Below are 65,000 nucleotides of genomic sequence, written 5' to 3'. Positions count from 1 at the left end.
ATAATTAGAGTCCGATAGGTTGCTAATGATACCACCCGCCGGAAAGACAAGAATAGAATAGAATAATAAAATAGCAGTAGAATGATGAGAATTAATATAAAACTAGAAAAAATATATATGACTAGTCTTATCCATAACGTTCAATGAAAAGACTATATTTATAGGCTTATTATGATAACAACTAAATATGAAAATATAGTAAAAAAAAACTCTAACAAATTAAATTTTATCTCATAAAAATGTAATTTCTAACAAGAAGAGATATTGTGTGGTTAAAATATAAATAACAAATTTCATTTACTTAGGCGTGTATTCTGCAAAAGTTCTACTATATGAACTCCCAATAAATCTTACTGATAAGCAATCCTCTTCCGATCCTTTTAACCAAATTAAACATATATGCGTGTTTTATTTGGAGCTAGCTAGGCCGCTATATAGATCTTCATCTGCTCTTTCTTTATATGGATATTTAATTCACTCTTGTATTTGCATCATTCTTGTCAATTTATTAATTAATAATATTTGCATTCGTGAGTCGTGACGAATGAAATTTTAACATTCACTCTTAATCATTCCGTATCAATTAATATCTGATTTAATCTCTCGACTATTTCACCGCTTTAGTCCTTAATTTCCAAACTTGCTAAATTTCATCTCAACTATATAATTTTTACTTAAAATAGTCATTTGTTCAAATCAAAATAGTCCTGATTAAAATCATTTTGGTTAATAATTACATAATTGGGGATGAAATTAAGCAAATTTAAAAGTAGAGTACCAAAAAGTGGTAAAATTCATAGCAGTACTATATTGTTTAGTCCTTGTACCTAAAATTTGTAGGTTCGGACAATACTTAATACCGTTCATTTATTTATTCTGTTAAGTCCGTTTATTTATTATGTTAAGTTTGTGAGGTGACATATAATAATGATTTAATGGTAATAATAAGCATTAGATATTGGGATTTGAACCCTTAATCGTGTGGATAATAAGGGCAATTCTTTACCCTTATTAATTGACATTCAGAGGCGCTTAGTTACCACTCACATGTAGTTTACCAAGTAAATGCATGATTCAATATTAGATGTTGCAACCCTGTATTTGTTAGATTGCCCTAGCTAGTTTTAATTAAAAATAATAATTTAATGTGTTAAATAAACTGTCAATTAGTATATTGTAAAAGAATATCTAACACAAAAAAAAAAAAAAATTGCCATTAAATAATAATAATCAAATTATTATATTCCATCTCACAAAATCTGACATGGCAATGTCATTGTTACTGGATAGATTTAACGAAAAAAGTATACAGTGTTAAATATTGTCCTCGATTGTTATGAATCTTAATGTTTAAGGATTAAATTGAACAAATTTTAGGTACAAGAACTAAATTGAACAAAACACTATAATACATGGATCTGACAAGTAGTTTGACCCTAGCTAGGTTGCATAGATACATTGGTATGATCTTAAAGGGGAACAAAATTGTAGTTTTAGTTCTTGAGTTATAATGCAAAGTGTAGTTTTCATTCCTAATTAATATGGTGTTGTAATAGTACCATTCATTAGTCACCGCATTTAGTCTTTTTGTTGGGTGCGGTTATTTTGGTGCAGTGAAAAAATTCACATATGTTTGACGTAAGTTATAAATATTGAAGGTAATTCATTAACTTTTGAATATTGCATTTCTTTTTTAACTATTAACCATTCTAATTCTCATATTGCAAATACTCTAAACCCTAATGAATGCTCTCTTCTCTATTCAAAATCTATTGAATCATCAACGAACATCATCTCCAATGTGTAATAGGAATTTACTAGGTGTTGTCGAGGTTTTAATCCAAGAAATTCATTTTGAAAATATGATTTTGTCATTTAATTTATATATTAGTGTTATTTAGGTTTCATTTCCAAATAACTTCGTCTATTAGAACAAGAACTAAATATGTCACATTGGTGATTAATTAATAAGGCATACTATTACAGTTTCATGTTAATTAGAGATGAAAAAATATTAAACTCATTGTGGTTATCTACAGATAATTTTTACATAAAAGATTATACATAACATACATATCTAGCTTCTTCTTTTTTTCTTGTCTAAAGAGTTTCTAGGAATGCTTTTTAGTACATTCAGAAAAGCATAGTCGATGCAATAGCCTTTGAGGTTTGAGAAAAAGAAACTAATTTTGAAAACAAATAATTTTATAAACTAACATATTTAGTATGTGCAAATTATCGATCGTCACAGCTGTGTGGCACAGTCCAAAACGACGTCGTTAAATATTATGAGTAAGAATAATGTACATCATGTGTTAGAATAATGAAACTTCTGATGAAATATAATGCATATTATGTTTTAGAATAATGTACATTATGAGTTATAAAAATATATATTGCAGCAAGTCGCGTAAAAAAATACACAAATGACGTTTTTTTGGACTACTGTGCGGACCACAGTCTACGCAATAACTATTGATTTAGTCCAAGACGGTAACAGTTATATATATATATATATATATATATTACGTAGTACTAATGTAATAATGTGACTATATGAGTCAAAGCAACACTGTTGCATTAGTTGTACTTTGCATGAAGTATCTCTTTTATCTTATGGGACCTAAATAATGATGCCTTGGCTCATTAGCAAGTAGCATTCACTTTATTTCAAATGGATTCTTGCTTATGGCTAAGGGTAACCAGTAACTACCAAATCACTGCATCATGACATCATGCTCTACTGTTCTAGTACTCTCTCATTGTATTTCAAACATATTCATATCAAATTCTATCATATATAATGATTTCAACATTATTATTATTCATAAAATATGCAGATCATTGATATAACATAACAAATGAATTTAATTTAAGTAACATATCTAATAATAACTGACTTTGATTTGTGAGAAACGTTCTTTAATTTAAAACTGATGATTATTTATAAGTCAATGACTATGATGAATTCTCAATTTTCTTTGGATCTTTTTATTTGATTCATTTCCTAGTCTCCTATATCTATGTGATTAGAATTTAGAGCCAAATTTTGAGTGTAATATAATATGAAAAACTGGTCACAAGAACCGAACAAAACTTTTGGGTGAGCTGCCGTCTGATTATTAGGGCGGCATGCATGTAAAGCAGAGTGAGTACACTTGCTTTTAACGTTTAGAATGTTGTTTGGTGTAAGCAAACAAAAACGTACGTACTAAATCATGCAAAGTATGGAAAGGAAAAGTGAGTATAAAGCCATTCACCGATCGTCTTCATCATTACCTGTAAAGTACGTACAATCTATCTAGTAACTTTGGAACATCTCATCTCATCTCTTCTCTTCGATCTTAAGCCTTTTCCCATTTCCAAGGCTAGCTTCACTTATAGCTTCTTGCTTTCATAATATTCCAACCATCTTTTCTAGTTTTTCATCATTCATCGCCTTTTTTTTTTTAAGATTTATATTATCTTGTTATATGCCATTTTTATAGAATTTCCTATGGCATCTCACAATTGGGATAATATAAAATTCAAACCCGAATCGATTATTATGTTGGACGGGAGCTCAGAGAGCCGATTACAGAATCCTGTCATCGAAACGTGGTGTGACTGCTACACATGTATAAGGAAATAAAGTTACATCTTCGCTACTAGATATAACTTTTGGCGTGACAGTAAGCGCTTGATATGATGATTGGTATCAGAGTATGTCAGCAGGTGCTAAGATGGAGATTGTTGGGCATGGCATGACTGCTATACAAGTATATATAATAAAATAATTAAAGTTACGACTTTGCTACTATTTATAGCTTTTGAGGGGTGTTATTGATTACATTAACTAGGTGAAGTACAAATTTGTACTCACTTTGCTTGGGTTATAGAGTGTTCTAATAAAGTCTTAAAAGCCAAATTCCTCTTAATTAAGCTTGTGGACTGCAATATTTATAGAGTTGAGCAAGGAACACATGTCGGAGATTTATTGACAAGACTGGTGTGATATATGGATATTAGTGGGTGACTCTGGTTGTACTTGATACGTGTTAGACAATGATATGATCTTCAAGACAATAATAATTGATACAAATACAATGCTTGGACAATTGAAAGGCAACCCTTACCCTTAGGTTGACTTACTAGTCTAGGAGGTCAGAAAAATTTTAGACCGTCCGCTTATTATATTCTCCATATAAGCCATCATATTGTTTTTTTTTTTTTTTTTTTTTTTTTAAACTTACTATGCTGGTATCCATGGATATGAAGTAATTATTTGTTTATCCTTTTTCACAAAGCGAGTAGTATATTATTGATGCTTAAGTATAATTGTTTGTTTTGGGAGTATGCATCTTGGTACTGCAAGAGGTTTTTTACTTAAAATTGGCAGTGGGACAATTTGTGTTGACTAAGATGCTAAGAGGAAGAATACTTCCGTTTGAAGATTGATGGATTGAATATTGTATTGTCGCAAGTAAACAAAATGCTTTAGTCATTAAAGAAAAAGCGCCGCTAAGTTTTTTTTTTTTTTTTTTTTCCCAGCTTTTAAGGCTAAGGCTTCAACAATTACGTAACATGCCCTCTAATTTGATCTACACTAGGCGGGAATTATATATGTAGAGACCAATTATCAAATGAGTTCTCCTATTCTTATGAATTTGTGTGGACAAATCATATCTATTGATCTTTGAATAGTAGATGACTAAAATTTTATGTGTTTTTTTATTTAAATTCATTTTTTTAATTAATTAGGGGTTGTTTGATAATTTTGGTGTGCATTTAAACTTTATTTAATATTATTTTAAAATAATATGCATGATTTTAGGAATTTATTTTGGGAGTAACGTACAATTTATCCATTGATCTTTGATTTATGGATGACTAGGACTTATGTGAATTTTTTTAATTGCAAGGATTTTTTTTTTTTGATGGCACAATACAAGAAATATGTGGTTCTTCCATGTGCAATAGTGTGTACTTCTTTGTGCAATTACGTACACTATTGTGTTCAACAGTGTAGACTTCTCTGTGTAACTATGTACACTACTGTGTGCAACAATGTATACTCATACGTTCAACGGTACACACTGTTGTATGTGATATTATATTGTACTCCCTCTGTCCCATTTTGCCTGTCCTATTTACTATTCATTGGTCAATCCAACTCTTTCTTCATTGCTTATTTTCTTTAGTAATTTTTAATTAATTTTTAATTTGATTTTTTATGTTTAATAGTACTTTTAATGTAGTTTCTAAGTATATAAATTTTATATACTAAAAATAAACTTAATATTATGAAAAATTGAAGTAAAAATAGGTTCAGTCAAGCCTCGTTAACCGAACCAGACAAATAAAATGGGACGGAAGGAGTACAATTTTCATGTGCAACTGTTAACGTTGCTGTGTGTAGCAAAGTACACTTGTGTGTGCAACAACGCACAATTCTTTGTGCAACAATGTAAAATTATATAAACAAGCTTTTTTAAAATGATAATGAAGCAAACAATAGTCAAGGACCAAATCGATAATTTACTATAGTTAAATAACCATTTCGATAATTAACTCATATTTTTTTTTTATAAAAATTGAGGCTTATGCCTCGCCTCAATACTATAAAATGCCTCAATGCGTGCCTCGACCTTTGTAAATCTTGCAAGGTTTAAAAAGGCACGTCTCAGAGTGAAGCTTAGAGGTAAGGTGCTTAGGCATACGCCTCATATGTGCATCAATACGTGATTGAGGCGCTTTAATAGACATATTATGGCTTTGCCCATAAATTTATATAGACAACACTTTGAGCTCCTTTTGCCGTAATTTCATCAGTGTTTTTAGTTATTGATAAGTGCATATTTTTGTTTATATTTATAACCCATATGTACTTTATACTTAGCTTTATTTTACTTATTAATTAAGTGTTATAATGGTGTTCAAAATGATCTTTATTTTGTTCATGATCAATTAGGCATAATTCATCATCTTTGAGTAGAAGTGAAGAATTTTAGAGCATTTTGGATGCGTTTGGAGTCAATGTGAGCCAAATATGAAGCTATGCAGTACTTCCAAGGGAGACAAAGAGTAGTGTTTTGAATGTTCTTGGTCATTTAGATAAATTAAGGCAAAAGTTGAGCAAAAGATCATGGCGTTGCAATTATCCCACAGCATGCCAACGTCTTAGTATTTGGACCATATATTGTCCTAAGAATGTCTCAATGATTCTTGCGCCATTGGAAAGAAAACTCGAAGGGCTATAACTTTCCTGAAGATCATAAATTCTAAATCCGAAGTTTTGAAGGTCAAATTAAAGACGCGGTCAAGTGCACAGACGTGCCTAAGGCCGTGCCATCGAGGTAGTAAGCATCAATTTTTGGGCTGATTTTGGCACGGCCAGTGGCACAACCGTGCCTATGGCTGTGCCACTCTGCTCTGTTAGTATTTAAGTGCGATTTATCCCTTTTTACTTGGTTCCGACTCATGATTGAGCCCTAGCTATTTTCTACTCATTTCTTTCATTTTTAGGGTTAGATTAGACTTAGATATGTTCCTTTACACTTTTGAAGCTTGTAATTTTGGATTTGAAGGGATTCCATCATTTTCACTTCCATTTAATAGATAACTTCTATTTTCTTTCTATCTCTTTCTTTTATATTATTTATGTTTTGTTCTTGTATTTTTATGATGTTTATGTTTAATATGTGTGAGTAGTTAGCTTATGGGCTTGAACTAGGATTGTATTGTCTATCTTGATGCTTTATTTGTGATTATTGCATAAGAGAAGAGCTCTAACCTAGGGTTCATATGTTTGTGAAAGCTTTGTACGTGTTTGAATCATTGTTATGATAGATGTGCACATTCATTAGCATGTTTTTGGAGGATTCGTGGCCTCAATGAGAGTTGGTCAATATTTCAAGCCACTCCTTGCATAAATCCAATTTCTTCCTATAAAAATAGGTGAAATTGGGGGCTTTTATGTTTTTTTGTGCTTGAAGAACTTGGAGTGGATGCATCATGTAAGTGAGACAATTTCTTGTTCTAACCCTTGTTTATTGATCACGAGACTTGACTTTTAGACTAGGATTTCTACCTGCATTATCCCCTCTATCTCTTGGTTGTGTGATTTTCCCCCACTCCTTGCATATTACGTGCCATACTCCCAAATATGATCACCTATAAATTATGATATTTGTGTGCTATGGTTCTTGCATAAGCATTCATGGCTGCCTTTGAAAGAGTATAGAGTCCTATCAGTCCATCCTTTATCTTTTAAGCAATCATTTTTGTAGTCCTCCAAGTATTGATTCACCACTTCCTCAAGCTTTTCATGGGGCTTTCAACATTGCTTAATATTTATTTGGCCCGCTCATTACGCATATTCTAAAATATGAAAGAAATATCCCAAAGCTGGTGAACAACTACTATAGATGCTCCTTGCAGTGGAAGATATATTATGACAATTCTTTTTTATGTTTTAGGTAAAAATTTAAGTGGCTAGTTAATAACACTTTTAGTTCAATTTGTATATTATGGACTATGATCTACGTTATAAGGTGGACCTTTAATATACATGTTCATCTTTAAGATACTGAAGGCTCATTTTTAGTACACTATATGTTTACTTTTTGACCGTTCATTATTTTTGGTGTATTACAAATACGTTTTTAGTATACTACATAAAAATTAATCTTCAATATACTACTAATGAACATTTATTAGTAATTCACCATATAATGTGGACCATGACCCACACTAAAATTTCCCATTTTCGACTTTCAACTATAATGTGTAGGGTTCCAAAAATAATAATAGCATGTTTAACACGGATCGGAGTAATTTACTTTAGTATATATACAAATATAAAATAAAAATATACTATTTAATATTTTTTTGTCAAAACAATATATAAAATATACAACATAGAAAAATAGAATACAAAATTTTACTTTAAAAAGTGATATTTTTCTTGCAAATTTAGATGTCCACGAAATGAGCGGGCCACTTGAGTTTAGAAACATTGAGTTTAGAAACATCCATTGAGTTTAGAAACATAATTACAATGTTTAAAACAATCGATAAAATGTAGAAAAAAATGCCAAATAGACCACTAAATTTTTACACATTTATGCAATTGAACCATTAAACAAAAAAGTGTGTAAATATAATATAATATAATATAATATAACATATATATATATATATATATATATATATATATATATATATATATATATAGGAAGGTTCAAGTGCGGCAGTGCGCTTAGGTGCGGCGGTGCGGTTAAATGTAGGCCATTAGATTAGATAAATTCAACGAATCACATTCATCCAGGCTTTTCCGATATTTTCGCGCACGTTCTCACACTACGCGAACTGCAAGGTTAAAGTCGTCATTGGGCACCTGAATAGATCAAATCATAGTGTTGTGTGTTTTATGTTCGTTATTGGTGCATTATTAACCTTACTGTGGTGTATTTGAGGATTCGTGTTGGTGCCAAGTTTAGGTGCGCCCGCGCCTTCCCATGCGGTCAGTGCGGGTGCACTAATAGTTATACAAATATACACCATCCATGTTAGAAAATGCACACCAAAAAAACATGTCACAAATTAGATATGCATCACCAGAACACACCATTAGGTATGAATAAAAGCACCACACAGTGTTCAGAAATACACCATTGGGGTGGTGAGTTATATGATGTATTTTTTGAGTGTGTTGTGTGTTTTTTGGTGTATTTGTGCATTTCATTGTGGTGCTTTTTCCTAACACTATTGGTGTCTTTAGTTAACACTGTTGGTGTATTCTGACAAGCGGCCGATATAAATGACCACTACAATTACCATAACACCCCCCACTTATCAGGACGCGCTTAAATCTTTAAATCTTCAGAAATTAACCACTGCCGTTAGATTAAGCAAAATGGACGATGCTGATATAGCCGCACCGCCGCACCTAAAGCCACTGCCGCATTTGAGCGCTAATCTATATATATATATATATATATATATATATATATATATATATATATATATATATATATATATATATATATATATATATATATATATATATAAATAATTGGGATCTTGTACAACAACCTAGGATGTACATGAGGGAAAATTATCAACAGTTATGCGATGGACCCAAGTCCACCTTGTAAGGTGGACTTGGATCAAAATACACAATTTATAAATAATTAATTTGTAAAAAAAATTAAGTAGAATACCTTTGTTTGAAGCTTAAATTTGATGCAAATGGCATAAGAGAGAAAATTTTAATTTTGGTCCTATGACTATAGGGGCTTTGTTAATTTCAGCACCTGATTTTCAAAAGTGTCAATTTAGTACATTGACTATGCAACTTTTATCAATTTTTGTCACTCGGGTTAAATTGCCAGCCAAATTTCGCCGAAAAATTTTAGCAGTTAAAATAATGAGGGTGTTTTAGTCATTTCACATCTCTTTCATTCTTCTCCGGCGAATTTATCTTTTCCGGCGAATTCAAGGATGAAGTTATAGTCATTTCACATCTCTTTCCTTCTTCTCCGGCGAATTCATCTTTTCCGACGAAATGCTAAAACTGATGCCGGTGCTTATTTATTCTAAAACTTCTCTATATCAACATTATGCTAAAATTGATGTTGAATAAATACTTTTCTTTTTGAATAATGTTGAAAGCATCGCAGCGCACCTCAACATTGAATTCGTCGGAAAAGATAGATCGCCGAAGAAGAAGGAAAGAGATGTGAAATGATAAGTATATTCCAAACGTGCCATCCTTTATATAATAAAGTTATATAGTTTGGGAAATAAATTAATGTTACAATTAATGCCACAACATCTTTTATTATATAAAAAAAAAAAAAAACACACACACACACAACATTTAAAAAATAAAATAGCTATATATTATATAATCATATAAAAAATATACTTTTGAAAAATAAAATAGCTATATATTATATAATCATATAAAAAAATGTGTTCAATTAGAGTTTAAATTTACACATACAAAATTTGAAATTTGTTTTCCAAATGTAATTATCTTAGTTATTATTCGTATTGTGAAAATTATAATAGAGATGAAATACAATTAAGAATAAATCAATGTAATTATGTAAATTCTCTCTATAAGTTTATTTGAATATGCACATAATTAGAGATTATATTAACCATACAAAATTATAATTTTAATATTAATTTTAATTTTAATTGTAATTTTGTATTCTATAAAAATAATAAATACTTGACCAATGGAAGTTTAAAAATATTATTATATTAAATAATTTAAAATAGTTTAGTTTTTCTATTTTTTATTTATATTTATAATAACATAATAATTTTTTCCCGTGCATCGCGCGGATGAATTACTAGTTAATATATTATAGCGTAGTACTCCGTAATAAATATGATAGATAACATTTTAAATATAGTAAAATAGATTTTGGGCTTGGATTTTGCGACTCCACATACAACTCATAACGATTGGAATTGAGAATCCAGATTGATTACAATTTGTATAATCTGTAAGATTAAGGATGACTTTTTAAAAGCTACAATTGAGTTTCAATTCGTGGACCGCCAAGAATTTTTATAAACTTTAAGGTGGGAAATACAACATTTTCAATAAACAAATCAATTGTTATGCCGTGGAACCATGCTCACCTTACAAAGTGAACACAGTTCTATATTCATAATTACTAAATTCTATGTTCATAATTTTTAAACTTCATATTCACAATTATTAAACTCTATATTCAAAATTACAGAATTTTATGTTTATAATTACTAAACACTATGTTCATAATTATAAAACTCTATGTTCATAATTTTTTTACTTTATATTCACAATTATTTGAACTCTACATTCACAATTATAAAACTCTATGTTCATAATTATAGAACTCTACGTTGATAACTCTATATTCATAACTATAGAATTCTATATTCACAATTATTTACAGTTTTTAAACCGTGTTCACCTTGTAAGGTGTACACAGTTCCACAGCATAATTTGCCTAAACCAAATCAGCAAATTTATAGGCACACATTTCTCTGAGAAAATATCAAAAACACAAACCAGTATTTTATTAACCAAGTCGAAACGGGAAAAAAACACACACACACACGAGAACTTGCGTTTGAGACAAGTAATGTCAATAAAACGAAACAAAACGAAAGATACCATAGAAGTGGCTGGGATCACCCACTCAACAAAACATATTTTAGCCACAGAAAAAAGGACCAGCAATAGCACACACTATAAAAGCAACAGAGCAAGAAATTGGTTCATCCCGCCACTTTCCTTGTGTAACTTCTTCCGGGAAGAATATCCTGAGATTTCACAAGAAACGCATCAGGTTGTGCGTGCCATCCTCCAGCCTTCATAGGTTGAGGCACAGGTTTTGTGGCTACTCTTCTAGTAGACCCAATTGTCATGTTGGCTAGCTTTTCTGTTGCACCAGAGACTACACTAGGTTTTTCACTTGCACGTTGGTTGTCCCTTGCTAAAGCCCGGTTTTTCAGTTGTTGCTTTATCGAAGCCTTAACAGGTTTATCATTCTTCATCGCATCCTGGTACAACCAACAGACAGAAGGTTATCAGCTCTAGCTCTCGTGCTATAATCATTAGAGTGTAAAAGATGATTACAAATAGACAAACCTGTTGGTAGTTCATATCCAACCTTCTTTGCACACCTGTTATGCAGAAAAAATAATTGAATCAACGGGAAATATTTCTCATCCTCTGCTATGCATGAGAGCAGTTCATGTGAGAGCACAGTATAAATTATACGACAACGTTAAGGGCTTAGGCTATTCTTGAGAGTTTACGACTGTAGATTACTATAAAAAAATAAAATAAAATAAAATAAAATAAAAAAAGCATTTTAACATTACCCGCAGTATTCAAGGACACATGGGACTTGGCAGGAGAGAAGTTACTAGTGGGCTTTGGGTGGGAGAGAGCACCTGAGGACCACCTATTGCCTTTTGGTTCAAATGCCTTTGTTCCAGCAGAAGCAAATCCATTGTTATAGCGCCCTACTGTATTCATATAATCCCGAAACAGATATAAGAAAAAGATTAAAAGAGAACAGAAAAGGGTGGGGATCGTGGGGGGAGGTGTTTGGAGAAAGACAAACCAGATGGAGGTGTTCTACCGAGGACTTCTTTAGACCGTATAGATGGACGAACATAGATGCAACTCTGACACATAATACACAATCAGTTCCATCTACTGTTTGCACTAATACATAGTTCAATATTTTTTAAAAAAAATTCAAGAGAAAATTGACTGAATACTAGAAAAACATAGAAATACCTGGAAGAAAGGATGCTTAAGGACATCAACTGCAGCAGGTCGCTTGGAGGGATTCCATGAACAAAGTGACTGCAGGGGAGCATATGAACAAGAAAAGTTATAAGCAGATTGTCCCAATCCAGTCTATAACTACAAAAGCCAATCCAACCCAAGAGTCCACGGCCCAGACACAAAAGAAAATATAGAAGACAAATTGAGAGAAATGATGAAAAGTACTTGAAAATAGCACTTACTGTTATAAGATTAATTGCATCCTCACTAGCAGATGGTATCAGGGCAGAAAGATGTACACCAGCAATCTGCCATGAAAAACAGGATAAAGCCAATATGTCACTAAAGTAGGATTCACAGGTTAGGAAACATGCTAATGGAATGGGTTCATTCCAAGCACACGCTTTGGAAGGGTGAGGACAGGGGAAGAGATGGCAACTATCCCACCTGTGGAAACTGGTAACCAATCGCATTAGCAAGTTCCAGACCTTCTGACCATTCACTCATTGTTGGGGTGCCTATTACACTGCATATTTTGTAGATCTCATCTGCTTCACTGCATTCAAAAAGAATAATCCGTAAGCATTTCATGAAAAAAAAAATAATGAAAAAGAACATACGAGAGAAAGAGAGATTACTTTGAGCCAGGGAATAGAGGGCGAAGGGTAAACAACTCAGCCATTATTGCACCCATGGCCCACATATCTTTGAGCAAAAGACAAAAGTAAATTGCACATCAGAAAATAGAAAAGGATGAAAGAACACAAACTGATTCCAAAACAGTTATTCTCTATAATCTCATGCATACCAACAGCAGAACCATATGTTGGTGACTGGAGAAGAACTTCAGGAGCCCGATACCTGTAGTTTAAAATTTTAGCTATCAATTAAAACATAAAAGTAAATTAAATATTAAATATAATATAATAATAATAATAATAATAATAATAATAATAATAATAATAATAATAATAATAATAATAATAAAGATAAAAGATGGAGGTACTGCTTTGCACAAATTATAGAAGCAAATGCTTACCAGCGGGTTGAAACATATTCTGTATATGGAGGTTGAGAATTAATCTCACGGGCAAGGCCAAAATCAGCAATTTTAATGATCTCCTTTGTAACCAACAGGTTTTCTGTGCAACAATAGAAATTACATTAGCACAGCCAAACCACAATCAGAAGGCCTGCATTATCTCAGTATAGAAGTAATGCAACAATTCAGTATTATACAAGGCAGTTGTACGCAAAACTCATATAACAGAAGAACACTGCAATTTACTCATGTCACATGGAAATAGCAAACACAGCAGGAATTTAAAGGCTCTTTGAAATACTTTCCTATACTTCAAGAACACGTGTGAGGGTAAACCTGATACTGCTAACAGCTCATAGAAATACCAAATTAAGGCTGAAAAAGTTATGAAGTGTTCAGATTTCAAAGACAACTGCACAAAGATAGTTTGACAGTTGAATAATATAGATTTATCTCTTTTTGTTCCTTCAGACTCAAAACTTTTCTTTATGAAGGAAAACTTTGGACTCTGATTGTATGCAACAATTCACTCTAATGTCTCCATTGTTTAACTACTCCCTCGGTCCACATATATGTAACTGTCCTTACTAGTTTGGATACACCAACAAAAACTATCTACCAAGTCTAATATGGAATAATATTTATAGCTCATTACCAAAAAATCCTTTTGAATTGAAATTGAAATAAAAATAATATGGCATTTAACACATTTATGATGGGGAAAAATTGGAACTGTAGCTACTTATATGTTCTCCTAAATCCGTGTATCTTTTCCAAGAGGAAAATAATTGTGTACAGAGGGAGTATCAACAGGTAGACACACACTTAGTATATAAGAAAAACACTACCAGAAGTTTTCTGGTAACAGCAACATATAAATGCCACTTTTCTAAAAAAATAATAAAAAATAGAATGCTCCAATTTAAACCTGGCTTGAGATCACGATGAAAACATCCACGTTGATGCATGTCTGCAAGACCTTGAAATACTTGAAAACACCAATTTTTCACTTGAGTTTCCGAGAACAGCTTTCCTCTGTCTTTCATAAGCTGGTATAGATTATACTCCTAGAAGAAGTCAAATTAATGCCGCATAAGAGTCAATGACTGAAGAGATAAAACAGTGGTTAACAAAGAGCAGCACATACCATGTATTCAAACACAAAGAACAAGATGTCATTTTCTCTAATCACTTCCTTGAGCTTCACAATATTTGGATGGTTCATTCTCCTCAATGACTGCAAAATACAACTTATGTCATTTATTTTCAGATGGAAAGAAAAACTAAATAAAATCAAATAGGGAGCAAAAAGTTTACCCTGACTTCTCTCAAGTTTATACATTCTTCCCATGAATAATATTTCTTTTTCATTCTTTTGATTGCAACCTGTTTAAATGGTAATGTTAATGGAAATTTTAATTTATAATAAACATAACACAAAGCTCATTAAATAGGAATAGCCCTCACCACTTCACCAGTTTGCTTATTGATTGCTCGCCATACACTTCCAAATGTACCATTACCAACCTCCTTAATTATCTTATACCTGCACCAAGCCAGCAGCATTTGTATATTAAATCCAGCCAAAAAATAATAATAATAATAATAATAAATAATAAATAATAAATAATAATAATAATAATAATAAAGAATTACTCCATATAATAGAGAGACAGAAAAAATATTAATAAATAAATAACTTACCTATCCATTTTTATACTTAACCCGCACGGAGCACTCACTTATTTATTCAAGATGGAGAAAGAATGTAGACACTGTGAAGGTGTAAGTACTGTGCCTCTAGTTGACACTGAAAAAGAGGAACTACATATAAGCTACTAGCATGGCTGATTAGGTAAAATTCACCGTCAATTGTGTGTGGTCCCACACTTGATGGTAAAACCAGTAAGGATATGATGGACAGGTTCCACAGCCTTATTCATGAGATATACCACCATGACATCAAAGGAATAATAAGCTAGGTAGGGTAAGGTAAGAAAACAAGTGTTGATCATCTCGATATTCACCCAACTACTAGCCGGAGCAGAACGAAGTTGAATCAAACGGGGATTAGTTATTTAATTCTCAGCCCAGGACACTGTCCAAAGTGTTCTCTCAAACAGTATGGCAAGTTTGTCATATATAATAGACAGAGCTAATGTTCATTCCTTTTCAGATATGCTAGAAGAAGCTAATGTGATCCTTCAGTCAAGCGAATTGGTTAACTTGCACCAGGCACCTGTCTAGCGAAAATGCCAAGATGTGTATAAAAACTACCAACTCTAAGAAAGAGTGCAACAGTCAATCTAACTCTTCAATGATGTTCAGAAACATCATCCATTTGCTCACAGAATATAGCCCTGCAAAGGCAAGGGGAAAAGAGCTCAGATGTGAGTTTTTATATTTAAAATTACAAAAGAGTCAGATAAACAATTAAAGGTTGATGAGAAACACAGAAGAAATAAAAGGCAATACCTCATGTGAAGGGTTCCAAATGATCTCAAATGGGTGGTGTATCAGAAATCACTAGCAACACTGAAATTGCATGAGTTAACAGTATAGTCACAACTGACATCATAACAAGGTATGCAGTTTGTCAAATTGCATAAAAGATCCAATGTCTATTTTATAAAGAATTTGCAGTCGGCATCCTGAACTGATCATTCAAGAAAGGCTCCTCACTAAGTGCAATTGACAAAGGAAACGAGAAGAAAATCCACATGGATGAGAAACCGTTCATCAAGCACTTTTTGGAATGATAACACTTGATACAGATAGCAATCTGACCAAAGGCATATTTGCTCCATGTCCTAAGTGATATTAATCCCTTGGAATTGAAGTCTAACAAAACCTGCAATACCACAAGATAAAAGAGAAGCCCTGGCATTTTCAGATAAGCATTTAACAAAATTAAATTTAAATAAATCAAAATTATACAACAAAATCTTCTCCTGCCAAGGCAAACTAAATATCAGCTATTATTTTATTCTCATGCCTGTTTTAGCATGCAGAAGAATTAAAAGGGCCCTATATAACTTCAATAATTAGAAAAATCAGGATTCTCAGTAGCAAATTCAACCAAAATATCACAATCAATAGAACTAAACCAAGTTCACTTTATATACCACATCTATTATACAAAAAGTCACAATAAATAAAGCATGTATCTGATTCACACAGAAATGCAGAAGAATCAGGTTGTTAGTTATACATCACTGTAACAAAAAGCAATATCACACACTTCTGCTGAAAATACATTCTCCAAACATCAAGGGCTCAGATAACTCCAAAGATTAACCGCTAAAACATTCCAATAGACAACAAAAATCAAAGTTCTTCAATATGGAAAAGCCCATTCAAACAACGAATCGATGGATTCCCCAAACATTAGAAATTGAAGAGAAGTATAAAAATTAAAAACTCGAACATTCAAACAAAGCCAATAATATTAGCCTACATTAATTAAAACCATAAGATCGAAACCAAAAAGTACAGTTTAAAGAAAAACCAGCAAACACCCGAATATCAAACCCAGGAAAACAATAACCCTAGATCCGGATTCATGAACGAATCAATTCACACCAAGAATTCACCCAGATCAGGATCAGAAACCATGAAATTGAATCATAAATAAAGAATATGCATTGGTTTCATACCTGAGGGGGTAACGGCATAACCTAAGCGAGCCAATGCGGAGATTATCGACAACTCCAGTGTACCCAAAATCCTAATGTGAATAAATGTGAATAACGTTGTTTATATTCTACGAATTTTTGCGAAGGCCACCAGTCTGCCTACATGTATATATGTGCCTGCGTCTGACTCGTTCTCTCTCGCCCTCTGTGACAATGATGTTGATGTGAATCTTGGCTTTGTGGGAAAGAAAAAGATATTACTGCTCCTATTTATTTCTTTTTCCCCTTCGTGCAATTTTTTTTTTTTTATTCCTTTCCTACCTTTTCTTTTTGGTACATATTCTTTCCCTTTTTTTTTCTTTTCAATAAATTTCGCTTTTGGTCCTCAACTATTATACGCATTGTTGAAAAAATCGCACCTAGACGTTAGACGACGATCGTTCGCTTAAAAAATCACCAAAATTGATAATTTATGTGGTTGGCTGTTTAAACGGTCTAGGCGCCGACTTGATCGTGGAGGACTAAGCGCCCTAAGCAATTGTCTAGGCACCCAGGGATTAGCTATTTTTTGTTTTAAATGTTATTTCTCTCAACACGATGTAATTTTAAGCAAAAAATAAATTAAAAAAATTCTAAATCTTTCAAATTGGTCCCAACCCCAAAAAATGTGTTAAAAATCGAAATCAAATCATCTACTTTAATATTGATACTTTGTGAGTTGTGATTTTGTGTAATTGTGTTTTGATTTTTTAAATCTTTATACAATTTACAATTCTATTTGTATTTTAGGTTAATATTTAATATTTTGAGTTAATACCATCCGAGGTCCTCCGAGTATAGTGGTTTTGCCACGTTTAGTCCTAAACTTTCAAATTGACCATCTGTGATCCTTCGACTTTCAAATTTAACCATCCGTGGTCCAAGTTAACCACCCATGGTCCTTCAACTATTAAATTTTAACCAACCATGGTCCTTTTAAGAGGACCACGACTGGTTAAATTTCGAAATTTGAAGGACCATAAGTGGTTAACTTGGACCACGAATGGTTAAATTTGAAAGTTGAAAGACCACAAATGGTCAATTTGAAAGTTTAGGACTAAACGTGGCAAAACCACTATACTCGGAGGACCTCAGATGGTATTAACTCTTAATATTTTAGTATTAACTATTAAAGTATTAAATAGTTTATACTTATTAAATCTTTAAACATAAAAAAAATAATAAAAAATTAATTAACAAATGGGCGTCTTAAGGATTTTTGCAACATTTCAGATCCGCTAACTTTAACTTTTTAACCATGATCAAAACCCCAAAGTCACTGTTTGGTAAACAACGATTTGAAGCAGCAGATTGCTCCAAATCGCTGATTTTAAAAACGCTGCATTTAACAGCGTTTACCCAAAACGCCCTTAATACTTTTATTTAAAAAAAAAAAAAAAAAAAAACCGTTGTTTCAGTAAGAAGCCCCATGCTTCATTAATAATGAAGCCTAGGCCTGAGGCTTCTATTTCCATGTGGGAATCGAATGGGCTGGGTTGCATAAGGGGGCGTTGAGCTCCCCTTCTAATGAGGGAGCTCAACGCCCTCTCCTTAGTTTGTTTTCGATGTGGGATCAAATTTGATCCAACATCACTTTTTTTTTTTTTAAGATTGATTATTGTTGTTGTTGTTGTTGTTATTATTATTACTACTACTACTGCTGCTACTATTAAGAATGTCCTTTTGTGTATTTTAGCCATTAACCGCTAACATTAAACAGCTAATTTATCAAACATCTTTTTACAAACCGCTAACCGCTAATTGCCAAACAAGTCCTATATGTGAATCACATTTGGTACTTGATTATTAAAAAAATTTAATTACGTACATGACTATGTAATTTGTATCACATTTGGTCTTGTTGTTCAATTTCCCGACCAACTATTTCCGGAAGTGTTCATTCCGAAATAATTAAATACAATGCTCCTTTCGGGAAAGGAGCACTTCTAGCAATAGTTGGCCGAGAAATTAAATGGCAGGACCAAGTGTAATATAAATTACAAAAATTCATGCACATAATTAGAAAATGTTAATAGTGAATGACTAAGAATCTGTTTGGCAAAGCTTATTTAGGAGCTTATAGCTTATTTTAAGCTACTAATAAACTATAAGCTTTGTTTGATAATGTTCCCAAAATAAGCTAGTAGCTTAAAATAAGAACTTATTTTAGAACGCTATGTTTGTCAAACTTAGCTGAAAGCTTAAAGGGAGCTAAAAGCTGAAAAAAAATATAAACTATGAGCTGAAAACTGAACAGCAGTTATGCTTGAAAGTGTTTGATAAAATTAGTTTTATAATAAACTGATAAATGTAAAAAGACAAAAAATGACATCTTCATAACATTTAAATTAGTTTGTTTACAACATTCAAAAAAAAAAAATTAGTTTGTTTACATATTAAAATTTAACACTTTGTCTTCAAAAAAAAAAATAATATTTTAAAATAAAATTATTAGCATAATCATGATCTAGCATCCCATAATAATGAAGTAGTCATATTATTGCGAATCCCCTTCGTTTATTAATAATAATAATAATAATAATAATAATAATAATAATAATAATAATTGACTTGTAAGTACAAAATTCTAAACTTAATTCTTTGCAAAAATTATTTATTGAGCTTCTTAATTTGAACTGGTTAGTCATTTGAGTCGTATTTATTTTTACAACAAAGTAAAATTTATTACAAAGTCTTTGACATTAGAGCAACCTTATTAGTGGATAATATGGGGTTAATATCAGGCAAAAAAACTTAAATCTGAGTTATTACTTATGTGGTAGGTGGTTTATACTCAAGTTATTTGTTCTGCAAATACCCAAATAATGTCAGAACTCAGAACTATTTATTAAAAAAAAAAAAAAAGGAAGGGAGGTGCGCGCTTGGCGTGCACCTTGTGCCCACAGCGGGCGCGTCAGAGTGGTCGCCTAACATTTAATAACTTTTGACTGTTTTTTTTTTAAGTCAGAATTTATTCTATTTTTATTTTTTCTTTTTCATCCACATTTTTTTCTCTTTCCTAATCACACTTACAAAAACCCCTCAAATACCGCACCGAAAATCAACTACTATGGATGCTCTTATAGTTAGAGCATCTCGCAATACTATGTTATCTACTACAAACTCTTGTGATTCCAAAAAAAAAAAAAAATTAAAAAAGAAAATCTTTACACGTCCAATATCTAAATTTATCTTCTAACGACACTTTAATCATGATTCTCACTTTTGTTTAAATTTTGATGATCTTTGATCAAGAGAAATTTCAAATGTGATTACAATTACCTTTCACTTAAAATGTCTATATGTATGTGGGACCCTTCAAAAGCTTCGTTCTCTTCATTATTACACCTTTCATTTTTAATTTAGTAAAGAGGGACTTCCTTTTGGCATCATATTAGATGAGTTATAACTTTTGAAATGATGTGTTGGTGGTTTGCTGGTGCTCAGTCATACAAACACTTGTACACTGTCCTTGTCAATTGCTTACTGAGTTGTTGAATTGTGATAGTTTCATATGGATGTCTACATGGGACAACTCATTCTTTAAAATTGCAATCATACTCATTGAGTTATGAAGTAAGTATATATAATTTTTGTCTAGAAATAATATAACGTTGTAAGAGTACCTCTTAATTACTCAATAAGGTCACATATTAGTCTTTCTGATAGATGTCATATTAGTCTGTCTGACAGATGTCATCAGGGGAGGAGTCAAAAATTTTACCATATCAATTGACATTAGTACCAATCGTACAATATTAGTGAGTCCACTACTTTTAATTTGCGTCGAGTCAAAGTGGACGGGTTCTTTAAAGGAAGACGGAAAAATTGATATATTGTACACTCAAAACAGATAACAATATGTGAATGAGAATTTGAGTCTCAAAGTAGACCCATTTGAATTAAAAAAATGAATGTGAAAAAGGCTTGAAAGCCTTTGTCCCACATTGAAAAGAGAAATGGGTTTGTACTATATATATATATATATATATATATATATATATTTTTTTTTTTTTTTTTTTTATTTATTTATTTATTTTTTTTTTTTTTTTTTTGGTGAGGAAAGAGAGGCTAGGCCTCAAAGATTATCTAATTCTACGGTTAAGAGCTCCCCCAGCATCACGTGATGAACCTTCAAACCTTCCATAGCTTCAGTGAACACCTAGGTGCCCCAATCTTTGTTTTGAGCTAGATTTGCTAAGAAGTCAGCGCAACAATTCCCTTCCCTAAACACATGGACGAAAAGGATGCCTTTGAAGTTCTTAACCATGCCCATGCAATCGTTTAACAAGGTGGCATAGCTAGAATCTGTCTCATTTTTTCCATTCATGAGGTCAACCACCGTATTGGAATCCATCTCCACGATAACCCGAGAAACTCCCTTTTAAAGGCAGAGCCGTAGACCCTCCCTTAGGCCCCACAACTCCGCCATGAAACTATTGGTCCTTCCTATTTTCGTTGTGAACCCCCAAACCAACTCCCCGGATTCATCTCGCACAAGGCCACCTACTGAAGCCATCCCTGTATTTTGTTTGACAGCTCCATCTGTGTTCAGTTTTCGCCAGCCGTGACGAGGGGGATGCCATTGGACCCATGTAGAGGACGCCGTGCCTGTGTTGATCGGCGTTAGAGCCTCCCTCTTATCCTTAAGCTGGGCAGCCACCCAAGAGACGCATGCCAGAGGAGTCATTTTCTTCTTATTGAAAACCCATTCATTCCTGTTCTTCCATCTCATCCAAAGGGTAAGCACGAATGTTTCCCGCCAGCTCTATATATATATATATATATATATATATATATATATATATCCTTTTAAAAGGAGTTTGAATTGTATAGCAAAGAGTTTCTCTCTCGCGTATGAGTCTTGATTTGACTTGTGTGTACCTGTGGACACGAATGTGGCAGCTCATGTTATCCTTACGTGTGGAGGTACTTTTTTGAGCGCACTGTTCTGGAACGTGTTCATTCTAATTTTTAGGAATTAATCTCAATTTTAATTTTTAAAATTAATGTTTGTAACAACAGTGTTAAATTTCATATTAATCATGTCTATTTTGAAGGTTACAAAACTGCTTTTAAATCAATGTTAATGCCATGGTTTAAATGATATTTAACCATCCTCTCCTATATAAGCATTGGTTGAGTAAGAGATTTTACACAATATGACAACAATCCTACATATTTTTCTCTCCAGAAAACTATGCCCTTCCTTCCCGAAAAATTATATGTTCTAACTAGTGCTCTAGTTTGTCGGATGATGGAAGTGGGGGATCATGCAAAGGGAAAACTCAACCCACCAAGTTGAAGGTCACCCTGACAATATGGCCGAAACGCTCCAAGAAGACAATCTGCGACGATAGTTGGATTGATCGAGAGGACCAGTGAACGACTCTGCATCCAACTATGCAGGACGAACCATGCGGCCTAGCCTGCCATGCGGCCTACCCGACAGGCTGACCAACAAGTCGTTATGACTATAGTCCATCTAACCGTCTTAGTACCTCGAAGTGGCGTGCCTAGTCTAAACATCCAGGTACTAGTGGCGTATACCATGTTATCCTCAACACTGTGCGAGTCAAGGGAGAACCATAGTGCAATATCAACATGAGGTTCCATAGCAAGATGTGTCGTATCCACCACAACGATTTGCCCAAACGTATCAACCACGGTTAGGGACCCCCGGGTACTACTTTGTAGTATCTACTCCTCAAATCCCAATTGCGGAGCAACAAAACCTAGTCACGCAGCATGTCCAACAACCGCCCATGCAACCCCAAAATCACAACTCGGAGGAAATAAAAGTGGCAAACAGACCGGGTACCCGGAGGAATAAAAGTGGCAGATTAATTGATGTGAGTCCAATTGTGCATATTTTTATTATTAATTTAATTATATTTGTTAGACTTAGGCTCATAATTTTGGTAATTTAATTGCATAATCCATTGTTTTATCATTTAGTTATGGTCTACACTTGTTTTGAATATTTTACGGTGTTTGTTAGTATTTTTGAACTATTGTAGGTCAATTCTATGAGCAAGGAAAATTCGAGAACAAGCTTAAAGTCAAAATGAATTAAAAGTCGTGTACCCAGCAAGTTCGACGCGTCAAGCCAAGGCTTGACACGTCCAGATTTTCCAGAATGCCTCTGGAAATTGAGCCGAGAGGCTCGACGCGTCGAAATGACCGGCGCTTAATTGCGAGAAGCGTAGAAGGCGTTGTTTGCAAAAGTCCAAAGGGCGGCGTCAATTTCCTTATATTCCTTATATTAGATGAAGCAGTGAAGCACTACAATAATTTCCAAATCAAATTAAAAGGTGCATTTTCCAAAAGCAAAATTTACGAGGGCAATTTATAAAATAAATTAAGAGAATTTCGATTTCGCTCCAGTTTGATTCCAGCTATAAAATCTTACCTTCCTTAATTTTAAAATTTATTCAGCTATAAAATCTCACATTCCAGATATATTATTCATATTTATAACTCTACAATTGCGACGTACAATATTTCATCGTAGTTACTTTGGTGGAAAATTATTTTTCATTGGTAGCTTTGCGATATACTAGTTACGTCGCAAGAATTATTTAGTTTAATAAATTTTGTAGATGAGTAATTACGACAAATATTTCAATTCGACGAACTTGCGACATACATAAATAATAATTTTAATATATTTTAAATTTCTATTATTATTAACTAAATCAACCCAAAGATCCACAACTACTAATGTACCTAATGTAGCAAATGAGGCATTACAAGAGCTTTTGAAGAAATGGTTGTCAGAACAACTCCCTGGTATGTTATCTTCTTTAGGCTATCATCCTATGGATAGTACATTTGGAGACAATGTTCCACCATCATCAAGTAGTGATAATCCAAACACTTCACAAAATGACAATCAAGAAACCGAAAGTAATAGGTGTGGTGATTGACATGTTGATAGGGATGGGGATGGACATGATGAATTGGAAGCACCATATATGATAATTTAGTATGTTGTTAATTAATCTGCTGCAACACATAGTATTTTGTGATTATGCATGTACAAAGCTAACATCAACTACTTGTTTTGGTTACAACTTTGACAAGTTAAACTATCCCAACATATTTTTTGGATTAGCTTGTCCATTGAGATTTATGTTTTGTATATTAGTATGATGTTAGCTAACAGCTCTTAACTCCAATTTAGAGGAGGATATCAGTTAGCAACCCCACAAGATTAGTGGTCTTTTTGTTGTTTTTTAGCGATGAGGCATATTTGTATTAAACTAATTATATCTATGATGAATTGAATTTACTATTTTATATTGGGTGTTACTTATTTTGTATGCATAAGATTTGTGACAGAAAAATTATAAATTATACTAGTTTGAATGATGTGATTTACGACAAGCATTGTGACGAACACTACGACGTAAAATACAATTATTATAATATATTATAATATTAACTACATCACAATTGACATATAATTGTGACAAACAAAATTATATTTAAAAAATTTGCGGCATATTACAACGACAAACATATAACAACAATTGCGATATACGATATGACGAATGACATTTAAAATTAATAAAATTGCGACATACATTTCGACAAAATTTTGGAAATGACGACGAATATGAAAAAGTATTTGCAACGATTGTAAAAGCAATTGCGACAAAAAAAATGATACAAACGACAGACTAATAAGCATAATTGCAACGAACAAAAATATTATTTGCGACACCTCGTGGCAAACTAATGCGACTGATTTCGGTTATAAATTACGACAAAATTAAAATATATTGTGACAAAAATATGATCATCGATGATAATAATTAATTGTGACAAAAAGTCGCAACTAAGCAATTGCAATTCAACCTGATGTAACGATTATGTTTTGTCGCAAAGTATGTCACAATTTATCTTTTGCGTCGAAATTGTGGCTAATTATGAGAGAACCCGTCCGTCACTGTACTATAGCTATGTTTTTTAGTAGTGAGTGACTTAATGGCTTATAAGAACAAATACCGGGGCGCACCGAATTTTCTTTTCTTCAACCACCGAAATGATGTTGGTGGAATGTGCTGTCGAATGATTCAAAACTGAAGGATACGATAGGTCGGTTGGTCAATTTTGACCAATTGCCACGCATGCATCACGTGTTAGTTAGCCATATCCTTTTTTTTTTTTTTTTTAAATTGTCTATAAATTCTTTCATTTTAATTTATGAAATCATTTGAAATTTATGAATGATTTGTCCTTCACTCTTGTGGAACAATAAGGCAATAAGAGGAGGGCTCTGTTTGGTAACGCTAAGCTAGGAGCTTATAGCTTATTTTAAGCTACTAATAAGCTATAAGCTCTGTTTGGTAATGTTCCCAAAATAAGCTCCTAGCTTAAAATAAGAGCTTATTTTCGAACGCTACTTTAGGTAGCGTTTCAAAATAAGCTACTAGCTTCCTAACTTTTTTTCCATCTTTACCCTTATTATTTTAAAATAATAACATATTTTAATTAACCTTATGAATAAAACCCTTTCTCTTCCCCTATTCCAACTTTCCCATCAATCCCTTCCTTAGTCTTGTTTCCTGCTAAACAATTATGTTGAAACTTTAGCTTATTATTATTATTATTATTATTATTATTATTATTATTATTATTATTATTATTATTATTAACGTTAATGTTATTTAAAATTAGCAATATGGCTTCAATATCAAATTGAACAAGAACCGCCAACTAATGCTCAAGAAGCATTCAATCGTACACATTCTTCTCTTCGAAGTTGTATTGAGAGGTCGTTTGGAGTATTGAATAAGAGATGGAAGATACTTGCTAAAATACCGCAGTTTAGTGAAGAGACCCAAATTGATGTTATTATGGCCACATTTGCACTACATAATTATATTCGGAAGAATTTCACAAGATGACATGATATTTAATGTGCTTGAGCAGCATCCAGATTACATACCGCCTGATGAACTTCAAGATTCAAGTATTAATATCTCCATCAACGAAAATGTAAGTCACACCTATGGAGATGAAGGAGATTCGCAACAATATTGCTACTTCATTATGAGATGCTAGATCATGATCATGCTATTAGTTTTATTTTAAAAAGTGTTTATTTTTTTTTAGAAGACGAAATGTTAAATTTTAATATGTAAACAAACTAATTTAAATTTTATGAAGATGTCCTTTTCAGTCTTTTTACATATATCAGCTAATCAAAAAGCTAATTTTACCAAACACTTTCAATCATAACAGCTAGCTTAACAGCTCTTCAATTTTCAGCTCCGAGGTTATAGCTTTTCAGCTTTCAGCTCATTTTCAGCTATCAGCTCCTAGCTTATAGCTTTTCAGCTAGGTTTGCCAAACAGAGCCGAGGTATGTTCGTGATGGTTTTGTTTGAACCGAGTCTACTATAAAGGCCATGTTTAGTTAACAGCGAATCTGTCATTTTTTGACGCATCCGCTGTTTTGTTTGGTTAAGCAGAGATTTGGACTCAAACCGCTACTCTTGCAAATGCTACACTTTGCAGCGTTTGCAGTTGGCGTTTTGAGAAAAATTAAATTTTCCCCAAAATGCCTCTGTTTATATAAAAAAGAAAAAAAAATTAACTTAGTTGAGGATCGAGCCATTAACGGCTCCTCGATGTTGCCCACCCAGATGGGCAACTATTTGTTCAAAGTGGAGCCTTGAGGCTCCTTAAATAGGAACCTCAAGCCTCAAGCTGCTCCCTTCTTCTTCTTCATCCTTTTTTTTTTTTGTTTTTGTTTTTGTTTTTGTTTTTAATAAATATTATTATTATTATTATTATTATTATTATTATTATTATATATTTAACCTATTGAATGACGTTATTATTATTATTATTATTATTATTATTATTATTATTATTATTATTATTATTATTATTATTATTATTATTATTATTATGTATACCCTTATAGGTCATTTTACATGTTAACCGCTAATCTAAACAGCTAATTTTACCAAACACTTTTTTACAAACCGCTAATGCAATCCGCTGGTCAACCCCGCTAATACAATCCGTTATTTGATAATCGCTAACATAATCCACTACCGCTAACCGCGGATAATCAGACAAGCCTAAAATCTTGTTAGTTGCACTTTTTTTAATATTTTGCTTCATATTCCCTTCTTTCATTGGCAATAAAAATGAACCTCCCATTGCGCCAAAGATCTATATACAGTAAAATGAGCCTCCGGGGTCCCATGTCTTCATCAACATACATTTGCATTTTATACAAAAGGTTGAAATATTTTCTAAATATAATTGAATCGTTACATACAAAAAAAAAAAAAAAAAATCAATTATCGTCATATGCATCACTATGCATGCACTCTAAGAAAATAAAAAAGAAGAAGGAAATACATCAACAAGCAATTTCTATCCATAACGTAACAATAGATATATTATACTTAATAAAACAGAATTAATCAAATAAAGAACAGAACAGATTGGTTAGATAAATATTCTTCATTTAAAATTTTGTAAGATTATACTTATAATAGTTCATGTATATTGGCAAATTATATTGTAAACCATGGTCCATATTCAAAGGTGGATCATTGATAAATGTTCATTTTTAATGCATTGAATGTTTATTTTCAAATAGTATAAAAAAATGAAAAATACTTTCACCAAAACACATTATCATTACCAAATATTTGATTTTCATTCCGATTCAGATTCCCATGTGCGAACCATTTTAAACACGCCCTTACAGCACGTTTGGTTCACGGAATGAATTTTGAGGTAATAGGAATGCTATTCCATAAGGAATGGAACAGGCAAGGAATAGAATAGAAATTGTATTCTATTGTTTGGTTCGCGGAAGGAATAGCCTTTAGGAATTATATTACAGTGTTTGGTTGATTTAAGGAATAGAAATGAAATATGTTTTAAAAGACATAAATACCCTTATAAAAATATGTGGTGGTGGCGGTGGTGGTAGTGGTGTTGGGGTGGTAGTGGTGGTGGTGGCGGTGGCAGTGGTGGGGGCGACGGTGACGGTTGACGGTGACGGTTGTGGCAGTGGTGGTGGGGGCGGCGACGGTTGTGGCGGCGGTGGTGGTGCTGCTGCTGGGTGGTGGTTCTGGTGGCGATGGTGGTGGTGGCGGCGGCGGCGGCGGTGGTGGTGGTGGTGGTGGCAGTGGTGGTGCTGGGGTGGTAGTGGTGGTGGTGGCGGTGGCAGTGGTGGGGGGCGGCGACGGTTGTGGTGGTGGTGGTGGCAGCGGCGACGGCGGCGATGGTGGTGGTGGTGGTGGCGGCGGCGGCGGTGATGGTGGTGGTGGTGGTGGCGACGACGGTGGTGAAATATGATAAATTTATATATAGGATAAAAAAATTAGGTTAAAGAAAGGGGTAAAAAAGAAAATTGATTCTAAAATCTATTCCTGAGCGTTCAGTAATATGCTAATACCAGGGGGCCCTAGTAATAGCTATTACTGTATTTGAGGTAATAGGCTATTACCAGGAATATTATTCCTGGTAATAGAAATTGTTACCAAACAAAGGAATAGGCCTATTACTGGGAATGCTATGCCATTCCCGGCCTATTCCGTGAACCAAACGGGCCATTAGTATATTAAAAGTGACCTTATATATCAATGGTTCACCTTATAATATATATAACCATGGTCCATGGTATAATGATTGACGTATATCTTGTACCTAAAAATATGTATCCTTGTAGTCGTTATACTTAGAGTAATATTATATACTTGATGATACCCAGGGTGAATAACAACTCAAAGGCCAAGTGAAGGTTTCAGAAGGTCTAATTATAAGGGCTTGAGTTAAGAAGACCAAACAAGTCCTCAACTTGCACATTCAACTTAATTTGGCTTCAGGTGTGGATTGAGATTTAGGGTATACTGTTCTTCTAACTTAGAGACCCAAAAAGAGAACTCAAGAGTCAAGAGTATTAATTCTTCTTGAAATAATGTTCATAGGAATCCAAGTTCAAGTCACAAACCCCATAAGGGAATGAAGCTCCATTTTGGTGCGTTTAGCTTAAAAGAATCTCAACGTCAATAGTACCAATATGTGACTTATAGGAAAACCAGTGTTGTAAAAATCGCGCTTAGGCGCCGATTAATCGGCGCCTAGGCGCTAGGAGGCCGCCACGAGGAATGGCCTCGGCGGCCTCCTCCGCGGCCGGCCGCCTAACCGGCCGGTTCGGCGGTTCGACGATTTTTTTTTTTTTTTTTTTTTAATTTTTGAAAATGTCGGAAAAGTTTCGGAAGACATAACTTTTGACTCAGGTTGTCTGATTTGGACAATTTTTTTTTTCAAATCGCGTATTTTTTCGAGATCTATACACCGCAAACAGCCAAAGGCAGTTTGGTCCACTAATTTCTCAAAAAAATGCTTCTTTAGCTCTTAATTTTAGTTTTTTTTTAAATGTATTTAGATGGTTTAAACAATCTTTTAAACAATTTTACAACCACTTTTGTAAATAGTTTCTAAGAAATAACTATGGAAACCTTATGTTTTAGTACTAAATTTTGAATTTTAAATTTTTTTTTAATTAAAAAAAATAAATAAAAATAAATAAATAATAAATAAAAAATCGGTGCCTAGGGGGCGCCTAACGTTTTTTGCAACATTGAGGAAAACTGACTTTTTTTTTCCGTGAATTATATGTTTATTGTACTTTTTCTCCTTGAATTATTCATGTATCCATATTAGCCTCCTCAATTATTCTAAAAGTGGCAGTTTTTCTCCTTGATATATTAAATGGAAATTTCTATCCTTAAAATACAAATTTTATTTATTTACCTTCTTCAACAAATTATATTGCTTATATGTAGTGATGATCACAGTTCGGTTTGAACTGAACCGGACACTATAACAATCAAATCAAAATTTTTCGGTTATGATTCAGAACCAGAACCCGATATTCGTGTTTCAGTTTATTAAAATCATAAACTGAAAAAATTGGATCCTGAACTGTGAACCGGAGGTTCGAATCGGAACAACTACTAGCATTAGCTTAAAAAATAGAATTATAATATTTGCAAATAGTGTATGTTCTTTTCCGCATTTATTATGATTCTCACATATAAGTATATATAACCGCGATTTGGTTTTGATTTTGAATTGTCGGTTCAAGCTTTCAGATCCAGTTTGAATTGCTGGTTTAACTTTTAAAATTTTATTTTTTTTTTTAAATTTTTAAAATAGTCTAAATTCAACAATTAATGTTTTTTATTTGTTTCAATTCAGAACATGAACTTGCAATTCCGGTTCCCGAATTTAATAAACTCTAAATATCGGGTTCTGGTTCTAAATTTTGTAATCGAAACCTTTCTGTTGGGTTGCTATAGTGTCTGTTCGGTTTGAACCAAATTGCGGTTATACTTTGTTGGAAAAGAAAAATAAATAAAATATTTATTTTAAGGGTAAATATATCTATTTAACATATCATAGGGAAAAAACTATCACTTAAATAATTCAAGTAGAAAAAGTACTATAAGTATATAATTCATGAGAAAAAGTGCTATTTTCCCAGCCTTATATATTGAAGAGAAATATTCATCTATTATTAACGAGTAATTGGATGATTCTAGAAATTAAAGTTAAGATGAATTAAAATAGAAGGGAGAGTCATGCCACTTACTTTTATTCCTTCCATATTTAATAATATTCGCAAGTCGTTTTACAAACAAAAAGTTAATGTCAACAAAAGACCTAGATTTTACTAAGTAAAATAATTCGTTTATGAGTCAATTTTAGTTTATTTGACCACTATTAATTGTTTGACTTGATTAAAAAAATCAATATAGGTGTTTGGTTAATTAACTTTTTGTAACTCTAAAATGCTAAAATTCAAAAAACTGTTCAAAATAATTTTTTCAAGTAACTTAAAATTACCAAACAAATATCAGCTAACAGCGTAGCTAATTTATTTACCAAACACCTTTCTACAATTAACTAATGTTATTAACTAATTATATCTTCTAATTAACCCAATTAACTAATAGCTTAACAGCTATTTACCAATGCTTAGTTATTTTCTAAAGGTCGCTAAGAACAAGATTCAAATTAAAACATTTAAATCCGGCCATCTTCAATGACCAACTGAGCATCTGACTTCACTTGGATGCGATTAAAATGAGCCAACTCAAAGCCTCCCTTATACCTACAACTTCGGCAATTGTCAATGAGAAATTGCCCACCCATTGAAACTGTTTTTGCAGCAATAAAAGAGCATTCAAAGTCCCTGGCCTTAGTCTACAACCGAACCCCATCTTCTTTAATTTCCTTGTGCATCAATTGTGACATCCACATTGAGTTTGAGCCTCTTGAGCATATAACTATTAATGTGCAATCCAACTATCAGCTTAGACTTTTAGTTAAGATGGAGCACATGCTTCAATTTGGTATAAGAGTCATTCCAAAGGTCATAAAAAGATACTAGGTCCACGTGTTGCTTGAAGCCCATCAAAAGTAAAGTAACGGTCCGCACGCGTGAGGGGCATGTTGAACATATAACTATTAATGTGCAATCCAACTACCAGCTTAGATTTTTAGTTGAGATGCTGAGCATATAACTATTAATGTGCAATTCAACTACAGCTTAGATTTTTAGTTGAGATAGAGCACATGCTTCAATTGAGCCAACTTTAATGAGGGTTTTTCCATTTTTATTGCCGATCAGATCTAGTTAGGTTTGCTAAAATTTGCCGGTTATTTGAGTCTCTCCCGCCAAATTTGACAATCTGAGCATGATTGATGATCCTATTCTTCCAAATTTTCTGGTTTCAGGCATCTCAAATTTTCCAGCATATTGTGACAAGCAACGAGCATCCCAACTCATCCAGAGAGTTAAAAAATATAATTCATCCACTCAACGAAAGAGGCACAGTTAAAAACTTTGGATCCCACTCATAATATCCCAACACGATCTAGCATTTGTACAATAAATGGAAAATGGCACTTTCTCTCCTTGAGTTATATGCTTATAGTATTTTTTTTCCTGACTTATTCATGTACCCACATTTGTTCCCTCATTTATGTTAAAAATGACAATTTTTCTGTCTTTTATGTTACATGAACATTTTTACCCTTACAAATAATTATTTTATTATGGAAAAATTGCACGTTTCATCTAATTATAGAATTCGTTCCTGAGTGTTGGTCATGCCCACTTTTTGTCCCTAAGTTATCATTGGCGTTGCACTTTGCGTCCCTGAGTTATAGAGTAATTGTAGAATTCGTCCCCGAGTGTTGTTCATGTTCACTTTTCGTCCCTAAGTTATCATTAGCGTTGCACTTTTCGTCTCTGAGTTATACTAAAATTGTAAATTTCGTCCCTAATCACTACTACATAAATGGTATACTACGTTACTTAATAAACGATTTTTTTTTTTAAATAACCACTGTCTAATATATTTTGTCATACTACGTCACTTAATAGACGACGATTTTTTAAATAACCGCCGTATATACCTTAGTTAATTTTTTTTTACGTCATACAGTTTAAATAACTACCGACGGTTCTTTTTACACATACACGGCGGTTTTCGAAGTGCCGCACGTGTAAGTGTCTGTCGTAAATATACACTTTCTACGACGATTTTGGAAACCACCGTGTATGTTAACTATATACGTCGGTTAAACAACCGCCGTGTATGTTAACTATATAGGACATTTATTTAAACAATCATCGTCTATTAAGTGACGTAGTATAACACAATATATTAGACGACGATTATTTAAAAAACCACCGTCTATTAAGTGACGTAGTATACTATTTATGTAATAGTGATTAGGGTCGAAATTTGTAGTTTAGTATAACTTAGGGACGAAAAGTGCAACGTCAATGATAACTTATGGACGGAAAGTGAACATGACCAACACTTAAGGACGAATCCTACAATTACCTTATAACTCAGGGACGAAAAGTGAGCATAACCAACACTTAGGGACGAATTCTACGAAAATAAAGGTTGAATCCCCTGGTAACTCAACGAACTCAACTGAACCATAGAGACTAGACCTTTGCTTACCGCGCGCACACACTGCTGCTGATGAGACTCAATCCCTGGTCATTCTTCCCAAACTTCGCCCTATGACCAGTTGAGCTGCCCATGCGGGTTTCTTCAACAAATTATTGCTTGTATGTATGGATGACCACGGTTCGGTTCGAACCTAAATGGACACTGTAACAACCGAATCAAAATAGTAGGAACGGTTCTGGTTATGATTCAAAATAGGACAAATTTCAATTTTGGTCTTGTGACTATTGGGGTCTTGTTAATTGCAATCCACGACTTTCAAAATTGTTAATTAGTACCTTAACTATTCAATTTTTATCAATTTTGATCACTCCGATCAAATTATCGGCGAGAAGTAACCAGAAATTTAACAGTATTAATCCTAACAAGCCTTCAAGCCAAGTAAATGGAAAGGGAAATACTATATGTACTTCCATTCTCACTTGCAACTAGTATTTTTATATTTAAAATTTTAATGTAAACATATTTACAAGAACTCACATGAAGAAATTAGCCTATCAATATTTAGCACATCAAGAAATAAATTTAAGTAAATTTTAAGAATACATATAATGCAGCTCAAATGGAAAAGACAGATAATGTATGACAACTAGCACTCTAGCACACATATGGGGTCCACTAGTCCCTTGGTAAAAGCATTTTGTTAGTAGTGTGAACAAAAACTTAAATACATGCATGCATTCAACACATGATGTTATCCATACATATTTAAACGCACACAACGCATGTTATTCAAACTCATCTTTGCTGTGTGGTCAAAGTAATGAAGTCATAATAACTTAAAAAAAAAAGATGGAAATTACAGATTACAAAGAACATTTAATTTAACTTTTTAAAAAAATATAAAATTTTATTTGAAAACAAAACAGTACACCTAAGAATTTTAAATACAATTGTTATGCTGTTTTCTTCCAAAGCAAGGTTCTTAAAACTTGCGGCATTGGTTCCTATAAAAGCCCCCCAGAATGTCATATATGCAACAAAAACCAGACCATAAAACCCTCTTCTTTCTTCTTCCCAAAAAAGCAATAGTCTTGAGAAAATGTTTTCTCTTGCAGATATGCCCTCAACAGCTTCAGTTTTATCAGCCTACACCGCTTTCACAGCGCTCGCGGTCCTGATGAGGACCGTGGTGAACGAGCTCCAAGCCATGGCCAACCAGCTCGTGCCCGGGAGAATCCGGGACAAGGTTTTGTCAAAACTTGGAGGCCTATTCTACTGCAACTTCACTTCCCAAGTGAGTTTGGTGATTGATGAGTACAATAATGGGATTACCCACAACGAAATCTTCGAGGCTTCTGAGGTTTATCTGGGCACAAAGCTCAGCCCCTCAGCAGATAGGCTCAAGATCTCAAAGGCACCGGAGGAGAAGGCCCTCTCGTTCATCATCACCAAAGGGGAGAAAATCATTGATACATTTGAAGGCATGGAGTTCATCTGGGAATTGAAAGTCTCTGAATCTCGGAAGCCTGGAGGCTATAACGACTATGATCAGGGCTATTCTCCCTCAGAAACCATGGAGCATAGATCATTTGAGCTTAGCTTCAACAAGAAATTTAGAGAAATGGTGTTCAAATCATACATACCATTTGTGCTGGAGAGATCAAAGGCTATAAAAGAAGAGAAGAAAACCATAAAGCTTCATTCTCTGGGGAACTGGCATGCAAGTGTTAACCTTGAACACCCATCCACCTTTGAGACCCTAGCAATGGATGGGGAGCTGAAGAAGGAAGTGATTGCAGATTTGGAGAGATTTGTTAGGCGAAAAGATTACTATAGGAGAGTTGGGAAGGCATGGAAAAGAGGGTATTTGTTGTATGGACCTCCAGGGACAGGTAAATCCAGCCTGATAGCAGCCATGGCCAATTACTTGAAATTTGACATCTATGACTTGGATCTTGCCAGCCTACATAGCAACTTGGAACTCCATAGACTACTAGCCACAACCAAAAACAGATCCATTCTAGTGATTGAGGATATTGATTGCAGCATTGAATTGCAGAACAGGAATCTTGAACAATACTCTCACAACCAGGGTGATCAAAGTCAGGTATGGTAATAATTAAGCATATAGTGATGAGTTAACACCCAATTCAGTCCTCCACTATTTTGGTTTTTCTGGGTTAGTCCTAAATGACTTTTTCTGTTTAATTGGGTCTTGAAATTCAATAGATTTACCTAATTGAGTCCTATGTCAGATGGCTATTGGTTGTTAGAATCAATGATTAAATGGATAGAATCCACTATAGTTGAGAACTAAATTGGGTAAAATCAGTATAGTGGATAACTAAATTGGTATTAATAGAGGGAAAATTACTAAGCTATCATAACGAAGGATTCAATTAGGTAAAATCATTGAAGTCCAGAATCCAATTAGGCACAAAAAGGTATTTAGGATTAAATTGAGAAAAATCACTATAGTCCATGACTAAATTGGATAAAACCACTATAGTCGAAAACTAAATTAAATAAAACTACTATAGTCACTAAATTGGGTAAAAACCACTATATTTGAAGACTAAATTGGGTAAAATTACTATAGTCAATGACTAAATTGGGTAAAACTATTATAGTCGAAAGACTAAATTGGGTAAAATCACTATAGTGGATGACTAAATTGAGTACTAATAATGGAAAAATTACCAAGTTTAGGACCAATTAAGCACAAAAAATCAAACTAAATTGAAAAATAAAAACTATTATAGTCCATAACTAAATTGAATATTAACTCTGGATTTTATATTAGTATTGCACCACACCACTAAAGGTACTTGATGTTTGGTATGGGCAGCTAACTCTATCCGGATTGCTGAATTTCATTGATGGACTGTGGTCTTGCTGTGGCGACGAGAGGATTATTGTGTTCACAACAAACTACAAGGACAGATTGGACCCTGCACTACTCAGGCCAGGAAGAATGGACATGCACATCCACATGTCCTACTGCACTCCCACTGGATTCCGGGTTCTTGCATCAAACTACCATGGCCTCAAAGATCACTGCAGCTTCATTCAGATTGACAAACTTTTGGAAGAGGTGGAGGTGACACCCGCAGAGATTGCAGAAGAGCTGATGAAGAGTGAAGAGGCAGATGTTGCCCTTGAAGGGCTCATCAAGTTTATGCAAAAGAAGAAGAAAACTGCAGAGGGTGATGATGAGGTGAAGGTGGGAAGGGGTACTGGAATCTGCAGTGAGGAAATCAAAGCAGTGGTTAAGAAGACAGTGGTGAAAAACAAGAGCAAGAAGAGGAGGAATATGGTTAAAAAAACAGGTTGTGGGTATGTAGCATCTTCAACCATGGTTAACCAGGGATTAGTGACCCGCAGGACTGGGCTGGCAGGATTGTGGTGTAATGAAACTATGTGTATGGAATGAAACTGAATAGCAGGTCTTACATATTCAGTGTATATTGTAAAATAAAACTGTAGTTGAATAAAAATGATACTTTGTGTTTGGGTGTGTTTGGGACTTGATTTTGGATAAAATTGAAAAATTTCTGGGATGGAAAAAATGTCAAGAACATTTGTTCCAGCGGGTAGTCAGTGGGGGACGAACCCCCACTCGACCACTCGCCAGAAACTGGCCACTGTTCCAGCGGGTGGACGACCACCCGCCGGACTGTCCGCTGGAACAGGCAGCCCACCGGCGGGTAGTGGTGTCGTAATGAAATTACATTGTGTGTGAAATGAAACTAAATAGGAGGAGGCCTCATATATGTAGTGTATATAATTAAATGAAACTGTAGTTAATTAGAATTATGCTTTAGTGGTATTGTAATGAAATTACAGTGGGTATAAAATGAAATATATCGAATAGCAAGTCTCACATATTGAATGTATTTTTTTTTTTTTTTGAAAGTCACATATTGAATGTATATTCTCAAATGAATTGAAAATGTAATTGAATAATAATGATACTTTATTGGTGATGTAATGAAATTACATTGTGTATAAAATGGATTTGAATAGCATATCTCACAAATTGAGTATATATTATCAAATGAAACGGTAGTTTAAACTACAATAATGTATATAAAATAAAACTAAATAATGAGAGAGATTGTTCACATGGACTATATGTTAGACTAAATATATATATCACATGCATATAATATGTGATACAGGACCGACTAATCAATTTCTCATTCACCCATAATCCGTTTTGAGCATACAATATATCGATCTCATCCTCTGGCTATGAAGAACCCGAATCCACTTTGACCCGACCCAAATCGGTAGTGGGCTCTACATATATTTGTACCACAAAATAGCCCCTTAAAATGTCATTTATGTTATTTTTTTTCAACAATAAACCAACTTAGGTTGCTCATAGTTAATTGCCGCCGGCTTAAACCAATAAGACTAATAGGTTGCTCTCATTGAAAGTCGAACTTATAACAGTGTAGTTACTAAGTCAACAATCTAACCAACTTAATTGGTTTGCCCATATATGGTTATTATTAGTTAATTAAGAAAGAGGTAGCGTGAACAAAGAAAATTGAATTACATATTAAAATTCAAAATTCTGACTACAAGTAGTATAAATGTGGTGCGGGTACAAGATTTTTGAATGGTCATCTGATTATTCACTTGGATCAATATGCTTGGTATTATCTTCATGGAGGGGCTTTAATTTTATTTTCAGGATCATATTGTAATCTTTAAATAAGCTTCCAAACTTTGAATGTTTCTATGATGATCTCTACAATGAATGAGTAGTCATATTTATAATTAGAATAAGAAATATTTTTATAAATTCAAACTCTTTTGATGTTATATAATTAAATAAATTAAATATAATATCAATATTATACAAAATATATTTAAATATTTTAATATTAAAAAATATTCATCCTTATAAAAATTTCAATGTCGAGAGGTGGTTATTACTATTTGTCATATATTTATATTATTTTTATCTTTATATAAATTTTAAAAAATTCATTTAGGATTTTCCTTTATCCTTAATTAGGAGTTTCAGCAATGCTAAGACTGTTTGTACTATTTAAAGGATAAAGCATGTTTGAATTTCTGTAACAGCACGTTTTAGTTTGGTTCACCGAATAGACTTGAAATGGAGTAATATTCTTAGGAATAAGTCTATTCTTGTGTTTGGTAATAATTTTTATTCGCAGGTACAATATTTCAAGGAATGAGTTATTTCCCTAGGAATAACTATTACTTGACCCCTTGGAAGGCTGGTAATTAACATATTCTTGAGTTCTTAAAATAAGACTAATTTTCATATTTACTACTTTACTCTTATTATTATTATTATTATTATTATTATTATTATTATTATTATTATTATTATTATTATTATTGTTATTATTGTTATTATTGTTATTATTGTTATTATTATTATTATTATTATTATTATTATTATTATTATTATTATTATACATTCAGAATGTGAAATTATAACTTCATAACTATACATTCAGAATTGCATAACTACTACACATCCATAACTTCATAACTATACATTCAGAATGTGAAATTATAAAATTATGAACATATGTTTACGTAACTAACGACAATCAAAAATGATTTTTTAAAAAAAAGTAAAACGACGCTGTTTTTGCAACCGTATATACCATGCATGGTGCACACAGTTGCACAACATAATTTACCGGGATTCACAAGCCAGGCCACTTAAGGATCTTTAAGTTTTTCTACCACTTTATTATTATATTATAAATTTCACCCTTGTCAACTAATCATCTCATATGTTGGTCGTTGTTTATTGATATGAAAATTAGATATATTTTTTTAGAATTGTTCTTACTCATTAGAGAAACTATGTACAACTTTGTCACATATTTAATAATTATACATTATCATTGAAATAAACACATCACCAATATAATAGTTTGTCATTGAACATTGTATACATTTCGTGCAACATGCATGAAGTACTGAAGTGTCTACAACTAATCATAATAATGACTAACGCGATCACGATATCATTCTTGTCAATAAGAGTTAATCATTCAAACTTGTAATTAGTAAAGATATAATTAAGTCTCGAGAATAAGGAAATGTTGGGAAGCCAAATACTTTGTCATTTAATAACATCACTATTGCTTCTCAAAATGAATGTTTCGGGGTTCGTAGAGGATTTTTCTCTAATTTTTTGTGACTAAACATCCATCTTGTTTTTCATCATCTCACTCAATTTCAAAAATATTTATTCGCAATAGTATAAATTTTTTCTAAAATTTTTATGGACCAATTGATATATATCAATTTTTCGCACACATTTTAAGACAACAAAATAAATGCAATATGTTTTTTAATTGGGTGTTGCTATTTGCACCACCCTTAAGTTAAAAGTGGGTATAAAGTACTTTGGAATTGTAAAAAGTTAAAATTTTTTAATAATTACTTAGGTGGTGTAAATAGTCAAATGAGAGTTTATATTGCTATTTACACCACATTGGTCAAATGTCATTTATGAGGTGTAATTAATAATTTTTTAATTTAAAATTAAATTAATTAAAACATTAAATAAATAAATAAATAAATAATGAAGAAGAACGCCTTCGTCTATGGCGGCCTAGAGATGAAGGACCTCTTCGTCTCCAAGCTGGAGACAAAGAGGTCCATTCGTCTCCAGCAACTACAAGACACATCAGCCCAAAAAAAAAAAAAAACAGTAAAACTTGCCTTCTCCGGTGAGAAGGCGAGGGGCTACCTTCTCACCGGAGAAGGCGACGGGTACCTTTTTAATTTTTATTTTTTTTATTTTTAATTAATAGTTTGATTGTTAAAAAAAATAAATAAATAATAAATATTAATGTTTGACTACATCTAATGAAGGTGGTGCAAATAACACTTTTATATTTGCACTACCTATAAAGCTATTACACCTATTAAATAGGTGGTGTAAATAACAAATAGGGTGATTCAAATAAAATTTCCCTTTTCAATTTTGCCCATCTTTTCTCTCACTAATAACCTACTTAAACATAAGATAAACTCAACCCGACTTGATCCACGAATTGTGACATATATCAAGTGGTGGCTTTGGTGTTTACTTAGCTTTAACCCAAATTTTGGATCCTATATATTGTGAAATGCACATACTTACATAAAATTGTGTCAATTATATATTTAATAAGTGTTATCAACCTAGCACGACTGGAATATAATCTATTCAATTGTGTATAACTAACCCAGACAAACTATGCTCTATCTAGGAGGGAATGCAACTTGTCCATTGGGCAAGATCAGAGAACTCAGAAGGCAATGCAGTGCAGTGACAGACTTGGATGTTTATTCAGTAGTGTTTTGGTTTAAATCAATGTTGCAAAAATCGCGCCTAGGCGCTAGGCAGCGGCTGTCACCTAAAAATTCGGTGGAATTGTCGTTCTAGGTGGTCGGCCGCCGTGGACTAGGCGGGAATTAACTATTTAAAAAAAAATTCAAATTAAAAAAATAATAATAAAAAATCGGTGCCTAGATATCCCCAGACACCTAGTGATTTTTTCAACTTTGGTTTAAATTACAAACTTGTATTGCATATTGAAATTACAATTTGATATATTTGGAGATGGTGAAAAGAATTTAAAATCGAAGGAAGACATGGTGACACAACCTATCCTTATTATCTTATTGGTCTTACAATTTTAACCTATTTATGAATAAGATAGTCTAAATTCCAATCTAAGGTGAGGTGTATTTAATTGATTTGAGGATTAATTTGTTTTTTAATTAATTTTATATACAAGGCCAAGTAGTATTTTTTTTAATGCCACATAGACTTCTATGTGACAAGGTAATTGGTTGGTAAAGGAATTATCCGGCTAGTTGGTATGATTGCACGAATTTAACTTGTGTATCGGATCGGAGTGTGGGGACCCTTAGGATTGGAGTTCAACCTTTTGGAAGAACAAATTTAACTTGTGTACAAATCGAGTTAATTACATTATTATTAATTTAGTGATCTAATTAATTTTTGTTTATTTCTATTGCCTATTTCACGTTTTTCCTATTGTTGTTGTTAAATACAATTCATATGAAAATGTTTGCTAAAATTCAAGTTAAAAATTAAACGTTTTTACCTTTTTTACTTCACGAACATACAAGTAGGTTTTAAAAAATTAAAAAATTAATATAGTATATCAATTTTAAAAATATGTGGGTGACACGTTAAGTTAGCCCACTAAATAAGCTTAAAAAATTTTAATCAATAAATAATTTACAGGTTACATAAAGGTAACCTACAAAATAGTGTAATTGTACTTTTTTTTTTTTTTGTAAGTTTAGGATTTTAATTGGAACTTTTTGAAGCTGAAGGATTTAATTGCACATTTGAGTATAGTTAGAGAACTTATTTGACCTTTATTCATTTTTTTTTTGAATATACTTACTCTATTACACGTGTTATCCGTACAGATTCGCACGCACACAACGCATGTTATTCAAACTCATCTTTGCTGTGTGGTCAAAGTAATGAAGTCATAATAACTTTTAAAAAAGATGGAAATTACTGATTACAAAGAACATTTAATTTTTAACTTTTTAAGAAAATATAAAATTTAATTTGAAAACAAAACAATTAAGAATTTTAAATACAAAATAAAAAATATACAATCTTACTCAGTTTTAAACTTCTAATTGTACTAAGACTATGTGGTCTAATGGTATCCGGATTGGACTTTCATTTGGAAGGTTGTGAGTTTGAGCCTCAATGGAGGCGTAATTGGTTCTTTGTGTTTCAGTAGGTTGAGTAAGTATATGAACAGATACTACACTGTAGTAGAGCCAGTAGCATTCAAAAAAAAAAAAAACTTATTGTCTTATTCATATTATAATTGTAACTATTTAATGCAAGGTTATATGTCTCCGTTTCCACTCTGATATAAGAATATTATTACTTATTAAACAATATAATTACAGCAGTAATTTTTTATTCTATTTGGCAATGTATGGTAAAACTTTTTAATTAGGTGTGAATACTTGAGCCAATATAATGCAGAATATTGCAGATACTGCTGTTTTTATAGAAAGTTGGGTTTTTTCCATTTAAGTTTATGAACAAATTTCTAGCAAATGTAAACACATTAAATTTCCTTGGTGGACAAGTATCTTGACCTAATTCCAATAAGCTTCAATTCTGATGAAAGCTTAAAACTTGGCTCCTATAAAAGCCCCCCAGAATGTCATATATGCAACAAAAACCAGACCATAAAATTAAAGCCTCTTTCTTCTTCATTCCCAAAAACCAAGAGTCTTGAGAAAATGTTTTCTCTTGCAGATATGCCCTCAACAACTTCAGTTTTATCAGCCTACACCGCTTTCACAGCGTTTGCGGTCCTGATGAGGACCGTGATTAGCGAGCTCCAAGCCATGGCTAACCAACTCGTGCCCGGGGTAATCCGGGACAAGGTGTTGTCGAAACTTGGAGGCCTATTCTATTGCAACTTCACTTCCCAAGTGAGTTTGGTGATTGATGAGTACAATAATAATGGGCGTACCCTCAATGAAATATTCGAGGCTTCTGAGGTTTATCTGGGCACAAAGCTCAGCCCCTCAGCAGATAGGCTCAAGATCTCAAAGGCACCAGAGGAGAAGGCCCTCTCATTCATCATCACCAAAGGGGACAAAATCACTGATACATTTCAAGGCATGGAGTTCATCTGGGAATTGACACTCTCTGAATCGTCTCAGGGCTATCCTTCCTCAGAAACTGTGAAGCTTAGATCATTTGAGCTTAGCTTCAACAAGAAATTTAGCGAAATGGTGTTCAAATCATACATACCATTTGTGATGGAGAGATCAAAGGCCATACAAGAAGAGAACAAAACCATAAAGCTCCACTCTCTGGGGAACTGGAATGTCGCAAGTGTTAACCTTGAACACCCATCCACCTTTGAAACCCTAGCAATAGATGGGGAGCTAAAGAAGGAAGTGATTGAAGATTTGGAGAGATTTGTTAGGCGAAAAGATTTCTACAGGAGAGTTGGGAAGGCATGGAAAAGAGGGTATTTGTTGTATGGGCCTCCAGGGACAGGTAAATCCAGCTTGATAGCAGCCATGGCCAATTACTTGAAATTTGACATCTATGACTTGGATCTTGCCAACCTAAATAGCAACATGGACCTCCAAAGCCAACTAGCCACAACCAAAAACAGATCCATTCTAGTGATTGAGGATATTGATTGCAGCATTGAATTGCAGAACAGGGATCTTGAACACACTCACAACCAGGGTGATCAAAGTCAGGTATGGTAATAATTAAGTAATAGTTGGGAGTAGTAGATTTTATGAGTTAACACTCAATTCAGTCCTCCACTATATTGGTTTTTCTAGGTTTAGTGACTTTTTTTGTTTAATTGGGTCTTGAAATTCGATAAATTTATTTAATTGAGTCCTCTAGCTATCAGCCTTATGCATGACTATTGGCTGTTAGAATCAATGACTAAATCGATAAAGCCCATTATAGTTTCGAACTAAATTGAGTAAAATCACTATAATGGATGACTAAATTGGTATTAATAGACGGGAAATTACTAAGCTATCATAACAAATGACTCAATTAGGTAAAATCATTGAAGCCCAAGATACAATTAAGCACAAAAAGTCATTTAGGACTAAATTGAGAAAAATCACTATAGTCCATGACTAAATTAGGTAAAATCACTATAGTCCATGACTAAATTGGGTGAAACAACTATAGTTGAAAGGCTTTGTGTTTGAACGGTGGCATTGTTGTGACCCCCAGTGTGGGGGCATTGACTCATTGATTCTTCAACCAACAAATACTATATTGTAATACAGTTATTTAAAAAAAAAAAAAAAAAACATCACCACTAAGAGTACTTGATGTTTGGTATGGGCAGCTAACTCTATCTGGATTGCTGAATTTCATTGATGGACTATGGTCAAGCTGTGGCGACGAGAGGATCATTGTGTTCACAACAAACTACAAGGACAGATTGGACCCTGCACTACTCAGGCCAGGAAGAATGGACATGCATATCCACATGTCCTACTGCAATCCCAGTGGATTCCGGGTTCTTGCATCGAACTACCATGGCCTCAAAGATCACTGCAACTTCATCCAGATTGACAAACTTTTGGAAGAGGTGGAGGTGACACCCGCAGAGATTGCAGAAGAGCTGATGAAGAGTGAAGATGCAGATGTTGCCCTTCAAGGACTCATCAAGTTTATGCAGAAGAAGAAGAAGAAAACTGCAGAGGGTGATGAGGGGAAGAAGGTGGGAAGGGGTATAGGATTCAGAAGTGAGGAAGTCAAAGCAGTAGTTGAGAAGAAGAGAGTGGTGAAAAACAAGAGCAAGAAGAGGAGGAATATGGTTAAACCATTGTTAACCTGGGATTAGTGACCTGAGATGGGCTGGCAGAATTGTGCTGTATTGCGATGGAGGGAGGACATGAGTGGACTACTTGACGAAGGAGGGGGGCAAGGCTGGCCCAAGGCCAGGCCAGTAGCAGTATGTCCCGGAGATTTAGGGAAAGAGGTAAATCGGAAGATGCGTCTTATCTGACCTACAAATTTTGTTATTCATCATGTATTTTTGCGCTTGTTCACAAATCAAAACTATCAATTTATTTTAGATTGCTGATGAGTTGAGTTGTACTACATGAACAGGAGGACATTTATTCATATATTTAATCCATATATTATTTTAGATTGTTGATGAGTTGAGTTGTGCTACATGAACATAGTTTTTGGACAAATAAAACTATTTATATATATAAAAAAAGTTAATTCAAACATGTTTAAATACCATCGTTATACATTGGACTATAGTCCAAAACGGCATCATTTCATTTAATGAATAAAAACTGCAACCATTACATTCTACGACACATTATTTATTTTTTTAGTGATGTTGTAATGAAATTACAGTGCACGTGTATAAAAAGAAATTGAATAATGTCTCATATATTAAGTGTATATTATCAAATAAAATTGTAGTTGAATTAGAATGATACTTTAGCAATGTTGTAATAAACATATAAAATGAAACTAAATAGCAAATCTGATTTATTGAGTGTATATTGTTAAATGAAACTGTAGTTGAATAAAAATGATACTTTAGTAGTGTGGTAATGAAACTACATTGTGTATAAAATGAAACTAAATAGCAAGTCTCACATATTTAATTAGTGTATATAAGGTCAAAGTACCTATGAGGTCCATGTACTATATTACGTGTTTTGTTCAATTTAGTCCACGTGCCTTAAAAAGTGAAACAATTAAGAACAATAGCCGATATTTATGTATTTATTTTGGACATATTAATGTAATCTATTGGTGGTAAAAATAAGGCTAAAGTGTCATCCCGCACCATGAACTATAACGGATTCTTCATGCCGCATCATGACCTTTCATAAGTGATATTTAGATCCATAAATCATTAAATTTTTTCCACCTAGAATTTTTTACAGGTTTTCAGGTTACTTTGATAACATGTCACATGTTATTAGCTGATGTGTACCTTCTTTTTAAGTCAACTCCCACAATCAATCTTGATATACTTTCTTCTCTTCCACGTTTCTGAGAATTTTTAAACATTGTTAATAATAATAATCCAAGCTATGACGGACTCCGTCCATCTCGCCTGCTGGCTGGCGGAGAAAGGCTTCGTCGTCACCTTCATCAAAATCAATAAATTAATTAGGCATGTGGTTTCTTCGTCGTGGTGGTTCACGGAACCGCAAAATAGTTTTTGTCGCCAAGAAGAATAACGTTGTTGTCGCTGTTTCTTGTAAATTTACATTCTTGCGGATAAAATAAATTCCTCTTCGGAATAGAAATACACTATCATACGGAAATGGGGAATGTTGCAAAAGTCCACACAGGCCAACAAAAGTCCATAATCTCCGACTCCCTCTAGCTACTTTTAGTTCATGTTTTATGTGTTGGGAATTCTGTTGGTGAAAACAAATAATAATCCAATAAAAATAAGATTATTATTTTCTGTAGGAAAAGGGAAGGAAAGATAAAGAGATTGACTAGTGTTTGGTGTAGGGTTTTTAGCAAGAGTCAAGCGATCACTCTTTCCTTAAAACCTTATTTGCCACCTCCCAAAAGTGCTAGGAGCGTTGTGGCCTAGGCTTCCCAGGATAAAACTTGCTACGATTCAATGTTTGAGCACCCAAACAAGGAATCCGGCGAACTAGAGCAAGATTATGAATACAGTAGGCTTCCCAAAAGTGCTAGGAGCGTTGTGGCCTAGGCTTCCCAGGATAAAACTTGTTACGATTCAATGTTTGAGCACCCAAACAAGGAATCCGGCGAACCAGAGCAAGATTATGAATACAGTAGGCTTAAGAAAGAGGCTGAAAAATTATACTTTCTTGTTCAAGAAAGAGGCTGAAAAATTATACTTTCTTGTTCTTAAAAATCTGCTACTCCCGAACTCCTTATATAGGGGTGAGTGAATTGTCCACTGACCGCCGCAAGTGCCAGGGCGGATTAAGCTTGGTGGCCTCCTTGCACGCGAGAGAAAGCCTCTATGCTATATAATTCAATAAGCTTAAAAAGAGCTCTTGTACAAATAGTGAGGCAAATCCTCTTCCCAAACTAATGTGGGACAAAAGCTTAATTTTTTCCTTCATTTTTCCAACTCAATGGGTCTACTTTGAGAATCAATATCTCATTCACTCATTATCCGTTTTGAGCGTACAATATATCAATCTCTTCGTCTCACTACGAAGAACCCGAATCCACTTTGACCCGACCCAAATCGGAAGTGGACCCCACTGATAATTGTACTACAAAAGCACTTAACATGCCATTTTATATCATTTTAAGCTATTTTTTCCAACATTATGCTCCTTTCTTCTTTATATGGTTCAACCACTTTATTATACATTGAATTCTCATCTCCTCCGCCTCTCACCGTCTTCATTTTCGCCGGCGAACCAGAAGATCGAAATGATGAAAAACAGCGGCCAAAGAAATGGGGTTCGGTAGTACAAGAAATCTGCGTTGCCGCGTCTACCGTGAACGCCGGAGCTGCACGACCACTTCGTCGACGTCGTCGAGCATCTCGGCGGACGGTACAGTAAGTTCTATTGTCTCCTCCCAAACATCTTCGGTTTACCCTTTTCGACAATCTTAACTGCGCTATTATAATGGATCATAAATTTATTTACAAATTGTCCAACGTTGATCAACAAATTAATCATGGTTGGCTGGCTGGCGAGAGGAGGTGTTAGGAAAAAAAATAAATAAAAGTCCATGTCAGCATAGATTACCAGTAACCTGTAAGCACTGTTGCAAAAATCGCGCTTAGGCGTCGATTAATTGGCGCCTAGGCGCTAGGCGTCCGACCTCCTAGGCGCCCGCCTAGGCGTTCTAGGCGCCCGCCTTAGGCGGTCCCCAGGCGCCTAGCGATTTTTTCAACATTGCCTGTAAGTAACCTATAAAATTTTCATTCCTTGTAACTCTAATTTAAACTAGTTACCGATGGGATTATTTTGAAAGAGTACATTTCCATTATCATGGATGACAAGCAAATCATTCTTTCTATCCCAGTTTATTCCTTCTGGAACTGTTACCTATTTCAAAGAATTTAAATATTATTACCATACTCCGTATACCATATTCTATACCATACTCTTGGAATCAAAGCAAATTTAATAAAAAATAAAAAGCACCAATTGGAGACACACATATCATCACTAGATCCAATTAAATACAATACTCCGTATTTTTTTTAAAAATACATTAAAAATCAAACAAGTCCCTTACCACCACTTTAGCTCTTGTAATAGATTTGGTTTAGGAATCAATAACATTTATCTCCTCAAAATCTAGAACGAAATCTGGATCAATTTAATACAGAAATAGCAGTTTTCACATTCGGTTTCAATCAGTTTAATGCAATAATATTAATAAATGTGATTATTTTTAATCATGCACGTATAGTGCACGCAAAACACACGTACGAATTAAAATATAATAATATTTACTTAATTTAATTTTTAAAAGAAAAAGCTATTATTTGTTAAATATACATCCAAAAAGAATATTGAATGTCATCCTATAATTATTCTTGACGTGCTTATGGAGGACTTCTTAATAATATCAATTTGCTTTTACAATTGGATAACATGTTGCTTGTTTAGGTGTAATTTACTAATTAAGCTGTAAAAACAAAAACAAAAAAAAAAAAAAACAAAAACAAAAACAAAAAACAAAAACAAAAACAAAAACAAAAAAAACAAAAAAAAAACAAAAAAAAAAAAAAAACAAAAACAAAAACAAAAAAAGAGTTGTCATGATGTTGAAAAACAAATATTTTCACCAAACGTAAATAAATAAATAATTAATTAATTAAAAGCCAACTATATTTAGACTTGGCAGAGCTTATTTAGGAGTTTATAACTTATTTTAAGTTACAAGCTTTGTTTGGTAACGTTCCACGCTAATCATATTTGTTCTTGGAGTCGTCTCTCTTAATTTGCAAGCTTATCTACAACTAACTAACATTAGTTATAGATAATACGACTATAAAGATAGAGGAGTTGAAGAACAAATATGTTTGATGTATGGCAAGTTGTAGTACACTACCTTGTCACCGGAATCTTTTGTATCATATGAGATCAAATGCCACTGAATCGAAGGATATGATCTTTATTTTTTTCCCCATATCAACTGTACGTGCCCGGCAAGGTGTAATGCAATGTTCCACACCATCTATAACCAACATTAGTTGTAGATAATAAGGCTATAAAGATAGAGGAGTTCAGAAAGAAATATGTTTGACGTATGGCAAGTTGTAGTACACTACCTCGTCACTGGGATCTTTGTATCAAGCTAGCTAATTAAGGACAGAAGTGTCAAACACTTTGTGCTCAGACGGCATGTAATGACTTTTCTCATGTGGGAGGTCATAAGATTGAGTCTCAGTAGAAGCATTGTTGACTTTTTGTATTTCATTAGGTTGAGAAAGTAATAGAGTCAGTAGCATTCAAAAATGACATATATAATTATGCTTTTTCACACTTTTTGCTACACCTTTTTATCCTGCTCGCTTGTATTTGATTCATCCTCTCATTCAGGGGTTTTTCCTCGCAATCGAGAAATTTTTACGGGTGCAGGTGCTATCCGAGAACAATTAGCCAATCTAGATTTACAAATTATTCGTTACTAGAATGGAAAGATTGGGGGAAGAAGAGCACACAGGGAATGAATGGGAAGATCGAAAAGTTGAAAGACGAAAGGATTTTTTGGTCAGATGTATGGAGTTGGCTAAACATTTTCTTCGAACAAATATAGACCCGAGGCTTTACATAATTTTTACATAATATTCAAATATATAAAATCTATAAACTACTTTAATACTTAAGTACTATTAAATACAAGCAACTGGCATTCAAAATAAATAAATAAATAAAATACAAGCGACTGAATTTAAAATAAATATTAGAAAAATAAATATGCTGTATATTAAGAAATGAAAATATTCTACATGAGATTCTTCCTCCAATAGGACTCGAGCAAGAGTACACATTGGAGTTTCCAATTTTCATTAATACTTAAAAAATGAACTTCTTACATAAATAAGGTATGCAATGGTTCAAAAACAGATTACACACCATTGCATTTGCTGGCTCTAAAGAGAAAAAGAGAGCAGAAAAATGGATTCCTTATTGAAAATTCTCTTTTCTGCTATCTTAAGAACAAAAAATGGTTTCTGTGTGAGCAAGTGCACAACTTACTCTTCACAAAACTTCTGGTTTCTTTTCTTTCATATTGAACTCTGCTTAGAAGAATGCCAGAGGTCCTTTTGACAGATCAACACCTTCTCGGTTCTTACGCCATCTTCTGTGTCTTCTGTATGACACGCCCATCTCATCTTCTTAGCTATGGCCGCAATAGTGTCCACAAATTGCCTTGCCTCACGGATTAAGGCGTACCCCTTTGGCCTCAAGATCCGATCCATTTCTAAAAGAACGTACTTCATTTCACATCTGCAGGACGAGCATGCAAAGTACTGTCAAGTATGGTCTACTAGAAATATGTGCTCTATCTCAACTAAAAACCTAAGCTGATAGTTAGACTTTTACTCGACGGGCAACATGTGGACCATAGTCTCTTTTTATCTGGCATTCTGCCTCTATTACCAAAACATAAAGGGTAGTGTGACAAAGTCCTTACCTATGGCTTTCAGCAGTGAAAAGGCCATCGGCATGAAGTAGATCGTATGTTCTAGGATATGTTGAAAACGCCTCGCACCTGTAACAGACAAAATAAATTGAATTGATAGATATGAGGCGCCGAAGAGATCATTGATTACGTGAAGGCAAAGTGGTGTCGGCTTACCAGTCATGGTAGATACCAATGAGACCCCTGTCGTATATCACAGGAAGTGTATTTAACGAATAGGAAGAAACGACGTTCATAACCCACAGAGGCTCATCCACCAGAGAAGCGGCAAACCCCCCGAATAATGTGTTCATGTCCATCACATTTCTTATCTCATCACTCCCGAGCCCGGGTAGCAGCGTCATGTAGTGCTTCACTCGCATTTTCCATTTACTATCGTCGTGTCTAAAGGTCCCCTCGCTCCCTCCACGAACATCCATAACTCGTTCTGGAGCAGTGTGCAACCTTCCTGGCCACTTTGGCAACGACTCTAACGATACTTTCCTCGAGTTCGGGTTTGGTACCACAACACAAGTCCGAAGTGGCGTGTACCACGCGGAATCCGGTTCCATGCTATCATCGCATTTTGGCGGGTAGCTACCAGGGCTATCGAGCTGCTTATAGCAACTATTGTCCGATAACTTTTGCCAAACGGCAATGTCGCCCTTTTTGTCATAAAGTTTGAAACAAATCGAAGTAAGCAAGTCTTGCAGCTTCTCGTAATCTGATTTCTGCTCTTCGATAGTGGTGTTCCATCCTCTCCAGCGATTCTCGTAGTTCACTGGAGGACCAGAGAGGACCCAAAAGCCTCCCGGCCGTAGTATTCGGTGTATCTCAAGAAGGTAAGTTCCCCCTGGAAACAATCAGATTCAATTACATTATATATCCAATGTTAGAAATATTCCGAGTTAATAGGGCAATTACCAAATTCAGTCCATGGAATAAGGCATCTCGAGCAGTGAGCCATATCGAAGGAGCTGGAAGGGAAAGAAAGTCGTTGGGTAGAAATAATCCCCAGAACGGCAGGAAGCCCACGTTCTAAAGCGAACTGAACTTGAGCCTCGTGGTTATCTCTCGGTGCTAGTGAAACTGTTAGTATCCCTCGGTTTAGCAAATCCCCTCCCCAGCTTGCAACCTAAACTTAAGAAGAAAACGAGTTCTTGAAAAATCCCGCAAAATCTCCATTTTGGAAGCTAAGTGAACTTACCCCACAGCCAGTATCAATGGCAGTCCTGATCGTCCCGTCTTTCATACCGGGAATCAAATCTACCATTGAATCAACATACTTGGTAACTCCGTCGGGGAACATGGTCCCTCCTCCGGGAAAAAGGAATTTCTCCCCGTCCTTCTGTAACCAATGTTGATTAGATTTTTCCTTGTTAATCCAATCATATGGAACATTCCTAAACCAGTTCCAAATAGAAACTGATGTCAGATCCGAGGGTCGAAATTCAATTCAACCAAACATCAAAAAACACCAAATAAGGCCATACCTGTACCAACATTCGCTTTTGCTCTTTGGCCATCTGATAGGCGGCTGATAGCCATCCGGTGGAGGGACCAAACACTCCATTCTTTCAAACGGTGGCGGGCAGTGGCGTTCCATGAATGTTAGTCTTTGCAGACCGTATTTCTTCCACCTCTGCAAAATAACCCGCATTTTATTCAAAGATACAATTGTGGTTCGGGTAAAACCACGAGACTGGCTTCGAAAATACCTTGGGATCAGCACAGGGAGTGTAATCCTGAAAGTCGGGACTGCACTCAGGAAACAAAGTGTCATCGGTTTGCAGTGAGCCACCACCACCGGCACCGGCAGTGCCCTCGAAAGATTCAGCCCCCTTGGATACATCATTAGTTGCATAACCGTCCTTCTCCGAATAGAAGACTCCACCGAGATAAAACGAAATCCCACATAGCGCCACGAGCACTACCGCCATGGGGACTTTCCTCGTGTTTTGATCTTGTTTATGCAAGGGTTTCCCATCTTTATACTTCATTGCCCCTGATTTCATCAACTATCTGCACTAGAATCACACAATCCTATTTATTCTTATCGAAAACTGAAAGAGATAATGATAAGGCTCCACCCACCTTTATAACTTCAAAAACCACATCAAATTTTCACAAGATTCAAGTTTCTTTATGAAGGATGAAGCAACATCTAAAGTTAAAACGAGAAAGAGTGGAATGCTAATATTTATTATGCAATGAAACAAAGATGTAAAAAGAACTAAGAACAGTCACTGAATGCCACAAATCAATCAATCTAATACCTGTCCAACTGAAGAAGGGAAAGTGCAAATTGAACTGAAAATGGCAACTTCTTTGAGAGATTCAGTTCACAAGAAGAACCAAGAACTTTCTTGAATCAAAGAGAACAGAAAGAGGAAGTCCAATATTAAATGCAGGAGTGAGGAACCTCTTTTGGGCACTAGGAATCAGCTTATAGATTGAGAAAATTTTGAAACCTAACCAATCAATCCCTTACTTACCTAACAGAAACCATGCAAAAAGGGGAACCATACAGTCCTAGGCAAACACAACCACTGTTCAATTTTCTCTTCTCATAATGATAATCCCTTCAATAATGAGGATAAACATTACTCCTAAAGATGAGGGAAGAGGGTAACCCAAAATCTAGAAATGAAAAAATTCGATCTTTATTGTGTTTTCTTGAGGAAAACATAAAAAAGGGTGACTTTTTTATTTTTTGTCACTCCTTACGATCCAAATCTTTGTCCACTCCACCTACCGGAGAGAAATGAGAAGTCTTTGTCAAAATTAAAGAAAACCCAACTGCAATTTTCCAAGAAAAGCTAAAAGAACATAAATGGGTGTGAACAAGATCTGACCCAAAGTTCATATATCATCAATGCAACACAGAACAAACAAAAGAGAAAAAGACTAGAATAAGTACCTGATACACAAGCGTTAAAACCCCAAGATTTCCTCTGATTGGAACGCAAGAGGAAAAAGAAAGGCCCCTACACAAAAAAAAAAAAAGTAAAGTAAAGCAACAAAAGAGAAGAAAGAATGAAATGCAGAGAGAGAGATGGGACTAAGAGGAAAGGAGAGGGAATGTGTTGGAGTAGTATGAATAGGAGACAGGAAAGAATGAAATGAAGAGATGGGCTTCCATTATTAACCAGAAAAATGGCATGTTCTTTGTCGTTTTTTGTTTTAAATACTCCGTATATAACTACAGAAGATCTTTGTCCATTGCCATGGCTCGCTAGCTGTCCTGTTTTCTTGCTTGGCTTTTATGTCGACCCTTCTTTCTCCCTTCTTTCTCTCTTTCTTCTACCTTTTTTCATGTTTTATATCAACTAGTACTCCACCCGTGCGTTGCACGGACAAAGTTTATATATATATATATATATATATATATATATATATATATATATATATATAATTTGATGTTGAAGCTTGAGTATACTATGAATGAATCATTAAAAAATCATAAGATGAATGAAATCTAATCATCGTGTATGTTTACAATGCTAACTATTACAAGTATGTGAGTGGATGAGAAGGACTATTCTACAACCTTGCATGTACAAATAAATAATTTAAAAAAAAAAAAACAACAAAAAAAAAAACAAAAAACAAAAAACAAACCTCATGCATATGTAACTTTTTTGCAACCTTTTGTTTGTTAAAAATTTCATGGTCTTCTAAACCCAATCTAAAATGAAGGCTAACCCTCATTAATATCGACTATTGTTGAAGACTTATCCTGGTGAAAGCACGCTATTGGAAAAGAATTGTATGTTAATTTTCAATATGTATATGATTGTATATGTATAAAAATGATCTATATTATCTTGGTCCACTATTTACTTTCAGATTTTTCAAATTTTCATCCACCCAAAGCAACGCGCTACAATGGTGACAATTAAAAATAAGATCTCCTACATCATAATATGCCATTACAATAAAAGCCAAAGATAATTCATTACCAAAAAAAAAAAAAAAAGAAGTCAAAATAATTGAATATAATTTAATAATTTATAACATAGAATCTAATTGTTGAGATGTGAACCTAAACTCCAATACCCGTAAATGGCATGTTAAACTTGGGCTGATTACCTAAAAATTACAACAAACAAAAAAATGAATACGTAAACATACAAATAAAAACACATTATATAATATTAAAAAAACGACAATAGTAGAATAATATAAAGAAAAAAATGTTCATTCTCATTGTGGCCATTATTTCATATTAATAGTAAAATAACAATTGATAATATCCGAACTTTTAGCAACATTTGAAATCAAATGGGACCTAATCTCAAGACAATCAGGTCGAACATTTTATGAATTTGTGACAATGAGGTCGAACATTTTATGAATTTGTAAAGAAACAAAATGAATTAAAATTAACTCTCAACAAAAAAAAGATAGCATATTTAAATAGTAAAATGAATAATTTTGTATATAGTATTTTTTTTAATACAAAGCATGCATTTTTATATTCATACAATTCAATACTTTGCACAAAAAATTATATATGAAATGTATACAAACACTAAAGAATACTTCCATACAAATGAAATATATTTATAAATTTCAAATCTAACAAAAAAAAAAAAAAACTATTTTTCATAATCCAAGCTAACTATTTCTGTAAAACACTAAAAAATACAAATGATTCCCACCACAAAGTAGATCCATTCAAACCGCAGTCTTCACAACTTGATCATTAATATTTTCTACATCAACAGAACATAAATTAATTTACTAACTAAAATAAATTTAAAAAAAAAAATCTTACTTAACATTTTCATTCCAAGCTGTAAATAAATGATAAAAAAAAAAAAATCATAGCATTAGAAAGATAATTTGTTTACATGTTCATTCTAACCAAAAAAAAAAAATGATAAAAAAATCATAACATTTAAAATATAATATAATTTACTTAAAAAAAAAAAAAAAACAAATCTAGCCCAAAATATACATGTATTTAAATATATAATTTTTTTTGTTTATTTGACCCAATTCTGAAGCCCAAAACAAACCCCAACCCAAATCCATTTCAGCCCATATATATAAACAAAAATCAAACCCTAAATCTACCAGATGCATGCCCTCCCTTGTCTGAACATCTCCGTCTCTGTCCACCTTGTTTCTATCCGAGAACTGTTGCAGCCTGTCTTTCAGTCTCCTCCTTAACGCTAAGACTACCTACCTTCTTCTAATTCCCTCGCTTCACCATCCCAAAACATCTTCTAAATATTCCGTACAGTCTGAATCCTAGACTGTGTTGATTAAGGAGCATCGTCTTCCATGGATATAGATAAAGATTCTTTCTGACGGTACGTTTTAATTACATACCAAGAATTCTTTCTCACGGTACGTTTTAATTACATACCAAGAAAAAATTTCATTTAAATTCGTTAATCCTAAACCCTAATTCTTTGTTTACAGATCTATCTACATCTGACTAGCATCAAACGAAAAAGCACAAATAAGCACTGTAGATATACATGCATACAGATTTCGTAGTTCATAAACTTGGATTTAAAGGCCCAAACGCTAATACGATAAAGATCAGTAGTCTCTTACCTCAAAACTATACATCTGTATCTATTTTTTTTTTTTTTTTTTACTTTCAGATTTATTAGGAAAATAAATTTGTGTTGTACCCATTTGCCAGGATGTATTTTTTTTATGATTAAGCAAATAAAAGAATTTGAATTCAAAAATATTTGAGTGTGGTCTAAATGTGTGTCAGAGCTTCTAGTAGTAGAGACTTTGTTAGAATTTACAACTTTTTTTTTTGGTTCATGCGATTTTCTGGGTATTATGTCATTACTTGTCAACCTAATAAATTTAAAAAATTATAATATGTATACTATTCATTTGCAGGTGTACATGAGAGTGCTGCATTTACACTCTCTCAATACACAGACCAAAAAACAGATAAAAGGGAGCCAAATTGGTGCAGATATAGAACACAAATGGAAAGCAAAGAAGATGAGTATTGCAAACCAAAAAAGTAAGTTAGCATTTGTTACAATTTTAATGAAGAACAACAGGTATGTTTCATTTTTACCTTTATCTTCAACATCAAGCTTTCTTTTTCCACGAATGATAGTTGAGCTAGTCAATTTTTTCATTGTTGTAATTGTTAGCTAAAAACTTGCAGAAGTTCTCGTTTGGAATGAATATATAGTGTACATGTTGCATTCTTAAATGAAGTATATATAGAGATACCAAGTAGTACACATGCTAAGAAGTCTCAATCAAACATTAGTATATAATAGTCAACACTTACCATCCACATTAAATGTTTAGGTATATTTATAAGTGTATGAGAAAGGTATTCCTACATGTATGTCTTGGGTATTGTGTAATTTGTACCATGGCATTGTCAATTTGTTTCTCACTTCTCAAATTGCAGTCCACACTTACCATCCACATTAGTATGCAGTCCTAACTTATGATTTGGACTGAAAAATCTAATATTTACACCATTTGCATGAAAGTTTTCTAAAAAAAATCACAATATTAGACATTAATGGACAAAATCAGTATAAGTAGAGACACAAAAAACAGAGACAAAAAAAAAAACAGCTAGAAACTTTTTTTCTTTAATTAGTTAACTATTCTTTTGCATATATATACATATATATAAACTAATCAAGATACTTAAATCTTATATTTTTTAAATTTAATTACATTTTAACATAGGCCTGTTGACAGTTTAAAAATCAATTCTAAAAACTTCATAAATTTTTAACACTAAAACACACTGGTACTATATATGCAAGTTAAAATAGCCAATTTTAAGTAAAAATTAAATCACACAAGGAAAAAAAAAAAGAAGCTAGAATGCTAAGAAAGATAAAAACAGTTTGGATAAATAATTGTAACGGGCCGTAAATAATGACACTAAATATGAATTTAAGAAAATGGAAAGAAAAGAACTAACCTGCTAATCTTTTGCTTGATTATGATTGGTTTCATCTTGGAGCTTTAGAAGTCTTGCTTTTGAAACTTTGGTGTAAGTTTAAAATCCTCCATTTAAGCCTTAGATAGTGTTATTATCTACCAAAAAAAGTAGTGCCATTTATTGCTCTAACCTTCTCCTTAATTGATTTTTATGGTGGTGTGGGTGTTAAGTGCTTAACTCTTTACATGTGATTTTTTTTTTTTTTTTTTTTTGCTTCAATGTTGAATTTTTAAGTGGTTCAACTTAGCTCTGCTAACAGATGAGTGAATTATTTCATCTATCATGATAAGGGCATAATCTTCTAATTGCTACATCTTATTAGTTTGTTAGAAAATTAATTATAATTCTCGGGAAATAGTCTATTATTTTTGGGAAGATGACTTCCAAATCTGGCACATCAAAGGTAAGGAACTTCAAAATCTTGCACCAACTATTGATAAAAGAGTCTCATGCCTTCTTTTTTTTTTTTTTTTTTTTTTTTTTTTTTTCCTGATTAAAGTGTTCTAATTAATTTTGAACCTTTATTTTTCACTTTTTGTTTCTGATTCAACATAGATAAGAGGATTGAGAAAAGTTTACCATCCTTCCAAGCAGCCTGAGCTACCTGCAGATTGCTGAAGTGGCTGGGGTGCTTTCTGTGGAGGTAGGAGGGTAACCTTGGGGCGGGTAAAAGGTTGAAGATAAGCATCCTTGGGATATCCTTCCGGTGAATAATCTATTCCAGAAACTCAAAAGTCCATCAGATCCGTTTCCAAAAATTGGCAAAAGATGATTCAATCGAAGAAGATAACTGAAAAAAGCTTACCTTGAGGATGCGGCACATCGACGGGAGGCTGAAACTTGTAGTTCATCACACAACGCGAAGCTGCGCACCAACAATCCCGGGGACATCTTCGTTGATCCCATAAATATGAAATTTCTTTTTTTTTACAGTTTGTATTTGAGTTGAAGTTGAAGTCTCTAACATGTATCTTGTATATATAAGCGTGCAAGGTAGTGAATTGAATATGCTACTCTACAAATAGGAGTGGATACCAAGTACCAACTTTGCAAAGACGCAATAGGCCACTCCCCTACAAATATAGCCTTACACCTACTCTCTGATTGGTCAAACACTATGAAAAAAAAAAAAGAAATCTAAACGCTGTGTTTTTCTTGGACGGGAAAATGCTGAAATCTGATTGGCTGAATCCCTATGGCTTTTATATGCATATAGATATAGATATAGATTGTCAAATCACTCTCCTCTTTCCGTCTCTCTTATTTCTACCGTTGATAAACACTCAAAAACTCCATGCATAACTCTCTTCATTTTCCTTCCATTCAAGTCGGTCCAATAAAATTCATACGTAATTACATGTAGCTCTGAATTAAAATTTCTAATTAATCAGATCAAACAAGTTTAGTGCTTTTGTAAAATTCTAAATACTTTTTTTTGGACGAATACATTTTACTCCGGCAGTGTTTTGGGATTTTTAAATACTTTTTTGAAAAATATTTATGATAATGTAAATAAGTATAGTCTCTGCTTGTAAGTCTCTCTTTTTTATCTCCCTTCTCTAATGCTTTATGGGGGTATTTATAGAGGTTGCGAGAGCTACATGCCAGATTTTTGACAAGTTACATGTGGTGCTTAAGTGTTGGATAGTTAAGTGGGTAGTTCCAAATGTACAAAGATTCCTGATGCAGAACGATGGTGTCTAGTGACGGGACCTGTTATTCTGTTAACTATTTATTATTAACTTACTCAATGATTTTCATAAGAAAAGTTTAAGTTCTAATCCTATCCCAATCAAAATTGACATAATTATTAAACATATATTATGTATATATTAGAATGTATTTAAAAAATACAATATAAAATTTAACATGGAATTTAGTGAATTAATTAAAATCATGCATTGGGCATTGATGAAATGACACACCTAATTTACAATATATATTCAACATATATGAGAAATTATGTCTATTACTATTGTCTTTTTTAGAAGAAAGATTTGGTTATGTTTTTGAAGGTGCATTGTGCCGAGGCACTAAAATTGTAGTGAAGCACACTAAGGGACTAGATCAAATCAAGAATTCAATTTTGGTGGAAGTGGAAACAAGGAGTCGATATGCTGTGCAACCGTTGCACCATGCAAAAACGGCGTCGTTTTGACGTCTGACTTTAAAAAAAAAAAAAATTCTGGATATATAGTTTAAATTATGCACAACATAACGCTGTTAACGAAAATTGAAACTGATTTTTTTTCATTCATTCTGGATATTTAGTTCATTCATTCTGGATATATATAGTTCAAATTAAACACAACATAGCGCAGTTGACGGAAATCAAAACTGATTTTTTTTTTCATGCTGGATATTTAGTTCATTCATTCTGGATATTTAGTTCATTCATTTTGGATATATAGTTCAAATTATGCACAACATAATGCTGTTGACGAGAATCAAAACTGATTTTTTTTTTAAGTCGGACGCGCGTTTTTAGTCAAAACGACATCGTCTTTGCAAGCTAGCATGGATCACGCCAATTAATATAGTTTTGTATTGCTAAAAAATATGCTTGGGTACTATCTAGTGAGAGTGCTTCCCTCTAAAATTACTATTGCAAACCAGTTAACCCAACATTTTTGCCACAAGTCATAGTTATAGATTTTTGAAATATTTACTTTTACGAAAAATTTGATAATCTTGAATTGATATACGCCAAGATACCAAGTGATACTTTGATAAATTCTAAACACTAATTTAAAAATACACATTAAGCATTGGACTATTCGTGCAATGCGCGTGTAGTAACTAGTGCATGTAATAAGCCACATTTGTAATGTTGGTATAGATAAGGTTTGCAATCAATTCTTATATGTTTGTTTTAGTTTGCTTCTATATATCATAATTCAATTGTTGTTAATTTTAATTTGATGATGGTTAAATATGGTATGATATTATTGATACAGTGTGACCATTCAATTACACTCTTTTTGTATCTATTTATATGACTTACTCCTCCAAATTAAATTAGTAAAATTTTGAATATACTGAATTTATTTATTTATTGTTAATAATATAGATGTTATCATAAATTCTTTTAATTTAGGGATAAGAGTTAAATAGACCTTCAACTATATATTAAAGTGCAATCAAACACTCGAACTAAAAAAAAAAAAAAAAAAAAAAAAAATTCAAACAAGACCCTTAAAGTTGTTAAATTTGAAATTGCACTTTTGGTCCTGTGAGTAGTATGGTACTGGCAATTTGAGTACGTGACTTTCAAAACTCCCAATTTAAACCTTTAACTATGCAAAAATTGGCAGATTTGGTCCTCCGAGTCAAATTGCCGGCCAATTTTGGCCGGAAAAACATAAATTGGTTCGAATTTATTTGTGTTGAGGGCAAAATCGTCATTTCACTCTCTTCTTCTTCATTCTCCCTTTCTTCTTCGTTCTTCTTCTTCTTTCTTTCTTCTTCTTTGCTGCTAATACATAAAAATGAAGCAAAGTTGAGAATTCATGTTAAAGTATACCGTTGTAGATTGTCCATATAGTATATATTGCCAGTTCAGTTCAAAATAGGGATAAATGGAAAAAAGGTTGAGTTGTAACACACTACCTTGCTCCATTGCATTTTTATTCTGCAGACATCCTTTCCACCAAAGTATGCCCAGAGCAATTAAAATGGTGGACAGAACAGCAAGCACAATCCCCACAATGGCACCTGCGGATAAGCATTCAGATGACGATGGGGGCTGAAAATCTAAATACAATAAATGAGGGAAATGGTTAGAATGAATTCCTGAGGTCATGAATTCTCAACTATGTACATAAGTGCAGAAGAAACTCATTGAAGAAGAAGAAGAAGAAAGAAAGAAGAAGAAGAACGAAGAAGAAAGGGAGAATGAAGAAGAAGGGAGTGAAATGACGATTTTGCCCTCAACACAAATAAATTTGAACCAATTTATGTTTTTCCGGCCAAAATTGGTCGGCAATTTGGCCCGAAGGACTAAATCTGTAAATTTTTGCATAGTTAAAGGTTTAAATTGGGAGTTTTGAAAGTCACGTACTCAAATTGCTAGTACCATACTACTCATAGGACCAAAAGTGCAATTTGTTCATTTGTACAATTAACCTATTTGACCTAGGATAGTTATGCCATGGATCGGGGTCCACATTGCAATGTGTATTCGCATTATATTCACAATTTTTTAACTCTATATTCACAATTTTTGAACTCTTTATTCACAATGTTAGAACTGCATATTCACAACCAATGTTTAAAAAAAAAAAAAAAATTATTGAAAACAACTCAGCGAGTAAATATTCAGTTGTGTAATTGTGAATATAGAGTTATGAAATTGTGAATATAGAGTTCAAAAATTGTGAATATAGAGTTTAAAATTGTAAATATAGAGTTCAAAAATTGTGAATATAGAGTTCAAAAATTGTGAAGATAGAGTTATGCAATTGTGAATATTGAGTTATGTAATTTTGTATATTGAGATCTAAAATTGTGAATATTCACTTCTAATATTGTCAATATAGAGTTCAAAAATTGTGAATATAGAGTTCAACAATTGTGAAGAACTGAAGATAGAGTTATGCAATTGTGAATATTGAGTTATGTAATTTTGTATATTGAGATCTAAATTTGTGAATATTCACTTATAATATTGTCAATATAGAGTTCAAAAATTGTGAACATAACACGGATCCACCTTATTCAAAAAAATAAAAATAAAAATAAAAAATTGTATCCACCTTACATGGTGGACACGGGTCCATAGCATAATTTGTCATTTGAGCTATGATAACATGTTACTCCTAAGTCACATGCCACATAAGATGTCACATAAAATGCCACTTAGATTAACATTTTTTAAAAATTATATTTTTATAAAAATTAAAATAATAACATTTATTTATATAAAAATTTTAAATTAAAAAAAAAAAAAAAAAAAAAAAAAAAAACCATGCCAAGCAAGCACACCTCCACTGAAGCTTGATCTCATAATCTTCCACATGAGAGAAGTCAGTACATGTCATCTGAGCGTAGTATAATACATACTATAGTCTCACACATAATTAGCTTTCTTTAAAAGAAACTACATAATCACTCTAAACACAACTCTTACTGTTAAAGTAGTCGACATTAATAATTAATGAGTAAATACCCAAAATAGTCCCCCTCGACTATAACTAAATTCACAAATTGGTTCTCGACTTTTAATTTCAACCAATTAAGTCTTTAACTTTGCAATTTTAACACGATTTAATCCTCCGTCTATTTGACCGTTTGTTGACAGTGATCTCTGAGGATATATATGTAATTTCATGGTCCATTGTCAGTTTTTTAAGGTTCTGGTTACATTTTCAGACCGCACTGTTACATTTGAATTCCCTGTCGAAAGCAATATGCCAAATCATGCCGCATTTCTTCATCCTCCCTTTGGATTCAATGTAGTTGAGTTCGTACCAGATCGAAGAAGATGACGTGTTTTCGAACCACAATCTGCCAAGTCCACGTGCTCCAAAGAGAATTGCAGATTCTTCTGGAGATTGTCGATGACGACGCGGCCACCGGCGTTGATGCAGAAGTGTTCGAAGGCTTGTTTGAAGTCTGGAATGTAGGATTTCCATTTGGGATTGAAGATTTTTCGGCCGACGATGGACCATGAAATTACATATATATTCTCAAAGATCATGATCAACAAACAATTAAATAGACGGATGACTAAATCGTGTTAAAATTGAAAAGTTAAGGACTTAATTGGTTGAAATTGAAAGTCGAAAACCAATTTGTGAATTTAGCTATAGTCGATGGACCATTTTGAGTATTTACTCCTAATTAATTAACAATTATGTAAAGCCGACTTTCTAATGCTAAATCATTGCTTAGCTTATCAAGAAACTACTTTTCTCGGAGTAAAAATTACGCCAAGTTATAAATTTTTTATTTTTTATTTTTTAATGAGAGAAACTTGCAATTAGCCAATTACTACTCATAGGTGTATACTAGGTAAATCTCACATTATAATCCTAGCCAATAAAGAATTATACGGAGGTAAATCAGTCTAAGAGATAAAATAATGTTCTTTCTTTATTAATTAATGGAATATAGAGGTTTTCAAATGAAATTCATTTGTTAATTTTGCGCGCAATTTAATTCTGTTGACTCTATATAAAAAGTCAATTATTATCAGTTTGTAAAGGCTCTAAAGTAAGGAATAAACATGATGGCAATTTAGTAAGTACTATCTCAAATTTTGGATGCACTTTACAATACTACCAAGTGCATTTTATGATATTTACAAGTGCAATATTTTTTAGTGTACTTTACATATAACAGAATATATTTATAATTTTGTTAAGATACAATTTTAGAGCCGCAGGTCTTAAGTGAATTTGTACATGTGTAAGAAATGCACTTAATTAGTAGTATTGTGATTTGTGAAATGTTCCTTAGCAAGAGCTTCCAACAGATTTCATTTTCAGCTTTGGTGGAGAAAATATGCTCAAGCCATTCAAAGAAGGAACTGCTAGTATTGTAATCCACACCACCAAGATAATCCCAATATTCTCTTGCTAAGGAACATTTCACAAATAGGTGAAGAGAAGCCATTCTCTTGTTTTTCTTTTTTTTTTGGTCAGCCCACGAAGTGTCCATAATTTTGTTAAGATACAATTTTAGAGTCCCAGGTCTTAAGTGCACTTGTACATGTCAGAAAACGCACTTAATTAGTAGTATTGTGATTTGTAAAGTGCACATTTGCAGCACAAGTTTTTACTTGATATATTAATTTCTTTAGTAGAATTTCTCACTGATATTACTAAATTAAATGGTCCATGAAAAAAAATAAAGTTGAATAGTTAAAAATATTTCATTGTGGAAAAAATGATTTGACTTTTCCAACTCGCGGTAAAAAAAAAAAAATCAGTGAACAGTGGAGGGGTGTATAGCAAGACTTTATTAAAATCAAGTGAAATTAAATTTTTTTGTTCCTAAGTTATAAGAAAATAATACTTTTCATTCTTCAATTATATTTTTGATCTTTTTTGTTCCTTAATTATCTACAAAGTGAAATTTTTTTGTCTCTTAATTGTTTGCAAATTGACTTTTAAAACACAATCCTAACAAAATTCTATGATTAAAAAAAAAAATCAACTCGCAAATTATTGAAGAACAAAAAGTGACTAATAGGTATAACTGATACTGATAGTTAAAAAGAGTTATTTCCTATAATTTTTTTTTGAAGACAGTTAATTTTCTATAATTTAAGAACAAAAAAATGCTATTTTTTTTCTAAAATTAATAATCAAGTCAAACATTATCCTTACAATAGTGATTTTTTTTTTAATCATCGACTTTAACTTATTCTATTTTTAATTTTCAATTTTAAAAATTGTTCTAATTTTGGTTTTTAATATCTAAAATGCTTTCACTTCTTGAAAATTTCACCAAACATCACCCTAGATACCACATCTAAAAGAATTTTGAACAGTTGTAAATTAAAAGTTAGACATTTAAAAAATTGATGACTAAAATAAAATAAATCGAAATTGATAACTAAAAATGATCGAAAATAACAATATAGTCAATAAAATATTTTTTTTTCTACAAATGAAAATAACAATATATCTCAAACAATTATTAAAGTAGGTGTATGAGAATTTACAATAATAATAATAATAATAATAATAATAATAATAATAATAATAATTATTATTATTATTATTATTATTATTAATTATTATTATAGTTATTGTTACTGTTGTTGTTATTATTATTATTATTATTATTATTATTATTATTGTTATTATTATTATTGTTATTGTTATTATTATTGTTATTATTATTATTGTTGTTATTA

The 65,000-nt window shown here is 33.1% G+C and overlaps 4 protein-coding genes and 1 long non-coding RNA gene across 11 annotated transcripts; 3 read left to right on the top strand and 2 right to left on the bottom strand.

Annotated features, from left to right (window-relative positions):
• Positions 1–11,035: 11,035 nt before the first annotated feature.
• Positions 11,036–17,218, bottom strand: LOC109177418 (cyclin-dependent kinase F-4-like). 2 transcript variants are annotated; one of them, XM_019326802.1, is made up of 17 exons: positions 16,988–17,218; positions 15,807–16,182; positions 15,036–15,691; positions 14,799–14,877; positions 14,649–14,717; positions 14,479–14,568; positions 14,260–14,398; positions 13,329–13,431; positions 13,098–13,150; positions 12,928–12,994; positions 12,737–12,845; positions 12,532–12,597; positions 12,299–12,367; positions 12,120–12,183; positions 11,875–12,018; positions 11,639–11,673; positions 11,036–11,550 (listed from the first exon to the last, which is right to left on the bottom strand). In XM_019326802.1, exons 3-17 carry the CDS (start codon positions 15,041–15,043, stop codon positions 11,266–11,268), a joined length of 1,380 nt encoding a protein of 459 aa, XP_019182347.1. In that variant the 5' UTR covers positions 15,044–15,691; positions 15,807–16,182; positions 16,988–17,218; the 3' UTR covers positions 11,036–11,265. The 2 variants fall into 2 exon arrangements, with proteins under 2 accessions (XP_019182347.1, XP_019182346.1); XM_019326801.1 differs by having other exon boundaries at positions 11,875–12,021; positions 16,988–17,217.
• A 16,816-nt stretch (positions 17,219–34,034) lies between these two features.
• LOC109177327 (AAA-ATPase At3g50940-like) lies at positions 34,035–36,498 on the top strand. The gene is made up of 2 exons (XM_019326651.1): positions 34,035–35,094; positions 35,836–36,498. Exons 1-2 carry the CDS (start codon positions 34,087–34,089, stop codon positions 36,418–36,420), a joined length of 1,593 nt encoding a protein of 530 aa, XP_019182196.1. The 5' UTR covers positions 34,035–34,086; the 3' UTR covers positions 36,421–36,498.
• A 5,737-nt stretch (positions 36,499–42,235) lies between these two features.
• Positions 42,236–44,701, top strand: LOC109177328 (AAA-ATPase At3g50940-like). Its single transcript, XM_019326652.1, has 2 exons — positions 42,236–43,274; positions 43,892–44,701. The coding sequence occupies exons 1-2, from the start codon at positions 42,291–42,293 to the stop codon at positions 44,390–44,392; spliced, it is 1,485 nt and encodes a 494-aa protein (XP_019182197.1). The 5' UTR covers positions 42,236–42,290; the 3' UTR covers positions 44,393–44,701.
• Positions 44,702–49,452: 4,751 nt separating this feature from the next.
• Positions 49,453–53,480, bottom strand: LOC109177325 (probable methyltransferase PMT21). 6 transcript variants are annotated; one of them, XM_019326645.1, is made up of 9 exons: positions 53,229–53,480; positions 53,096–53,136; positions 51,894–52,197; positions 51,669–51,817; positions 51,383–51,578; positions 51,100–51,310; positions 50,353–51,028; positions 50,188–50,265; positions 49,453–50,000 (listed from the first exon to the last, which is right to left on the bottom strand). In XM_019326645.1, the coding sequence occupies exons 3-9, from the start codon at positions 52,188–52,190 to the stop codon at positions 49,778–49,780; spliced, it is 1,830 nt and encodes a 609-aa protein (XP_019182190.1). In that variant the 5' UTR covers positions 52,191–52,197; positions 53,096–53,136; positions 53,229–53,480; the 3' UTR covers positions 49,453–49,777. The 6 variants fall into 6 exon arrangements, with proteins under 6 accessions (XP_019182190.1, XP_019182187.1, XP_019182191.1 ...); XM_019326642.1 differs by lacking the exon at positions 53,229–53,480 and having other exon boundaries at positions 53,096–53,196; XM_019326646.1 differs by lacking the exon at positions 53,229–53,480 and having other exon boundaries at positions 51,894–52,202; positions 53,096–53,184.
• Positions 53,481–55,221: 1,741 nt separating this feature from the next.
• LOC109177333 lies at positions 55,222–58,326 on the top strand. The gene is made up of 3 exons (XR_002053568.1): positions 55,222–55,496; positions 56,050–56,179; positions 57,692–58,326. It is a non-coding gene; the product is annotated as an uncharacterized LOC109177333 (long non-coding RNA).
• Positions 58,327–65,000: the final 6,674 nt, after the last annotated feature.

The sequence above is a fragment of the Ipomoea nil genome, unplaced genomic scaffold, assembly GCF_001879475.1.
Source record: "Ipomoea nil cultivar Tokyo-kokei standard unplaced genomic scaffold, Asagao_1.1 scaffold0804, whole genome shotgun sequence".
NCBI classification, from domain to species: domain Eukaryota; kingdom Viridiplantae; phylum Streptophyta; class Magnoliopsida; order Solanales; family Convolvulaceae; genus Ipomoea; species Ipomoea nil.
This window is presented reverse-complemented; position numbering and strand designations above follow the sequence as displayed.

Bases quoted from the DNA above. Each gene is read 5' to 3' on its own strand.
- LOC109177328 (XM_019326652.1), top strand. From the start codon at position 42,291: ATGTTTTCTCTTGCAGATATGCCCTCAACAACTTCAGTTTTATCAGCC. The intron at 43,275-43,891 runs GTATGGTAATAA...TGGTATGGGCAG, and splicing joins ACCAGGGTGATCAAAGTCAG to CTAACTCTATCTGGATTGCT.
- LOC109177327 (XM_019326651.1), top strand. From the start codon at position 34,087: ATGTTTTCTCTTGCAGATATGCCCTCAACAGCTTCAGTTTTATCAGCC. The intron at 35,095-35,835 runs GTATGGTAATAA...TGGTATGGGCAG, and splicing joins ACCAGGGTGATCAAAGTCAG to CTAACTCTATCCGGATTGCT.
- LOC109177418 (XM_019326801.1), bottom strand. The intron at 13,151-13,328 runs GTAAGCATTTGC...TTTAAACTACAG, and splicing joins GAATATGTTTCAACCCGCTG to GTATCGGGCTCCTGAAGTTC. The intron at 12,598-12,736 runs GTGGGATAGTTG...TTTTCATGGCAG, and splicing joins TTGGTTACCAGTTTCCACAG to ATTGCTGGTGTACATCTTTC.
- LOC109177325 (XM_019326645.1), bottom strand. From the start codon at position 52,190: ATGAAATCAGGGGCAATGAAGTATAAAGATGGGAAACCCTTGCATAAA. The intron at 51,579-51,668 runs GTATGGCCTTAT...GAACTGGTTTAG, and splicing joins AAAAGCGAATGTTGGTACAG to GAATGTTCCATATGATTGGA. The intron at 50,001-50,187 runs GTAAGGACTTTG...CTCGTCCTGCAG, and splicing joins TTCACTGCTGAAAGCCATAG to ATGTGAAATGAAGTACGTTC.